Below are 72,089 nucleotides of genomic sequence, written 5' to 3'. Positions count from 1 at the left end.
CTCCCAAGGCTGAGAAGAAGCCCGTTGCTGTGAAGAAGCCTTTGGTGGAGAAATCCCCCATTGCTGAGAAGAAGCTCAGGAAAGCTGAAAAGAAGCTGCCTAAGGATATGGGAGAAAAGAAGAGCAAGAAGAAGCATAAAAACATCGAGACCTACAAGATTTACATCTTCAAGGTTTTGAAGCAGGTTCATCCAGACATCGGCATCTCCAGCAAGGCCATGGGAATTATGAACAGCTTTATCAATGACATCTTTGAGAAATTGGCCAGTGAAGCCGCCAGGCTGGCGCGCTACAACAAGAAGCCGACCATCACGTCGCGGGAGATTCAGACGGCCGTGAAGCTTGCACTTCCGGGGGAGCTTGCCAAGCATGCTGTGTCTGAGGGAACTAAGGCCGTGACGAAATTTACCAGTGCTTAAGGTCTGCACAGCGGAAAGTTCAGACGGTGCTTCTTAGCATAATTTGTCTCATAGAGTTTGTAGTTTGTGCTTTTGTTCAATTAGACCTAGGATTTTAGCTCGTAAATGACAGACCGAAACCCTTTGGAAGGCTCTGATATTTTTTGGATCGTATATTTTGGTTCATGTAAATTCATTCTCTGTTAGCGACAATATCAAAATCTCATGTTCGCCGTATGTCTGGTTTGCTTGCAATTTTTGACGGTGCTTCGTAGCATCACTTGTCTCATAGTATTTGTAGTTTGTGCTTTTGTTCAATTAGATCTAGGATTTTAGTTCGTAAATGGAAGACCGAAACCCTTTGAAAGGCTCTGATATTTTTTGGATCGTGTATTTGGTTCATGTAAATTCATTTTCTGTTAGCGACAATTTCAAAATCTTATGTTCGTCGTATATCTGGTTAGCTTGCATTTTTTTATGGTGCTTCTTAGCATCACTTATCTTATGGAATTTATAGCTTGTGCTTTTGTTCAATTAGACCTAGGATTTTAGTTCGTAAATGGAAGACTGAAACCCTTTGAAAGGCTCTGATATTTTTTGGATCGTATATTTGGTTCATGTAAATTCATTTTCTGTTAACGACAATTTCAAAATCTTATGTTCGTCGTATATCTGGTTAGCTTGCATTTTTTTAGGGTGCTTCTTAGCATCACTTATCTTATGGAATTTATAGCTTGTGCTTTTGTTCAATTAGACCTAGGATTTTAGTTCGTAAATGGCAGACTGAAACCCTTTGAAAGGCTCTGATATGTTTTGGATCGTATATTTTGATTCATGTAAATTTATTTTCTGTCAGCGACAATTTCAAAATCTCATGTTCGCTGTATGTCTTGTTAGTTTGCAAATTTTCGACGGTGTTTCTTGGCATCACTTGTCGCATAGAATTTATAGCTTGCGCTTCTGTTCAATTGGATCGAGAATTCGGTTCGTAAATGGCAGACCGAAACCCTCTGAAAGGCTCTGATATTTTTTGGTTCATGTAAATTCATTCTCCGTTAATGACGATTTCAAAATCTCACGTTCGCTGTATGTATGCTTAGTTTGCAATTTTTGACGGTTCTTGTCTGCAATATCTTTCTCTGTTACCGACAATTTAGAAATCTCATAGCAATTGTAGCTTGTACTAGTTTTGTTCAATTATTCCTAGGAATTTAGCTCGTTGATGGCGGACCGAAACCCTTTGTAGGGCTCTGATATTTTTTGGATCGTGTATTTTGGTTTATATAAATTTATTTTTCTTAAATGATTATTTTAAAGTCTCATGTTCGCTGTATATTTGGTTAGTTTGCAATACCTGGATGGAAACCCTCGTGTAAAGCGAGATGATGTTGGAATACGCATGTATGAGCTTTTTCTCATATCGATTCTATTTGTAGGCGAGACGAATCTTTGACGCTTCATTTGTGCTTTCAGATCATTTCTTGGGAAATTTGAAGAGGTCTGTCCTGTAATTGGGTTAAATTGGGGTTTTGCTATTTCTGGTAAGTGGAATTATGTATTTTTTAACCCACATTGATGAAAATGTTTGTATCATGCGGGAATCGTTTAATTTTTCTTTGAGTTCTAAATTGAAATTTTTGTATTTTGAGTGAAAATTTTGAAATGTGGGACCTGTTTTTAGCCAACACCTAGACGCAGTATTTAGGGAATCTCATAACAGTTTTGTATGGCATGTTTGGCTGTTTGTGGAAGTTTGGCAGGCATTGTCATAATCATTTAAACTTTCTCAAAGACAGATCCAAGCTTTTGACGAAGTGAGGTTGATAAGAAAACTCATCCGATGGTTTATTGATGTCAGCTTCTGCTGGTTTTTTCAATCAGAAACGTTCCAATTCATCTAGAATTTGACTGTGAAAATGTTATGTCTACAAACAAACTATAATCAATTTGTGGTAGATCTTTCTTTATCCTGTAGGTGAATTCTAGACAGGAATAACTGAGATGGATCTTCACATTTCTTCTATCAGAATATGGGTTTCTTCTCTTTGGTCTAGACAAAATCCAATCAAAGATAAATCTAAATTATGAAAGTAAATTGAAGTTTCGACCATATTGATCTCTTCAACCTTCATCTAAAAAACTCTGTTGTATTATGCTCATGCATAGTCAATGTTGTCCCATTGACATAACCTCAATATGAATATTATCTTGGCATGCACATACATTTAGATAGTTGAGGTTTATAGCTGGGAAATAAAATAGATTATAGATATGATAGGGTAGATTTACAATATTACAAATATAATATAACAATGTGTGGGCCCTTAACACCGTTGTGATTTTCGCCTTTTACTATTGAAGGGGGACAAAACCTAACCTCGCTAAAATGTAAATTAAAAATAAAGTTGTTTTCAGAGTTGAGAATGAACAAGGATTTGCAATTTGAATTTAAAATTTATATAAAAAATATATATATTTTTTATTTAATGTAAATATATATTGAGTTAGATTGATATTTGTTTGTGGTTTATGCTTTTTTGTGTTGTTTGTAAATAGTTTTTTTTTAAAGTTTGTTAATTAAGATGATTTTTTTTTGTTTTGTGATAAAGTGATTATATTTGATTTTTTGAACACATTCTTTGATTCAAAATAAAAGTAGAAAAAAATACATAAGAAAATGGGGTTAGCTTATTTACTTGAATAAATGGAAGGAAATATAATTTTGATTAATTAGTGAAGATGTCATGGAAGATTAATGACGCAAATTTGTTTTGTGAATAGAGTTATTTCCTTAATTAACTTTTGGGTCTTGTAAGACCCTATCACTTAAGATATTTGTAATAATATTATTTTATGTTGTCTCAATTCTACCTATGTAACTAAGGGTTTCTCATTCACACATTACACACATTGTTGGAAAGGTTAACTACAAAGCTAGAACAAAATCATAATTGACAATAGAACTTATATCAACTCACCACAAAAGAGTGTGACGCATTAAGGTAGACCAAAGTCTAGTAGGAATAAACATAGATTGTAGAGGATGTGACTCATGTAACACATACATAAATCTATAAGAAATGCATCTAAGCAAATGAAAATTGGAAGTTACAACAAATTTATAAGTTCAAGATATATATAGATATAATGGAAAGAGACATTATATGAATTATTGAATGGATTGTTGTTTATGATTTAGTATTTCAATACATTTCAATTTTTAATCATTCTTTTGTTGTTATTTGTAGGGTATAGATACAACTCTTAAATGATTCTTTGGGTATTAAATTGCGATTGATGTTCCCACTTTTCTTATTATCTTTGGTTTCATTGTTGAGACCCTGGTTAGGCAATAAAGAAGAGATTAGAGCATACAATAAGTCAATGGATTAAATCAATTGAAAAAACTAACAAAGAAAATATATGAAATTTTTGTTTTAAATATTTGTAGCAAAAATTCCTAGGTACTAATCATATGAGAGGGGGTTAGGCATCTAAGGATGGCGAATGGAAAGAGGGAGATCTCCAAAAGTGACCCTTGAAAAGAGGTGACCATTCAAAGTGAGCATATGATAAAACCATGGGAGGCATAGAGTAATATAAAGTAAATGAGGTAAGCATAGTACCATTATAACTAACTTCTAAAGTGACACCTAGAACCAAGTTACATGTGAATATGTCACTTCACTAGGTAATTCACTAGGTAATTACAAGATACAATAATTTGAATAGGTGGTCAAAAAGGGGGTATAAGTGGACACTTTTTTTTTTAAATCAGGTGAACCTGAACTTGGAGGCAAAATTTGAAATCGTCCACTCAACACATAAATAATCAAAGAACAAATATTGTAGTACTCTGAATCTAGTTTCCAAACTACTAAACTTTTTCAAAATTGGATAAGATTAAGGGGGTCAAATCCTTCGCGCACGAAAAACTAACCCTGGTTTTTTCTGAAAAACATAACATAGTGTCTGGCGTGCGCATCAAAAAAGTTATAGTTAGATTTAGTATTTTGACAAATCCTTTGGCAGAAAGATACTTAAGAGTGAGCACTAGAAGATATGTATTTTTTTGTCATTTTTTGTTGAATTTTTTTTTTTAATGATTTTTTCAATCGAGCACATCTTGAAAATTAGGTACATGTTTGTGTGCGAAGCATAAGTTGCACTAAACAAATTGAAAATATAATTTATTTATATTAAATTGTAAAGAATCAAGTGCACTACAATAATATATAAAGTTTTTTAAAATTGGATAAGTATATCAAAAGTTATTCAAAAAATGGTGCACCTATGTCTGTGAGAACTATGGAGACACTGGTAAAAGAAATTCAACAATAATATGTTATTATTGCTCAAATTGAAAAAAAATTATATGGTTAGAAAGCTCAGAAGATGGGTGAAAATATGGTGGCAATTTTAGAAATACCCACTTGATGAAGTGTAAACCTAATGATGACAAAGTTGATAAACCAAGTTGATAAAATAAAACACGTCAAAAATGAGAGAAATGGAGGGAAATCAAACTTCCAAACCGTAGTTTTGTCATCCAGGCCTATTTCCAAGCCTAAACAGTCAAAAGCGCGTATGGGATACTTATGGTTTAAAAAGTGTGTACGGGGTACTTATCGTGTAAGAAGCGCATACGCGTTCTTTTTACTATAAACAGCGCGTACGCGTTATTGTATAATATGATATTGTATATATAATATGTGTATATACATATATGTGTGTGTGTATAATAATATATAATATATTAAGTATATATATACACATGTAAATGTATTGTCTCCCCCTGTCAAACACATACAAGGTGCTTCTCTCTCTCTCTCTCTCCCTCCCTCTCTCCCCTTCTCCCTTCCTCCATACCACATCCCTCTCTCTCTCACTCTCTCCCCTTCTCCCTTCCTCCATACCCCATCCCTCTTTCTCTTCTCTCCCTCCCTCCGTCCCTCCATACCCCATTGCAACTGTGTCTGCACTTCTATAGAAGTAAGTGAATTTATTTCTTGTCTGCAACTTCCTCTTTGATTTTTATCATGTATGCTCTCATAAGAAAATTGACTGATGGATTTGTGTGTGTATATTGAATAGGAGGAATAAGGTTTGAAATTGAACAATGGGTGCATTACCGTGACAAACAAGGAAACATGCAACAATATTCTTCTCGAATGTGTTTGTAATGAGCTGAGCAAATGTGGAAAATAGTGTCAAAAAAGCAACATGATGAGTCAGAGTACCTGCAATATGTTTTTCAGAAGGAAACAACCAGTAGGAAGAGAAAGAGGGAGAGAAACACAAATGATGTCCTGGAGAATGATAGTGGTGGTTATGCGAGAGTTCCCATGTTGTTACACAACGCTTGTCACCTAAAGAAATTAAATTTTGTTGTATGCATGGCAGTGGTGGTATATGATCATCATCACTTGTCAAACGGCTTGGAATGGTACATAACCATGAAAGAAATCAAGTGTGTAATTCCTATAGTCACAATCGAGATATAACCTTGCAAATTTAATAGAATCATATGTTTTAGAACTTAGGCAGTACTCTTAGGGTTAGGTCAAGCTCTTACACTTGCTTTTTAGTGAAACCTCATTGTTTGTTTGCTTGGAGTCTCGTTGTATGATGTTCTATTCATAACTTTAAATTTAATATATCATTTTATTAGCCCACCATATGACCCCTTAGGTGTCATTAGAGGTCGTATTATTTCCTAAGATGTCATATGGTGTCCTGTGACCCCTTAGGACACCATATGACCCCTTAAGACACCATACGACTCATAACAACACCATATGGTGTCCTAAGGGGTCATAGGAAACCATATGACCCCTCGGGACACCAATGACCCATAACAACACCATATGGTGTTCTAAAGGGTCATATGGTTTTGTATGACCCCTTAGGACACTATTTGGTGTCGTTATAGGTCCTATGGTGTGCTAAGGGATAATATAGTGTCATATGACCCCTTAGGACACCCTATGACCCCTTAGATGTTGTTAGGGGTCATATTGTGTTCTAAGGGTCATATTGTGTCCTAGATTCAATATCTCTTCCTCTCCCTCCCCGCTCCTTCTCTCCCTCTCTCCCTCTCCCTCTCTCTCCCTCTCTCTCTCTCTCCTTCTCTCCCTCCCTCTGTCTCTTCTTCTATAATTCCTATAGTCACAATCAAGATCAGTCCTATAACCTTGTAAATTTAATAGCATCATATGTTTTAGAACTTAGGTAGTACTCTTAGATTAGGTCAAGCTCTTACACTTGCTTTTTAGCGAAGCCTCGTTGTTTGTTCGCTTGCAGTCTCTCTTATGGTGACAATGGTTTAACTTAGCTATATCAAAACTAAACTATTGATGTTCTATTGTATGATGTTCTATTCATAAATTTAAATTTAATATATCATATTATTAGCCCACCATATGACCCCTTAGGTGTCATTAGAGGTTGTATTGTTTCCTAAGAGGTCACATGGTGTCATGTGACCCCTTAGGACACCATATGACCCCTTAAGACACCATACGACACATAACAACACCATATGGTGTCCTAAGGGGTCATAGGATGCCATATGACCCCTCGGGACACCAATGACCCATAACAACACCATATAATGTTCTAAAGGGTCATATGGTGTTCTATGACCCCTTAGGACACTATTTGGTGTCATTATAGGTCGTATGGTGTGCTAAGGGATTTATAGTGTCATATGACCCCTTAGGACACCCTATGACCCCTTAGATGTTGTTAGGGGTCATATTGTGTCCTGGATTCGATCTCTCTCTCTCTCCATACCCCATCCCTCTCTCTCTTGCTCTCTCCCCTTCTCCCTCCCCCCTCTCTCTCTCTATCTCTCTCTCTCCCTCTCCCTCTCCCTCCTTCCCTCTATCTCTCTTCCTCTCCCTCATCCCCTCCTTTCTCTCTCCCTCTCCCTCCTTCCCTCTCTCCCTCCCCCTCCCTCCCCCCTCTTCTATCCCTCCCTCCCCCTTACTCTCCCTTTCCCTCTCCCTTCCTCCATACCCCTTCTTCTCTCCCACCCTCTTCTCTCCCTCTCTCCCTCCCTCCTTCCCTTCCAACCCCCCTCCTCTCTCTCTCTCTCTCCCTTCCTCTCTCCCTCCCTTCCTCCCTTTTCATTCACATTTTTTCTACTACCAATAGTGCATACGTGGTACTAAACCTATTAGTTCATTGCCCTGCCATAACTTTTTAAAGGCGTAGGAGCGCGTACGTGGTACTTATTACTTGTACGCATGTATGAGGTACTGAGCCCCATTATTCGCTACCCTGTGATAAAAAAATTTAGGCTTAGGAGCGCGTATGCGCTACTTATTAGTACAGAATGGGAAAAAAATATCGTTGGGCTTGCCAACATTTTATGGACTAACAACGCATACGCGGTAATTAATGTACCATGTACGTGGTACATAGACATAGTTTTAGTTGCCCAAGAGCCTCAACAGCCTCAAAAGAAGTTTTTGAGGTCGTTCAAGGCCCCACTAGAACTGTGTCTACACTTCTATCACTGTTTTATACATAGAAGTAAGTGAATTTTTTGTTTTTGCATGATTTCAAATAATTGAATTGTTGTTCTTATTAGTTTTGTCAATAGTATTGTGATTGTTTAATAGTTTGATTCCAAAAAAAAGTGATAAGATGCATATTTATGGTTATTTGTTTGTTTATGAACTTTTGTTTACATATATATATAATATGATTCTATTTAGGACAACCGATATCAACCATGGGAGAGAACAAGCAAGGAACGATGGGACGACGAGAGGTTGAAAAGGAAAGACAAAGGCAGTGTATGAAGAAATTATGTGACATAAGAACAATGGGAGAAGAAGGTATGTCATCCTCAACATCTCAATTCGATTTACCAAATGAACATAATGCACCTAATGCAATTGAAGAAGAGACATTTGATTTACCGTATGAACCTAATGCAATTGAAGAAGATACTGCATTGAATAATCAATTAAATGATGAACATACACCTTCTCTATTTGATGAATTGAATGTACATAATGCACCGATGTTAACACCTCCTAGAATCATTCATAGGAAACCAAAGTATCTAATTGACATTGATGAGAATATATTGAAGCCAATGCCCAATAAAATGAATGAACGAACTTGTAGGAGAATGGTTAAAAGAATATGGCAAAACAATTTTGAAAACTTAAATCAAACTGCAAGATGTCAATTAATTGTTCAAATGATTAAAATTTTGAATTTTCGAGAGGCAATGAAAATTCTAGGCCTAAGATCATCTGAAAGTAACAGTGAAAGAACTATTGTGAGAAATATATTTGATACATATCAAGCTATTGGTTCAAAATCACGTACTAAAGATTCTAATGCTACTCGACGTGTCATTACATCAACCATAATGAGCAAGAAAATAAAAAAAGATCGTTTGATAAGCAAAACAAGTAAGTCATTAAAAGTTAGTAGAACAACATTAAGTAAAGCATTAAAGAGGCGGGAAAAAATAGAGGAACCTAACAATAATTCTCTTTGGGCATTCTCGGGTAGACTACCACGCAAAGACAAGGTTGTTGTTGATGCACTAAGAACATTAATTGAAAATTTTTGGCATGACAACACATGAGTTTTGCCCAACCAAAGAGATGTTGTTAGAAGGCGAATTGGGTCTAAAAATCGTGAGCCACATGCCAAACACTATTTGGATATGACTCAAACTAAATTTTATGAAAGATTCCTTCAAAAGTTTCCTCAAATAAGAATTTCTCAAAGATTTTTTGAAATGACAAAACCTTTTTATATTAAGATTAATCATGTACGCACCACGTGTTGTTGTAGGATGCATATTGAATTTTCCATGCACTATGATATTTTTTTTCATATTTGTTCTACTTTGCACACTAACGATGTTTTGCAGGAATGCAATATACAAGCACCTCCTAAGTCGGTAAGAGAATTTATTTCAAGTGTGCTATGTAATAGACATGATGGTTGCATTTATTATAAGATGCCTTGTTTGGAAGGTTCTTGTGCTATATGTGGTGGTTTGCAACATTTACCAAGATGTGTACATTTGGAGAGCACAGATGAAATTGGTACAAAACTAGTTTCTTTCAGAAAATACAGGACAGTCACATATGGAGTTAAAGATGGAAAAGATTTGAAGAGATGTGAACTAGTGAAAAATGATATATGTGTAGCTGAATTTATGAAAATGTTTCAAGAGAAACTAGTTTATGAGTACATAATGCATACACATAGAGCTCGATGGTTAGATGAGCAATTTAAGTTAAGTTATGTAAGGACACATTTCCTCTTGGAACCATTGTCTCTATCGTTGATTTCGCTAAAAATTATACACTACAACCTCAAAATAAAGTGCAATTTATGTATTATCACTCTACACAAGTTTCTTATTTTGTACACATAGCATTCATGCATGCAGATGATAGCACAGAGGAGGATAGAAAGGTTGTAAGAGAGTATCACTTCTACATAAGTGATGATCGTACTCATTCATCGGAGTTTGTACAGGGATGCTTTAAAGTTTTCTATGATAGTTTAAGGGAAAGGAACTTACGATACAACCAACACTTAATATGGTCAAATAATTGCACCGCACAATTCAAGAATGCAAGGATGTTTTATTGGTTGACAAGGATGCATATGACAAGTGGTGTACAACATTTTTTGAATTTCACTGGGGCTGGACATGGTAAGGGAGAGCACGATGGTGCAAGAGCATGTGTGAAAAGATCTCTAGCTAGAGAAGAATTGAAGTACAAAGGTGGTGCTGAGTTGATAGATGCAAAAACAATTGTGCGATGGTGTAAGTCTACGATGGGTCCAGGTAATCCAGGTACGTCAATGGTTCATAGATATTTTTGGTTGATCACTGAATCTAACATTGAAAACTATCTAGATTGTTGTACAGTTGCAGGATCAAGTGACATGCACTCATTTATGAGTTCAAATTCTAGTTCACTGGTAATTTATACGAGACAGATGGTATGTTTTTTCTCTTCATGCATGTATTGTTTGTGGGAAGAATGTGAATCACAAGAGTGGGTTGACAAATGGTCTTGTAGACCATTGGTCCCCATTAATTCATATCGAATTTCCAAAGCACTACAATTGAGCCAGATAGAGACATCAGTGGATTTTGACCATGTATCCGACCTAGTGGATTCAGATGATTTTTTTAGTTAATTTTTTTTGCAAGTATTCTTTTTGATTCATTTTGTTGTAAATCATACTTTATTTTTGGTATTAATTAACACTTTATAAAATTCAAGTCATGTGTATGCATTTGTTGCAGAAGAGAACAATAAAGAAGGAACAGATTACTATTTGTGTCGTTGTGTTGAGCCAAAAAGAAAATTGACAACCACAATCATTATTGGAGAGGGTATTGAGTACCCAATAGGGTCTGTTGTCATGACAGGAACATGGCTTCGTAGATACCCTATCAAGAATTATGATGTTTGGTTGTTCGAGGACTTTGAAACACACAGACATATTCTTCATTTCTCTAACCTTGTTGTTGCAACAAATATTCATTTGATTAAGTATCGTGGTAGACCTCATAACAAGATTTTATGGAAAGTTTGTGAATCTGACCACGAGGCAATACTTGACACAATACGGGTTAGAGTCGATCCTGAAGGCTCACTTGATTGATTCTACGGTTCAGAGTAGAATGATTTTGAGAATTTTGTATAAATCATCGACGAATTGTTCTATATTCATTTTTTGTATATATAAATGCCCATGAGCTGATTTTTACATGTTTAGGGGCATAATTTTGTATATTTAAATGGAAATGAGCTGATCTGTACATGCGTACATGCCAAATTTTATATATTAAAATGGCGATGAGCTGAATCGCACATATTGTAATGCCAAATTTTGTATAAAAGCCCATGAGATGATTTGTAAGACATTTTTTTGTATAATCAAATAGCCAAGAGCTTATTTGACCATATTTAGAGGCAAATTTTTGAATAATATGTGATAATGTTTTGTGACTATTTTGTGTGTCAATGTTTTGTGACTATGTTTTGAGTATATGTGATTTATCCTTAGTCAATCATGAGCATTATTGATTCTTGTATAATCATGGAGAATTATTTGAGTCATTATCGGGTCATAGGGGTCATAGATTGAGACTAGATACAATTTAAGCAAAAATTGTCATTGTTGTCAAAAAAGTTGTCAAGCAACTTCTACATTGCGTCGATAGGGTATGACTCTCGATGTTCTGGCGCTTTAGGATGCACGACAAGGGCATGCCTAGCGTAAAACTGCCCACTCGAATGCGCTTGTGACGTTGGTTTGTGTAAACAACGAATTGAATCAATTCTAGCCAATCCTACAACTTTGCATTGCATGCAACTGACGGCTTTTGCAGCAGGCAAAAAAATGCTACCAATTGAAAATGGCTCCGAGTCATCAAAAACCAAGATAGGCCATTGTAGAGCAGCCTCACGCGACCCCATGGGTTTAAATGGATTGACCATATGTGTCCTGGATTGGAAGAAACAGTCCGTCAAATTTTGACATTTTTTTGCACTCATGGCACTTGAGAGATCGCCCCGGTACGGTATGACTCTCGATGTTTTGACTCTTTGGGATGCATGACAGGGGCATGCCTAGCATAAGCCTGCCCACTTGGACGCACTCGTGACGTCATTTTGTGCACACGACGAACCGAATCAATTCTAGCCAATCTTGCAACTTTGCATTGCATGCAACTGACAGTTTTTGCAGCAGGTGAAAAAATGCTACCAATTCAAAATGGTTTCGAGTCATCAAAAATCAAGATAGTCCATTGTAGAGGATCCTCACGCGACCCCATGGGTTCAAACGGATCGACCATATGTGTCCTGGATTTGAATAAAGAATCCGTCAAATTTTGACAATTTTTTGGACTCATGGCACTAAAGAGATCGCCCCGGTACGTTATGACTATCGACGTTCCGACGCTTTGGGATGCACGACAGGGGCATGCCTAGCGTAAAATTTTCCACCCGGATGCACTCGTGATGTCGGTTTGTGCACACGACGAACCAAATCAATTCTAGCCAATCTTGCAACTTTGCATTACATGCAACTGACAGTTTTTGCAGCAGGCAAAAAAATGTTACCAATTGAAAATGGCTCTGAGTCATCAAAAAATGAGATAGACCATTGTAGAGGAGCCTCGCACAACCCCACGGGCTCAAACGAATCGACCATATGTGTCCTGGATTTGAAGAAACAGTCCGTCAAATTTTGACAATTTTTTGGACTCAGGGCACTTGAGAGATCGCCCCGATACAGTATGACTCTCGATGTTTTGGAGCTTTGGGATGCACGATAAGGGCATGCCTAGTGTAAACCTGCCCACCTAGACGCGCTTGTGACATTAGTTTGTGCACACAATGAACCGAATCAATTCTAGCCAATCTTGCAACTTTGCATTGCATGCAACTGACGGTTTTTGCAGCAGGTAAAAAAATGCTACCAATTGAAAATGGCTTTGAGTCATCAAAAAATAAGATAGGCCATTGTAGAGGAGTCTCACGCGACCCCACGGGTTCAAATGGATCGACTATATGTATCCTGGATTTAAAGAAACAGTCCGTCAAATTTTGACAAATTTTTGGACTCAGTGCACTTGAGAGATCGCACCGGTATGCTATGACTCTCAACGTTTTGGCGCTTTGGGATGCACGATAGGGGTATGCCTAGCATAAACTTGCCCACCTGGACACGCTCCTGATGTCAGTTTGTGCACACGAAGAACAAAATTTGACCATTGCGAGCGTGAGGGTGCTCTCGCACCAAACACATATTGTTGTTTATATTCATATTGTTGATTACATATGCAAATATTCATTTAAATTTATAAAAGGGCAGCCACCAAATACAACGAATACACAATAATGAACTTAATACAAGGATTTTTGTAGGGTTAATTCAACATTTTAGAAATTTTATCAAATCATATTCCACGATTGCAATGTTTTATATCATATATTTTTGTTGTTTATATTCATATTGTTGATTACATAGACAAATGATCAATTAAATTAATAAAAGGACGACCACAAAATACAATGAAAACAAAATAATGAACTCAATACACATTTATTGGATCGAATATCAACATTTATATATATAAAAAAAAAAGGCATGTCTGGCAAGTCAATACAAGTATTACAAAAATGTGGCATATGCCATGTCCAAATTGATATACAATAAAAATGTAGAATATATCTACATGTATTGGTCATTCTATGACCAAAACTAACACTATATGATCCTAAACTTGTGGTGGATCATAAAAATAAAGCCTCTTCGATGTAGTACGCGACTCTATAGATGGTTGCAAAACCATAATTCAAAAGACAAGTTAGAATTCTTTTGTAGAAAATAGTTCACAATTAACAGCATAACTATGCATTTAACTATAATTCCTTTGCAATTGAAATGTAGATTACCTCATCGGGTGATCTAGGAGCTAATGTCTTCGCTCTCCTCTCCTTGTCACTCTTAGGAGTTTTCTTGAAGACGTACTTAAATGGATCCACGTTATGGTCATACCGTGAAGGGGTCTATTGTAGATTAAATGTACAATTAATACAACGTACTAACATAAATATATCAAAAACACTTAAAAGTTATAATGTAGAGAACAATGTCGTACCTGTGCCTGAGATGCTTCTCCAATGGATTGAGGATGGCTCACCATTGATGGAGAAATTGTCACTATTACCTATACAAAAAATGTTCAAAGATTAAATACAATTAATATAATGATAAGTATTGTAGGTTAAAAACAATTAATTTTACATATCAAACAAAAGTGTACCGAATCCTGAGATGCTTCTCTAGTGCACGGAGGAGGGTTTGCCATTGATGAAATAGGTATGGATATTTCTTGTATGAAAAAATTATAAGATTATAATACATCACAAGTTCACATGTACGCGTGCATATAATCATGAAATCAAGAAAATAAAGTAGAGATACATACCTCTACCCTCTCTTGATCCACGGGCGAATCAAGTGCATTCAACAAATCCACATAGCTCAATGGCCGATGTACATGTAAAATAGACAAAAAACACTAATCAATCTACAAACCCCAACTAATACTTGATTTCAAAAATTTCAAACAGTTGTACAACTAAAAATGTGTTCAATTACCTTCTTCCCATGTTTTGGTGTCTTCAAGGAATTATTTTTCTTAGGACGAGCCCTAGATGCGGAGGGGGTACCCTAAAAAAACAAAATTAACATGAGATATTAGTACAGATAATAAATTAAACATAATTTTAAAAATCTAAAATTAAATGACTTGAATATTCCATCAAAACAATACATAAAAAGGGTTATACAAAATATGATACCGTATAGCCTTGTAGGCCAAAATCGATCGCTGAGAGCATGATGTCATCAATCTAGGACATTTGGTCCCCTGTCAACACCTACAAACCATAAATTGGACCAAGTATTAAACATAATTAGTATATCTTGTATTTTTTGAATTCAAAGTGTACTATTATATTTTAACATGTTACAAAATGTATACCTCAGGCATAGAAGTTGCAGCTATAGTAACTAGGGGAGGAGTATGGGATACAATTGCTGCACCCTGAAATGCATATTATTTTTCTCAATTTAAATCGATGTATAAATAAAAATTCATTTATGTAATTACAAATTTAAAGTGACTGATAAATAAAATGCTATGAATTCAAATCAACACACCTGTGTCTGTCGGTCATGGGCAAACACCATGTCCATCAATTCATCTATCAGCGTGAAATCCTCAGTCGTGTGGGCCAGACATCTACTCCCACAAATCATGCATAGATGAGATGAGGATCCATCTGCACCGGCTGCATCATCTATCCCTGAGCAACTAACACACATATGCTGGATGGGCTCTCTGTCGCCACCTGGAGCAACTAATGGCTCGTCATCCAATACAATAGGGTGTGTTAACGACGTCCCATGCTGGATGATGGTACCAATCAACATTGTGGCCTCCTGAAGATTCTGTAGCTCCATCGACTCTTTCAGCTCTACTGGGACAGCCTGATACACCTTGGGTTTGGGTGCTAGGGGGCGGTGACTCTCCGCGGGTAATCGCCTACGGGCTCCAGGTCTATCTTGGGCAGAGCCACCACCTCTACCATGGAACTCTCTCATGTCAAAATAGTTTGGGCGCACATTGAGCACAAACTCACAATATACTTTTCTCAAAAAATATAATGGCACCTCATAATTATTACAAGGTGGATCATCAAAGACCATCCACCACCTCTACCAAAAAAGATTCTTCATCTGCACTATGAGAATGAAGTGATGCGAGAGGGTACATGACTCGGTGACTTCAACTAATTTGAAATGGTGGAGGAAGATGTTGCGAGTAGTTTAACTAATGATTGATAATGTCGTCAGTTCTAGATGCCTCAACTTAGGGATCACAACAAGCAAGACATGAGGATAGGATTTATGTGATCCAAATCCTCTCCAAAAGCACAATTGAGGGAGTTAGGCATGAGAAAAGAAGGATAAATAGAGTTGTAGAGGGAAGAATAGCAGTAGAGGTAGTGATCAGATAATCCAAAGATGGGAGGCTAACGTTTGTTTAGGAGCTACAAAAGAGTAAGGAGCATTCAAAGAGGTTGTAACTGAGAAGTGAATGAGACACATTTTCAAGATAGATGACCCTTGTTTCTTTCGTATGGTAGGCATGATGTTGGGGGAGAAATACATGAAATCTTCTTTTAGATTTTGAACCAATGTGGATGTGGCCTCTATTTCTTGTCCTGGTGTTTGGATTTTAGCATGAAAGAGGATGTAAAATGGGTTATGAGAGAAATCATAAGATAATAATGGAAAGATGGTCTCAATACTTTCTTAGCAATGGCAAGACCAGGTGAAGGTTTTGTCACTACAGGTGGAGAATGGATCATGCATGTGGCTAAGTTTGAGCCACCTTTGAGACCTTTTCTAATTTGAGGAATTGATGATGATCATGAAGCAAGACGGGCTAAGGCCCAAGATGGATGGATAGATATTAAAGAATACCTCAGAGATAGAGAGGTGGCTCTACAAGATCAAGAAGAAGAGGATGGAAAGAAGAAAAACAAGGTGAAGCCATATTTCAGAAAGGAAGATTATTGGCTTAGCAGAGGTTTCAACAAAGGATATTCTTCCAAATAGATGGTTTTTGTGTTTGTAACATGTCTGAATATATGTATTGACCTATAGAAAAAGGCATTTTGTATTTGTGTGTTAAGGGTAGGGAAGTAGTGAAGGGTTAGTAAGTGTTTGCATATTTTGTAATGGATCTAGAGAGTAGGCTTAGGGAAGTAGATGATAAAACATGTAAAGGATATCTCAAGAAGATATGTAACTTTTTTATTCATTAATATAATACAAATAACTTTAACCAATAAAAAAGAAGGAATGATGTATTGTATGAGAAACTACGTTGATACAAACATTAAATGTCTAGGTAACTAAAAGTAAATAAAGTGAACATGACCTCATTATAACTAACTTCTAGAAATGACATCTAGGACTCAAGTTAACCTGTGAATATGTCCTCTCACTAGGTAATTATAAGGTGCAAGGCCTTGAGTAGGTGGAAGACAATGTTCAATCTAACACAAGACAATTTGACATGGAAGCAAAAAACATCAAATATAAATATAAAAAATAGACTCACTAAAGATTAAAAAAGGTGGCACAAAAGATTGAAAAATGTAGAAAAATTTGAGCGTGTAATGGTGGGTATTCCCAAAAAAAGAAAGAAAAGTGCATCAATGTGGGTGCTATTGAACATGTCAATGTTGAAAGGAAAGAAAATTGTGGAAACAAGCTTCTTAATGCAAATCCCATGTGAGAGTGAATGCAAAAAAATATTTGCAAACCTTAAACAACTTATAGAATAATAAATACGCGCATACATTAAATTTCAAAATTAACATATAAAATCATAACACACATAATTTACGTGGGAAAACCCTTTTGATAAAAAAAAAGAACGGCCCTAAAGAATAGATCTATTTGTACTATAAAAATCTATTATAGTACAATGTACAAATGCTATGCTCTTGCAAGTGTCTTGAGACTATTATAAAAATTCTAGAGTGAATCTGACAGCATAATGACTTCACTGAACAATGCAAAATCAACTCTACAAATGACCGTCATAAACATTCTATACATCTCCTTCCTGAGGGCCCAAGGATGCAACATCTCATCTCCATAATTTTTCTATGCATGCAAACTACTTACCAACAATTTTCATAGGTCCAAACCAATCCATAAGGCAACTTGTTAATCCTATAGCAACATGCAAGGCTCCAAAATATTATTTGATGCAAATAATATTTAATTCTTACATACTGGGCATCCAAGTAGATAAAAACTATCTAGCTTCCATTTTAGAACTTTCTATCTATATCCTAGTTTATCCAAGTGGTCAAACTTGGTTTTGCTAAGAATCTTTCCAAATATCACCAAAGTGCAAGAAAAGCATTGCCACGTGTCACCTAGGTGCACATTTGAGAATCTCCTCAACATCGCTCCTCTCCAAAAGTACACTCATGTGACAGGTGTCACAATTCCACTCTCCATTCAATGCATATTGCAACTCAACTTGCCATTAGGCCCCGTAATGTAACTTAACGATTTGAAAACTTATATATTATATTACTTAATAAATAATATCAACAACTTAGGGACTATTTAATTAATTAATTAAAATATATTGGATCTCTCAAAAGTTGAGACAACTTAAACCGAAAAAATGTGAGAGTTGCTAAGGAAAGAGGAGGTAAAATCAGTAAGTGCGCCACAAATAAATAAACATAATTTTACCAATATTTGAATCAAATAAATGAGCAACTTAAAAAGGCTTGAAACAATGAAAAAAATAGAAAGAAAAGAGAAAGAAAATAGTTGGAATAAAGATAAGAAAATTTTTAGGCCCCAACACTTCTACCTTTAGTAAAATCACCATTGTTAGGATGAAAGGTTTATAGAATTTATTATAACTTGAAAAAACTGCAAATCATTGATGGGAAATACCAAGAGAAATTACCATATGTTCGTTTGAAGACGTATCATCATATGAGAAACAACCTTCTTTGTTAGCATTGTTGGATATACATGAACTACATATATCAGTTCTTAGAAGATTGTCTAGGTGATTTACAATCTATATTTTACATGACTTCAAGTTATATTTATCTGTAGATTCTATCAGTTTCTTTCAGATTGGGTTTCATCATGTTTTAGAAGTTCTTTTGTTTTGTTATAAGTCGGAGATTCAATCAAGGTTTAACAACAAGATGACAAGGCTTAATTTCAAAAGACATTGGACTGATTATTGGGTAGAGATAGATATACCCTGTCAAGTATACATAATTTGCATAGATCAAATTCCAGAAGACAAATATTCTTCTTCAAGGTTCACGGTCTGCATATTGAATGTCTTTTGTTTTGTAAAAGCATATGTCTGAAACTTCATTGGTTTATTTTTTAGTTTGGATTCATTATACAAATTCTAGATTTTAGGAGACCTTATATCTCTAGGAGTCATTATGCAGATTCTAGATTTTAGGAGACCTTATATTTTTTTAGACTCAATTAAATTTCAATAATCAGTAGGCTCCTATCATCATTCTCTTTTTTATTTCTCTATCTCGTGCTCTTTGTCTCCTCCAAGCTCTAGACCTATCTATTTTCCTATCTCTCTCCTTCTCCTCCCTTTCTACCTCTCTCCTCTCTCCCCAAACTCTAGATCTTATAATTTTTCCTATTATCATTCTCTCTCTATCTCTATTTCACTTGTTTTGTCTTCCTCGATCTCTAGACCTATTTCTCTTCCTATAACTCTCTCTCCCCCATCTCTCTATCTCACTCTCTCCTCTCTCCCCAAGCTCTAATCCTATCTCGCTCACCCTTCTATATATCTCCCCTCTCTTCTCTACCTACCTCACATACATTTTCTCCTCTCTATCTCACCTCTCTCTCCCCCTCCCCAACTCTCTTCATCCTTCTCTCTCTCTCTCTCTCTCTCTCTCTCTCTCTCTCTCTCTCTCTCTCTCTCTCTCTCTCTCTCTCTCTCTCTCTCTCTCTCTCTCTCTCTCTCTCTCTCTCTCTCTCTCTCTCTCACCTCTCCCTCCCTATCTCATTACACACATTTCTCACTCTCCCCTTTATATATCTCACCTCTCTCCCTTTGTCCCTCTTTATTGATAATGAGAGAGAGAGATATATATATATGGTAATAAATATGGTAGGATGGAGGGAGAGGTATGTAGATAAATAGAGTATAGGGGGAGTGTAGGAGAGGTAGGTAGATATATAAAAGTAGAGAGAAAAGGAAAGAGAGAGGTAAATAAATAGGTAAGGAGGGAGAGAGATTTAGGTTGAGAAAGAAGTAGTATGGAGGGAGAGGGGAGAGAGGTGAGATTAATAGAAGTGGCAAGCGAAGGTTCATGAGATAGAGGGAGTGATATAAATAGAGATCTTTCAAGGAGGGAGATATATATAGAGAAAGAGAGAGGGAGAGGGGAGATAGTGATAAGTTGAGAGGGGAGAAATAGATAGAGAGGTGGAGAGGGAAGTAGAGAGATAGAGAGAGGTGAGATAGACAAAATTGGAGGGAAGAGTTGGGGCGAGGGAGGGAAGGAATATAAAGACAAGTAGTTAGAGAGAGAGAAAGTAAGGGAGACAAAGGGAGAGAGAAAGAGATAATGAGGTGAGATAAATAGCAGTATGGAGGGAAGAAGTTAGAGAGTTGTGGGAGATAAAAGTAGAGAGGTAGGTAGAGAGAGGGAGAGATGAGATAAAAAGAGTAAGAGGGAAGATAGATGGATAGAAAGAGAGAGAGGAGATAAATAGAGAAAGCGAGAGGGAAGATAGAAAGTAGAGATAGATGGATAAGTAGATAGGTTGAGAGAGGGAAGGGGGGAGTAATGTAGGTATAAAGAGAGAGGGTGGGAAGTATATTTATTTTAAAGATAAATAGATGTAGGTGGGGAAGGAGGGAGAGGTATGTATAGAGAGAGGGGGAGGGGAGATAGATATAAGTAGAGAGAGAAGGAGAGAGAAGAGGGAAGGAGGGAAGGAGAGCTATGTAGAAAAATAGAGGAAGGGAGTGAGAGGGAGGTATGTAGAGAGAGAGATAGGTCTATATCTTGGGGTTGAGAGGAGAGAGTGAGATAAAGAGAGGTAGAGAAAGGGAGAGTGATAGGGAAAGAGATAGGTATAAATCTTGGGGGAGACAAAGAGAGTAAGATAAAGAGAAATAGAGAGGGATGGAGGGAGTGAGTAAGAGAGAGGGAGAGAGGGAGAGAGGGAGATTTATATAGATAAATAGAGGTAGTGAGGGGGGTATGTAGAGGTATGTAGAGAGAGGGAGAGGGGAGATAAAGGTAAGTACAAAGGGAAAGGTTGAGAGTGAGATAAATAAAGATAGAGCATGGGAGGGTGGGATAGAGAGAAAATCAGAGAGAGAGGAATATGTAGAGAAGTAGAAATAGGGAGTGGGGGGAAGTATGTAGGGAGTGGGACAGAGGAGATAGAGATAAGGAGAGAGGGGGAAGGAGAGAGAGAGAGAGAGAGAGAGAGAGAGAGAGAGAGAGAGAGAGAGAGAGAGAGAGAGAGAGGTGTGAAGGGGGAGAGAGAGGTGACATAGAGAGGAGAGAATGTGTGTGAGGTAGGTAAGGAGGAGAGGGGGGGATACAAATTAGAAGGGTGAGAGATATAGGTTTAGAGCTTGGGGAGAGAGGTAGAGAGAGGAGAGAATAAAATAGAGAGATGAGGGAGATAGGGGAGAGGGAGAGCGATAGGAAGAGAGATAGGTCTAGAGATTGAGGGAGACAAAGAGAGTGACATAATGATAGAGAGAGAATGATAATAGGAGCTTAATGATTATTGAAATTTGACTAAGTAAAAAATTATAAGATCTAGAGCTTAAGGAGAGAGAGAGAGAGAGAGAGAGAGAGAGAGAGAGAGAGAGAGAGAGAGTCAAACTAGAGCTTAGGGGAGAGAAAGAGAATGATAATAGGAGCCTACTGATTACTAAAATTTGATCATCTAAAAATTTATAACATCTCTTAAAATCTAGAATTTGTATTATGACTCGTAGAGATCTGAAACCATTCTCAAACATCCTACCAATATATACATAAAATATAATTTAGAGAGAGTCAAACTAGAGCTTAGGGGAGAGAAAGAGAATGATAATAGGAGCCTACTGATTACTAAAATTTGATCATCTAAAAATTTATAACATCTCTTAAAATCTAGAATTTGTATTATGACTCGTAGAGATCTGAAACCATTCTCAAACATCCTACCAATATATACATAAAATATAATTTAAAGTATAAGAAAACATAAATGATAGAGAAACTATAACTTATAAAATGTTATATTTTATGTATACATCTTGATGAAAAATCTAAGAGAAAGACAAAGGAATAAGCATCTAGGCGCATGTTCATTTAGCTTGATGTCAGCAAAATGTGTACCTATTTTGTTCGTTTGCCATAATGTGTGTGTGTGTGTGTGTGTGTGTGTGTGTGTGTGTGTGTGTGTGTGTGTGTGTGTGTGTGTGTGTGTGTGTGTGTGTGTGTGTGTGTGTGTGTGTGTGTGTGTGTGTGTGTGTGTTTTCCTCATAAAAGTGCATACTCATTTTTAATTTAAATAACAAATACATGTTTTGGTTTTTACTTAGTCTTGGATGATAAGCCTTAAGCTTGGAAGCTTTATTTCCCTCTTTTTAATGTGTTTTCTTCTTCCCGTCTGGTTTCTGAACTTCCTTGTCATCAGGTTTACATGTTATCAAGTGGGTATTTGTAAAATTACCACCATAATTTCACACATATTTTGAGCTTTCTAACCATGATTTTTTTTTAGTTTTGAACAACATTAACATATTAATTTTCAATTTATTTTACCAATGTCTCCATAGTTCTCGAAGACATGTGTACCACTTTTTTAATAACTTTGGAAGTACTTGTCCAAAATTTAAATAAAATATATATTATTGTTCTACTCTTCGTTCTTTACACTTTCAAACAAAAATGAATTTTTGATTATTTTGGTGCAAGTTATATATGACATGCATGAACAACTAATTTTTCAAGATGCATCTACTTCGAAAAATCATAAAAAAAATACACAACTTCTAGTACTCACTCTTAACTATCTTTCTACTAGATGGTTTTTCAAAATACTAAAAGCAACTATAACATTTTTGACATGCACACAAGACACTGCGTTATGTTTTGCTGAAAAAAAAAGGAAAACTTTTTTGTGCGTGCGCAGAATTTTTGACCTCCTTAATCTTATCCATTTTTAAAAACTTTCATAGTTTAGAAACAAGATTCAGAGTACTATAGTTATTGTTCTTTTTGTGTCTTCAAATTTTGAGTACACAAGTCTCAAATTGCTCCTCCAAGTTCAAGTTTAGCTGATTTTAGAACTAAAATAAAATAAAAAAGTTGGCCATATATATCCCCCTTTTTGTTCACCATCTTGGTGCACTTATCCTATAGGTATCTTTCTAAGGAGATTGAAAGCTCGATGTGTGAGAGAAATTGTTTATAAGGAGAATGTTGATGTGTCAAATAGTAGAGATATCTTACAGTTAGCATTGATTTTTTTGAGAAATTTAATTATGTAATAATTGTAGTAGAATATCTCTGCAAATGAGAAGTCTAAATGAGTGAATTTTTTGTCAAAGTGAATTGTAAAATCCAAGTCTAGGTGTGTGAGATATTCGACGATGTGAAGGTTGCAAAATTGTTAGTAGAGATATATCTTTAAATAGTTGGTAGATTTTTATCAGTGTGAGTTTGTGCAAGAGAATCATTGGTAGAATAAAAAGAGATAAGTTAGCCTATAAAAAGGATCACAAATTTTTGGTCCCCCTTATCCTTTGAGGCATGAGTGAGACTTGACTAAAATCTGTTGATCATTTTGTAATTCAGTCATAGTTGTACAAACTCATGTATTTCTAAAACTTTGATTTCATAATTGAAGGAAGTTATGCTCTTTGTGGTGGAATTTATTTTCCATGATTTATTTTAAATCCTTATAAATTGGTATTGTTTCTAGGTTGTTATCTCTTTGTCTAGTTGTAGTAGTTAATCTTTGAGTCGGTACTACATTCGAGAAATCTCTTCATGAACATAATTAACAAATCTTATCAAATAAGCTTTTCATTCCTCATTTTCATTAAGTCGTTTAGCTATCTTTGTCTATGTCTTGGTGAAGAGTAGATGTTAGTACCTTTCATGCTTTCTAGTCAAAAGCATACCCCCTCATTTTAGTTTAGTTATTAGAGAATTCAAGTGGATCTTGTGAAGGGAGTTGTACCTTCATTAAAAATTCAGAGGGAAGTCACTTGCCAAACTCTTTATTTACCCAATTGTTGCTTGATTGCATTGGTCTTCTTGAGGGTGTAGAGTTAGATTATTGAATCAAATATAAATACAAATATTTTAACCAACACATAACTCCAAGCTATAGAGGCATAACTTTTATAAGCAAGGAAAAGATAGTTGTAAAAGAGATATCTTGGAAAAAGTGTAAAGGGATCCTTTTGAGGGATGCATGGAGGAATAGATCTTTATCCAAAGATATTCACCTATGAAAATAGAAGGGATATGTGATAAAGATAACATATTTGAAAAGGAGAAGGAAACTAAGAATATACACCTTCTCCCATTGCTAGGAAAAAGTGGAGTCCTAGTAAACGATTACACACATTCACTAAAGGGAGATCGTTAATAAAAAGATGCACCAATGCAAACAAAGAAAAAGTCCAACCAAGGGACATATATATGTACTCGAATTGAGGACCACTCTATGTAAGAAAGGATCTCAAGTTATGAAAAATGCAACTCATGATGGAAAAGGAAATCTTTGAAAAAGAGAGAGAATTGAAATATTATTCTTGCCCACCAAGCATGGAGACAAGGAAGAATGACTATTATGTTGTTGTCCAAGTATGACTGTAATTTAAGTTGTACCACCACTCATGACAAAGAGACCCCAATAAAGGTAAACTACTAATGTCATAGGGTAAGGAGAAACATAATAAGGTAAATGGAGTGCTGAGGAACTACTTCCAAATTTGGTTCGAGAAAGAGCATGAGATCAGTTGTAAGAGTAATACGAGCTCTATCATATTGATCTTGAACAAATCCTTTAAAATCTTTAAAATTTACAAGAGAATGAGAATAGCTATGATGAAAGAGGTAATACACATCATCATATGTGTTCTTATAATTATTGATATATCTTATGAAAGAAAAGGTAACATTCTTATCATATTTTAATCTCCAAAATATTCTTGTAACTAATTTTATTTTATTTTCAACATGGATAGGTCTTGTCTCCTTAGATGTAGGGAAAAGTATACTAGTGGAGGAAGAAGTATTGTTTTATTGTGGTAAAATAATTGGCAAGGAAGGAGGAAGATTGTTTGATGAAGAAGAATTTTTATATGGATGATAGTTTATATGTTTTGAAAAATACTCCTTAAGAATTTGAACCTTAAGAAGATCATACATAGATGTTCATGGATTGGGATATCCTTTTGTAGTAGATCGTGAGGGAGGATCTAGAGGGACCTTAATTCCTTGTTCTTGTTTTCCAACTCATTGTCCTATGTAGCCATGTTTTGAAATTATATCATATCCAACCTCATGGGATGTTTTCAATTGTTAAGGAGAAGGGCTTTCATTTTGAATTTCTTGAAAATTTGTTGTGTAAGGGCATGTTGAAGGACCAAAAGAATGAATAGATGAAGAAGGGATATCCTTTGTAGGGAGATTATCCTTTCTATCATCAATATTCATGTCCTCTTTGGTCGGTTGGGGGGAAGTCATCATCATCTAAGGCTTCATCCTTGCTCAATGTTATATTATGAGATAGGTCATGAATAAAATGCATAACATCATATTGCCTACAAATATGTTGATAATCAAGATAAGCTCTAGGAGAATAAGGAGGAACTAGAGAGATTGATATATCAGCATGTTTACCTTGCCCCCCTTGCACTAAAGTATCTTTATGAGAAGAAAATGGTGTCATGTTTCTCTTCAATGCTTTCTCTTCATTAGAGAGATTATTGATAGGAATATTGATTCTATCCTCATTAACATAAGATACCCTAGGAGAGGTACAAGTGTTAGCCTTTCCAATGTCATCTCTAGGATTATCACGAATATTGTCAACTAAAGCCCTTATGAGATCTACATATTTCATTGATTTATTTAATAATGTCATTATGTAACCATATGAAATTTGGATAAAATCTTTGAACAATGATTTAACAAATAGGAAGTATTGTTGAAACCCTTATTATGCAATATGTGTAGGTACTATGAAAGAATGCAAGCAACATGAAATGGAAGAAGCTATTATCCAACACATGATTTTGATAAAAAAAAATAGCTAATAATTAATGCTATCACATGTGAAATAATGAACCTATCAGATTTTGTAAACTCTATTGAGAAAAATTAGATTTGAAAAACACCAAATCAAAAATATGCAAGATGTAAGAAGCGTCGGGTTCACCAAAAAATGTAAGGTATTGAAATTAGGACTTCACCAACTAGGTTAATAAAGACACTAATTTCATGGGACCACCAAACATTAAGGAGGGAATCAAATTTGAATGATCCAATCCTAAAAGGACTGGATACATGTCAAATTAATCCTCCTTGTTTGAGTTGAAATTGAATTTGAATTAGGGTTAAATCGCAATGCTAGATCTAGGACAAACAATGAGGAATTAATATAAAATAACAATAACAAAAAATTTATAGATATCATGTAGAGCTATAAACCTAGAACTAAGGATGGAAAATGGATCAAAACCTATGAAAAAAAGTTCGGGCAGAATTGTCAAGACCAAGGGCAGCAAGTCATCCTAGTCCTCTTAATATCAAGGGTAGACAAACTTGAGATTTTCCACATCAAAATGACACATAGAATTCACTATTAGAAGGTCGTCAAAAATTCTTAGAACTGACGGGAGCCGATCATCCTGGTCCTCTACTTTTTGTGCCTTCAAAAGTTGAGTTTGATTGTAGTTGTCTACTCTATCGAATTCTTCACTCGTAGCTCCTGAGACAATTCTCTACACATAGAAAGAAGGAAATACAGTTGTTGATGGAGGCTTGCCTTAGGTCAATCCTCATTTTAGGAATTAACCTTGAATTGAATTGAAATTGTAATTGAAATACTGAATTAAATATTGTATCATAATACCTTAGATTTGCAATGGTTGATGATGCAATGCTCTTTAGATGTGTTCACAAGTATTGATGTAATAACATGACAACACAAAAAACTCAAATACAAACATATGCTTGCATGAAAGTTGATGTTATTTGCTCCATGATGCTTGAAGGATATGGTGGGATGAAATGTTGCCTTGAATGCTTGCGAATGCTTGATGATGATTGCTTGGTGAATGCATGAATTATGGATAAATGCCTCTTCTAGGTCCTAGATCAAAATGAATTGATATAAGATTCCCTAGATAAATTATTGATTAGGTTGACCTCCAAAGGTCACATTGAGCCACGGGGACCAAAACTCATCAGGGAAGGAAAGTGCCCCTTCCTATTTGAAATAGAATTTGTTTAAGGGGGATCATGGCACCCAGAGCGTCCTAGTCAATACAGGGGTGCCCCGAGTGTCCTGGTCTGGACAAGGGTTCCCCAAGCATCCTTGTCCTCCCAAAACAAGGCTAACAAGCAGGCAACCAAGAAGGCACAGTCCTGGGATTAGATCCATTGAGCCTTGGAGCCAGGTGACACCCAATTTGAGGTAAAAATGGTCGAAGTTGAGCCTAGGGGAGAACTAGGATGGGGCACGTTAAAGTAGGGGCACAAAAGGTGGTGTAAATTGTACAAGGTTACAATTTACGACGCTACAATTATAAAACATGTGGTTTCTCAACATAATGGGTTCTTAAAGGTTACAATTAGTCATTCAATCCTTAATTTTGCTACTAGTATTTTTAAAATACCTATTTACAGGGTGAAACATATTGATAGTATTCATTTATCCTACCAAAAGCCTTCATCCCTTTCTCCCATCAAGGTAAAGATGGGGACAACTATTCCTAACACATGTATACTTGTAAGGGCATTAGATTTATAACTTTTTTATGCTCAAGATATGTTTTCAAAAGTGTTTATTATAATTGGGCTAATAGAAAGTGTTTTTAATGTTTAAAATGATTATTTGTTGATAAGCTTTCGCTTTCCCCATGTATACAAATCTTTTAAATGATTATATGCTGACAAACTAATCTGCTTTCCATAAGAATTATATTTGAATTCACATTTGGTCAAAACCATATACTTAAGATGTTAAATCAAAACAATAACATAATAACATCAAAATCGAACATCTTTATAAACAATCTAGTTTTAGAAAATTTAATTATGTTGATTTGTCTAGTTCATATGACAATTTGATAAGTTTAGAGCTAGTACCTTTTCATATCTTAATATTATATTATATAAACTTATAAAATTTAATTACCCATTTATATTATTACTTTTTGTCATTATCCTTTTATAAAATTGTTAGGGAGTAAGGTTTACATCTAATAACTTAGTTAGTAGGTTGGTTTAGTTAGTAGGTTGGTTGGGAGAAAACTATGACTTTATAAAGTCAATACATTAGATGAAATAATAAATTAAATTATTATAATGAAACTCATGTATTAAATTTGTTTGCAATGTAAATATTTTTGCTTATGTTATTGTTATTTAACAAAAAAGACCTTGTATAATAGTAGTGACAATAAAATTCAAACCCTAAACAATAAAATTCAAACAAAAAACTAAAGCCAAAGCAACAATAAGTAATCAAATCCCCATGACAAGAATTTAAAGCAAAGAAGAGCTCATAACCCAAATTCTCACACTTTTAGTCTTATTTATACCATTTGATTCAATGAACTTCAATTAGCTAAACACTAAGTTGTATAAGTCAACTTACATCAATAGAAGCATATTATTGAAAAATGTATGCAATGGAAGCATAATATTATGATGTGTCCAATTCTTACATCAATAGAAGCATATTATTGAAAATATGTATGTAATGGAAGCATAATATTATGATGTGTTCAATTCTTTTAGTTAGCTTTCATTACTTTTGCCCATTTTTCTCACATAGTTAAGATGTTTGTTGATTTGTTCATAATTAATCTAACTAAAGGATAGATTAACGATATGATAAGGATTAAAAAAATTTAAGGATGTTTGATAGAGATGAAGTTTCTTGATTAGATTAAAAAGACACTCTTCTCCAAGAAAGATGATTTTTATTATGAAACAAAGTAACAACAAAATAAAAGTTTTGAGGGATGGGATTAAGAGAAATAACATGGAAACTTATGTGTGTAATGGAAACTTTTGGGAACTTGTTTTCAGCTGCTCAGATTGAGCAAACATAGGAAATCCTCGAGGCAACTCAAATCTTGTTGTTCATGTTGTCACCAAGATTGCACATATGATGCTTAAGCTGAAAGCTCAATAATCTTGTAAAACATGGGATGATTTCCAAGCTTGTGGGTTGTCTATGATAAAAATCAACCTTCAGAGTGAGTTGGTTCTCTACAATGAACCTCTTGCAAACTGACTTGAATTTAATGGGAAAAGGGGTAGAAGGATAACTTTGAAATGAAAAGTTACCCTAGGAAGAGGTCACCAAGATTGCACCTATGATGCTTAAGCTGAAAGCTTAGCAATCTTGTGAAACATAGGATGATTCCCAAGCTTGTGGGTTGCCTATGATAGAAATCAATCTCTAGAGTGAGTTTAAACAACTGAATATTTCAATACAACTTACAACCTGCTTGAAGTTTAAGTATTCCATATTAAGGCATACGAATGAGACATAATTCGAAGATTCTATGCATTGAATCACAAAAATCACATCAAATCATCCATTAATTACACAAAACTAATGATTTAAAAGATTTTTCCCTTCGAGGACTGTGATTTCTTTGTGGGACTGCAACTCTCCTGATCACTGTATTCTAAGAGGCTTATGGGTGTTGCTCTCAATCATGCCAAGGACTACACCTTTCTTGATTTGGATGTGACTGTCATTACTTTGAGTTGTTCTTTTACTGTTATGGCCTTTGAAGCTCTAAACCTTGGACTGTGGATGATACACATGTGATTTCGATTGTCAATTTGTCCTTTTACTGTGACTGAATCAATGACTATCTCTTCGACTTTATTTGCTTACTGTTATCATAACCATGACTGTGTCTTCATGCATTCAATGCGTAAATGCTAAACTCTTGGAATATTACTGTGCACATGACTGTGACTCTTCTAAACAGTCCTTATGACTGTGATTTGCTCTTATCTCTAATCTGCCTGTTAGTCTTTGGAATGCATTACCGTTATTGGTTCCTCAAGACTATCTTAGCCATTCTATGAAGGATATGCATGGGTTCTATCACAGAGATGAGATGATTACCTCTGTCATTCTTTGATCTGATCTATGAGATGATTACCTCTGTCATTCTTTGATCTGATCTTTCATCTAAACATTTTCACCTCCACTCAGCTACTTACAAACCCTAGTCATGTTACTGTTCTTTGGAATTTTCTCTATTTTTGGAAGGCTTGAGGCTACTCTAATATGTATTTACTGTCACAAAGACTAGCTGTCATTTTGATGTTGCCCTTGATTTGATTGATACAAATCACTGTGCAACGTGTGCTCTTGACTCCTTCACAGTGCTGATACATTGTATTTTTGATAGTGATCTACATCTTTGACTGCTATCCTTATGTTGAGTGTCAGAAGGGTGCTTATTTTCCTTACTTCAAGGATTTTGGAGCCTTGTGAATGGAAGATGCTTGTGTGTTCATTGCTTTTGAGACTGTCACTAGGGTGATAGATTGTATTTCTGTTGTTGAACCTTTTATCAGTAGATCTACTCTTGGTCTTTTGATGCCCTTGATCTACGTATGGACATCTTGACCTGCTCTTTTGTATTAGCTTCATTTGGCATCAAAATGACCTTCTAGGTCTGCAACTTTGGGTCTAATTCATTCTTTGTTGGCTGGTACTCTATTTGTGACTGCAAACAACTCTTAAACCAGCTAATGCTCTGTTCTTTCTTGAAAGCTAAAACCCTATGAGAGGTCTTTTGGAGAAATATCCTAATGAAACGAAACAAAAGAACTCATGCAAAACAATGATTTGAAGGGTTTGAACAAGATACAAACCGACCTAGGAGATAAGTAACACAACATATGGTGTGTGCATGAGCTTTGAACGGATTCAAAGGATGGTCTCCATCATCCACCATAAGCTATTCCCTTTTGATGCAGCATATTTCATATGAGGAAACTCGAGATCAGCTTCTGCAATCATAAATATTCTTCGCATAACTTTATAAACCGCCCCTTGATGGATCTTTTTCATGATACTGGTGTTCCTCTTCAATATAGTTGTTGTTCTAATCTCCTCACTCCTTGAAAACTGCCTCCTCCACATATTTCCTCACTGTCATGTTGCTTCTCTATTACTAACTACTAGTTTTCCCCCTTTCCTAGCTATGGCGACCATGGACATGCAGCTAGGGCTTCTTTCTTTCCTTGAATCTATCTCCCTTAACCACAAGTTAAGGTTGAGATTCAAGATGCTCTTTGAAAATTTAGACATTTAAATTTCCCTCCCAACTTGACTTGAATCGCGTGTTTACTCAAGATTTGTAATCAAAACAATTTTGTAAGAGAAGGAAAGTAATGACAAAAGCCACCCACTAAAACCTAAAACCTAAATTTAATAATAAAAGCTTTTGCCATTAAATAAATGCAATATTTAAGATAAGCAAAGTCATTAAATAACTAAGGAGGCTATTTTTGACCCGAAAGTTAAAAATAGGGAACACACCACGATACTCTTTGTGCTTGATTGTACTCTTTTTTTTCATAAATATAATGGTAGCTACCCCTAGGTAACAATTTGCTTTAAAAAAAAAAAAATAGCAACAAAGTAGAGCACTAGAACAACAATGGCAACATAAATGAACTACTTCCCTAATAAAGATGAGTTTGCTGTTGTAGTTCATTTCAATACAACATTTATTCTTTCAATTTTAAAATCATAAGAAAACTCCAAATTGGAGGTTGTTTTAATTGTGAAGTTATCTTGGCACATATACAAATGGGAAATTGCTTCTTTCAATGCAACATTCATTCTTTTGGTCTTAATCATAAGAGAGCTCCAAAGTGAAAGCTATTACAATTGTAAATTTATTTCAACACCTAGTACAAATGAGAACAGGTTGCTTCTATTTATTTGTATAATTTCAAATTTTGGGTTCAAGGAAAATTATGTGCCTTATTATCACATATAATTGGACATTTTTTAAAGTATGGGAAAGGGCTCAAATCTGATGCAAGGTTCTATACTTGGTATGGTAATTGGGTATAATTAATCCACTAATGGAGTACAACTAATCTATTAGTATAACACAAGAAATGTTATGTCAACATTTATCCCAAAAAAAAATTCAAATTTTTGAAAGAGCAAACAATCATATAATGTCACATCCACACTAATAAACATGACTTAGTGCACAACTTCTGATCTTACTTCTTTTTCAGGCTATTTTACATAGATTCTCTCTATGACAGATTATTGACATCATGTGAAATTAAAACAATTTTTTTTTTTTAAATTAGAAACCTGACTAATTAAACAGCTGTAGAAAATCCAAATTAAACAAAATAATAATAGCTAAATTTATTGCAAATCCTCCACACCATCCTACCGTGTAACCCCACAAATGTTACTCATTAAATTAGGTTGCAGCCAAGATAATCACAACGAATGGAGCATATTTTCAGTTTGAACGATACCCATGTATTCAAAACTTTAAATGATGCATAAAGATTGTAAATCTGCTGTTAACAAACTCACCTCACCACTCGCAAGAATTACATCTGAATCTGTAATTTAAATCACAACCAAATACCCAAAGTTTAACTAAATCGATGAGATATAGACGCCAAAATCAAGGAAAACAATATCTTGATAATGAAATTTCTTTTATGGCCATTTGCTTAACTCATATGGTGATTTCATTAGCTTAGAGCTGGCAATTTTCATATCCTTTATTATAAACTAAAACCTGTGAAATTTAATTACACACTTACACTGTTACATTCCACCATTACCTCCCTTGTAATCAGACCTTAGTAGCAATGGCAACAAAATTGAATCATTGACAATAAGATTCAAACATAATTCTGAAGCCAAAGCAACAGCCAAACATCAAACCCTACTATCAGAAACATTTCTGCAAGTAATCTACTCTTGAAAAAATCCTATCATGTTGGAATTTTTAATTCGTGTGATGATTTGAGTAGTTTAGAACTAGTACATCTCCTTATCCTTCTGTTATGTTACATAAATCTGTGAACTTCAATTACCCATTTGGATTGTTACTATCTGCCATTGCATCCCTGTAAAGAGACCTCTAGTATAATAACAATGACAAAAACTCAAACAAAAACTGAAGCCAAATCAAGAATCGCTAATAATTTCCCTGAATTATGATTTATAAACCTTTGAAATTTATTTATCCACTTACACTGTTACTTCCGCCATTGCATCCCTTCGTGTAATCAAACCTCTTGCACAACCACAATGGCAACAAAATTGACTCAAAAACAATAAAATTCAGACAAAAAGCTGAAACCAGAGTTAAAATTAGCAATCAAACCCTAACAGTAACATCAAAAAACACAGAGAAGAGCACATAACCCAGATCCTCATAAAATAGGTGGTGTCTAAAGACACCATTTGATTCAGCAAACCCCGAATCGGGCAAACACTAAGCGCTTGTGAACTTTGTAACAGCCTTAGTCCCCTCAGAAACAGCATGCTTTGCAAGTTCTCCAGGAAGAACAAGCCTCACAGCTGTCTGGATCTCCCGTGATGTGATGGTAGGCTTCTTATTGTAACGGGCCAATCTGGAGGACTCACTGGCCAGCTTCTCAAAAATATCATTGATGAAGCTGTTCATAATCCCCATGGCCTTGCTGGAGACTCCAATGTCAGGGTGCACCTGCTTCAGAACCTTGAAAATATAGATCTTGTAGGTTTCAATGCTCTTCTTATGCTTCTTCTTGCCCTTCTTGTCTCCTTCCTTGGGCAGCTTCTTTTCAGCCTTGGGAGCCTTCTTAGCAGGTGCAGGAGATTTCTCCGCAATCGGCTTTTTCTCAGCCACGGGCTTCTTCTCTCCCTTAGGTGCCATGGATGCAGTCAATCACAAATCAGAGCTCAAACTTAAAAATCTGTTCTGGATCTGCAGCAAACAGAGCAAAGCTTGGTGAATTCGAAAGAAAGATTCTGAGCTGTTATATAGAGATATTTGTTTGTCCTTCTATTTGTGGATTTGATTTGCCACGGATTCATAGCGCAGGTGAAATCTCGACCGTTGGTGTACAGTTTGATTTCGGCGAAGATGAACCGTCCAAAATGGCGCTTCATTCAAATTTTGAAAGCGCCTAATGTCTCTCTTAAAGCGAGATTTTAAAGTAATTAGGTAATGGAGATGGAAATTTCGAAAGGTTTAAATGTGCTCTCACAATATTCCCAAAAAAAATCAACCTATATATAACTAGTATATTTATCTATACAAGAATATAGCTAAAATATGCTAAAAGATATCATATTTGTTCATTATATTATTTCAAATTTTATTATATCTTAATTAATATTAAATAATTATTATATTAAAATATTATAATTAATACTAAATATTATTAATATGATTATGTTATTATATTTTAATATATTGTTATTTTTTATTTTATTTTATTTTATATTTCATTTAAACTATTTACAAAAGTCAAACACTTTTAGTATCAAATTATTATTATTATATTTTTTATTTTATATTCTTGTGTTTTGAGGAAAAAGTGGATTTTATGTAGGAACATTTTCAATCCCTCATTTAATGAATGATATTAGATTGAGATTATTATGAAGTTAATTAATTGCATGATGGAGATAGACATAGATCATTAAACTCCAATTCAGTGGAGATTAAATGTTTTTTGTTTTGTTTTTCATGCATTTAAGTGTCTACAAACACGTCAAATTAAATGCTTGTAGTTTAGTTTTTATTGACAATCATTTTTGCATCCCTATGTGAATATAATACGCCTTCCAGCTAATAATAAAAAGATAAGAAAATAGAAAATCTAGGAGCTTTTTATAATTTGAGATTTTTATGTTTGTATAAGGGCATGTCTGCTCAATATTTTAAGGAGCAGTTTGTGGAGCTAGTGGCCCCATGAATAAATTGTTTAAATAGTATTAATAGTGATTATATGTGATATATTTTAGAGAGAAATATTGTTAAAAATGGAGGCAATCAAATTTGTGCTGTCATGTGGCATTTTTTTTAATATGCAGTGGCTGCTTATTTCGAGCCCCCCTCTTTTTTACACAACTTATTTTAAGCAGTGGCATGGGGACATGGGGTAAGAGAAGTTAAGGGTTAATGTAATAAAAAATGTTAATAATATTTAGAAAGTTAAAATTTGGATCTTTTTATAATGGTGACTAGCACATTTTTATAAGAGAAGTTAATGGTTCGTGTTATATATATATATATATATATATATATATATTTAAGAATTTGGTGATCTCGTGATTTGTTCAAAAAATAGAATTATGTATTATCTACATCGTATATATTCAAAAAAAAAAGGAAAAAGTCCCTCCAAAAATCTATACCTAAAACCAATCAATGTGCCTTCCAATGATACCAAGTGGATAAAAATCCCCTGTTAGTTGGAAAAATATCCAACCCCGTGCTATAACAACTACTAAAATTTGAGTGTCAAATAGTAGGGGCTCATATTTTCAAAGAGAAGATTCCAATTTAACCTCTATAAGCTTTTTCTTAGTCTAGTAGGACTTATCGCTCTGTAATTGTGGGTTTTGAAGTCCCATGCATGGGATTGATTCTTTGGGAACTTTTATGTTTATCTGCATGACATATTTAGGTCCTAATTTTCTAAAACAAGTGGACATTTTATTTGTATGCAGTTTCTACAATTTCTCACTTCCAATTAAATTTTATGTTTACTTTAAAATTTATAATACATGCTTGTTGTACAATTGCTAGAGTACCACGAACTTCTCCCCCCAAATATTAGCCCAAGGGCACATCATGGAAAATTTAAAGATGCCTATGGATTTTGATGATTCTTGTGCTTCTCAATATAGAGCCCATGATCACAATGCTTGTGATTGATCTCATTCTTCTCACCAACATTTGTCTTCTTTTTAACACCACTCTAAAGGAGTTATAGGATGGTCAGACAATGGTGAATTCCCTTTGCTCACCGTGACCATTTCTTCGACCAATGCTAAGCTTTTCAGTCTCCTAAGGAAGTGTGCACTAATGAGGAAACTCCTAATGGTACTCCTACTAGTTAGAAGCCTATTCCTATTGGGCATGAAACCTAGATGTGTGGAAACTAATTGACCATGATCCATCCCTTGCTAATTGATCTATAGAAATCTCTTATTGCTTGGCATCTTTATTTTTCTCTTTGGATATGTGGAAAGCTCTGTCTTACCTAGACTCTAACTCGTGACTATCTCCACTCAATATTTTTTGTGATTGGTGTATTTTAAAATACCTTTATAGTTAATATGAATGCCAATTGCATCCAATAAATTTAGAGTAAATCACTTACTTTGAAAATGCTCCTCGTTTTTTCAACAATAACATCTACAAACTTTGAGCTAATGATCCTTTATTGGACCATAACCCCCCTTTTTTTCTTTATGTGTTGACTTGGTGTTCCTTGAATAGATAAACTTGCAAATTTATGTCATTAAATATTTACCAATAAATGAAGTCTACAAAATTCTCATCAAGCATTATATCAGTTTAGGTGTACCTTTTGAATGGCCAGCATGGAAATATTTGGACCTTACCACTCTCCTTACCACGAGAGATCTAATTCAAATTCAAGGCACTTTTATCATTAAAAGCATATAGAAAGCTTGTGATTCTATCAATTCTTTGCTTCTTTGGGTAAGAAATGCCTCCTATGATGGTCTCTTGATTCACTAGCAATCTATTTGTTGGCCTCTCATTCTTTCTTGACAAGACCACCCTCTAGAAAAAGTGCCATGAATTCACACCTTGTTTTGATTTTCTTTCTTAGGATGAGATTAAAAGACAGTGCAAGTTGTCTAACTAATAATAAGAGAACTTTCAGTTCATTATTATAGACACCTAAAATTACCACTATTGTTTGGTTGATTTATCTCATGTTATGTGTCTATTTATCATCAACCTAATTAATTAAACAATATATTTTTATTACTTAAATTCTCCTATTCTCCTATCCTTCTTGTCTATCGTCCAAGGTAATTAATTTGATTAGTTTGAATATGTCTATCTTACCTTTACCCCTTTCATCTATTAAACTAAATAAATCCATTAACTTATTTTATTCAATTCCTATTTTTTCCCTCCACACTTAATTTATTTTATTTTCATGTTTAAATCACGCTTGTTTTCTCTCTTCAAGTGTCAAATCCTCCATTTTTTCCCACTTGCACCTGAGTCTAATCCTAAATATCCTCTAATCCCACCTATTCTAATCCTAAACATTTGCACATTCCCTAATCCTTGGATTAGGGAGGGGTTGCCAAAAATAGTGAGTTCCCACTATCCAGAAATAGAAAGTTAGAGGTAATAGGACATATTCGAAAATATTATTTATTTAATATTTTTATTGTCCTAGTAAAATTTGTTGGTATGAATGTGATTATCTCCTAACTAGTTCATAGTTGGAGACTATTCACATGTTAAGTTTACTTAGGACCTAGCTTGCATTTAAGTTAGTTGTCTTAAAGTTGCTTTGTGTAACTTGTCATTTAATAATGTTCATAAGAATATATTAGTTATCATAGGTGGCATTCTAGAAGATATGAATCATGTCTCATTATTTAATATTTGCTTTAGGCATTGGACACAAATAATGTTTGTATCAAAAGGGTAGTTGTAATCCTACCTCATCGCTTGCCTATATAAGTAAGGCTCATTTGTATGTTGTATATATCAATTTCATATCTTTTTATGTGATTTCAATCTCATTGCTCATACAAGCTCATGTTTGAACATTCTCTTATGGTTGGTACCTCTCTTGGTTGATCCTTGAAGTCTATAGCTTTGTGATGGGTTCTTTATCATTCTAATAAATTTTACATCCATTGGGTGAATAATTATTAAATTAATTATTATTTTAGTAAAACCAAATCTGGAAGCATTAATGACTATGATAGTTATGGCAAATTCTATTATAAGTTGTCAAGGTGGAAGATATTATCTAATTTTGATCAATAATATTTCATGGATTGTTTTAGAAAGAGTTATAAAGGGAAATAAATAAAAATTATATTATTTTACTTAAATTTCCAAGGGGGGGTGTTTAGGTTTTCTCCTCGATATATTTGGAGGTAATTTCACATTTAGGGATCATCCTTGTTTGCAATTTTTTACAAAGCTTTGGCTCGTTTCTACATATGATGAAATCGGGATGTCAAACTATTGTAAAACCAAACAAAGATCCAACCACGTAAAAACCCTAGTTCTATAATTAAAATCCACCATACACCAATGAAGAACCTAAAACATACAAAATAACAAAAGTAGAAAGATCATACCATTCACATGCTTAGTAGGGTTTGATCTCCATTGTTTCCTATCTTCATTGATCTTGTTTTATATTATTGCTCTCAGATTTTTTTATTGTGCACGAGAGCTCAACAAAGAATGAATTGTGGTTGTGTAGACACTTGAGTGATTGATCGCTATGAAAGGTCACATGAAAAAATTGGTTAGCTAGTTAGGGGATTGACAAGGATGAAAGGATCCTCTTATATAGAGAACACCTTAGAAATGGAGGGATAGGATTGAGAGGTCAAAGGATAAATGGTCGGCTAGGATTAAAGGGTAGGTTAGAAAATAGGAAAATATTACAAAGGTGATTAAAGGTAAATTAAGAGATGAATGACAAGTGTCATAGAGGGAAAAAGTTAGTATAATAATTAATTAAATGAAGAATTATTTAATTAATAGAATAGGTGGGGCCAATTAAATAAATAAAATATTTATTTAATTTTGGGGAAAGGATAATTTAAATAAATAAAAATATTTATTTAAATAGGGGAAAGCTAGAAGAAGATTGATGAATAAATAAAATATATTTTTTAATTAATAGAAAGCTTGGATAAAATAATTAAATAAATAAAATATTTATTTAATTAGGCTAGGACAATTTTAGGTGTACAGTTTTTTTAACTCATAAACCAGTGGAGAAGGAGATTCTCTATGCGAGATGCGCATGCTCTCCAAGTGACTAAGGTCATGAGGAAAAGGGTTGTTGAGAGTAATCTCATCTAGAGGTTACCATTGTGCTTAACGATTTGGTAGTTTTAGCAGATTTCGAAGTTTGGGCTTGTATGTGTAATTTTGCTAGTTTTCAATACTTTTTTTATTCTTAGTGTTTATAAGCTATTTTTGGATGTGTTTTTGTATTGTGTGGGTTTCCATATCTCAGTTCCAAGTGTTGAGACCAAACTATGCAAGTTCAATGGGCTTGCAGTGAGTTTCTTTATAGTTTCAAGTGAATTGAATACTTTGTGCTCATCATGTTTGGTGCATATATTGTGGCAACTATAAAGTACAATTACAAAATTATTAATGCATGTTGACTGATATGTACTGGGCCATAGTCTATAATCAAAACTAATGTTTTGATATGAATTAAGTTTGGAAGGGTTTCGATAAGTTTTTGTGCATTTCGTGTTTTTCAAGTGTGGGAAATCTAATATTTTTATATGCATATTTATGTTGGAAATGCATGTTGATGAATCTATGGAATAAAAAACTTGCAACCCATGCAAATGATGATATTTTATGTTAATTTTGGTGAAGTTTCAGTTTGATCATGGCGTTTGGTACAACATTCTACCACAATCGATAGTCATGGCTTGTGGTTCAAAAGATAAGTAAGGCTATGAATGAAGACAAATATATTCAAGACCTAGAATTGGAGCTCAAGAAGATAGAAAGTTACTAGTGACAAAGAGGTCACTATGTTTACTTATTGTCAATGCTAAAGGTTTTGTTGGATACACTAGAGGATGGTAACGTGTGCTGGCTAGAGAAAACATGTGAAGGTATTTTGGGACCAGTTGAGTTAATGTTGGGTTATTTGTAGAATGTTCCTATTCCTAGCGTAATGTGTTGCTTTATTGGTCTAGCTACATATTTGTGTAGGATTTTGCCAAGATCAAGGGCACAATGAAAAGCATAAAAAGAGACAATAGAATGACAAGAACAAACTATATTCTCATCAATATGCAAAATGATCAACTGGATTAACCAATACAATGAATATAGGCCTGCTTATATAGGCAAGGCCATATGGATGTATGAGCACACAAATATGACATGTGGCTCAATGAGAAATAAGGGTAGGTAAGAAATACTAAGGGTAGGTAGGAGAAATAATATAATATTCCACAAGAGGTGGATGACCCACGGAATGTGGAGTGTAACAGCAAAATAAGACCACAAAAGGTGGAATTTCTCCTACAAGCTTTATCCCTATGTGCACACTTCCCTAAGTGTCTCAAATCCAAACTACGAAGAGATGCATTATCCTAAGTTAACTTAAGTAAGTGTAATAATATCCAAAATGAATATTTATTTACACCAACACCCCCCCTTAAGTGCAACTTAGGGGAATGAAGACTCAAGTCAACAATGCAAGATGGGTCCCGGCTACTAGGCCATGATAGGTACCCATGTACAAAATGCAAGTGCAAGCAAAACTATGCAATGCAATCTCTCACAAACGGAGAAAGGGAGAAAACCCAGTGGGAAAAAACTCCCCCCCAAAAGACAGATGAATGTACAAAAGACTCTCAAAGAAGAAGGACAAAACCTCAAAGAGGAAAAAGTCCCCCCCATAAGAGAGGAAGGAGAAGTCAGCTGACCCCCCTTAAGGACACATCCCGCACCCCCAAGAGAGCTCGCAACTGCTGGAACTTACTCTCGATGAAAGGTTTGGTGAATATGTCAGCAACCTGCTCTGTTGTAGGACAATACTGCAAATCAATTACCTGCTCCTGGATGAGCTCTCGGATATGGTGCATATGAATCTCGATGTGTTTGGTCTGCTGGTGCTGGACCGGGTTCTTCGAGATCGCAATAGCACTCTGATTATCACAATGTAGAACTGTCAGTCGTGGAGTGGTGAATCCAAACTCTGTGAGAATCTACTGGAGCCAAATGGTCTCAATCGCTGCGTTAATAGCGCCTCGATACTCAGCCTTAGTCGAAGAGAGAGCAATAGCATGTTGCTTCTTGCTCTGCCAACAAATGGGGCCCGAACCAAGGTGAAAACTGTAACCAGAAGTAGACTTACGATCATCAAGATTGCCAGGCCAATCAGAGTCTGTGTAACCAACCAAGCAAAGTCCTGTGCCTGTTGCATAGTGAATCCCATAGTGATGTGTACCCTGGATGTAATGAAGGATGCGTTTGGCGGCTTTCCAATGAAGCTCATGTGGTTCCTGCATGAAGAAGGAAACCATGCCAACTGCAAATGAAATATCAGGGCGTGTATGAGTCAAGGAGATGAGACTACCCACAAGCTGATGATGCAAAGTGGCATCAACTGGTGGAGAAGAACATTGAGCCTCAAGCTTGACTCTTGAAAGAAAGGGAGTCAGGGCAGACTTACAATCAGCCATATGAAAACGTGCAAGTAGATCAAGAGCATACTTGGGCTGCGATAGTGTAATCCCGGAAGGTGACTGTGAAATCTCTATCCCGAGAAAGTAGTGCAAAAGACCCAAGTCAGTCATAGCAAATTCGTCATGCAAAGCAGATTTGACCCTGCTAATGATGGATGAAGTACTCCCTATAATGATCAAGTCATCAGCATAGAGCACAAGTATCAAGTGAGAGTCATCCTGTCGCAAAATGTAGACATTCGGATCAGAATGACACCTGGTGAACCCTGCGGAGAGAAGAAAGGAATCCATCTTGGCGTACCAAGCCCTGGGGGCCTGCTTAAGGCCATAGAGAGATTTCCGTAGTCTGCAAACCAAGGAAGTATCCTGGATGAAACCCTATGGCTGCTCCATATAAATCTCCTCATCAAGATCACCATGAAGAAAAGCACTCTTCACATCCATCTGATGTACAGCCCAACCATGAGTTGGAGCAATAGCAAGTGTCAAACGAATGGAGTTCATCTTGGCTACGGGTGCAAAGGTCTCAATATAGTCAACACCTACAACCCAAGAGAAACCTTTCGCAACAAGTCGAGCCCTATACTTATCCACACTACCATCCGCTACAAACTTGGTCCGATAGATCCACTTACATTGAACCATCTTTCTCCCCTTAGGGAGATGGACTAAATCCCATGTGTTGTTCCTCATCAAGGAACTATACTCTTCCTCCATAGCTTGGTCCCACTCAGGAACCCCTGATGCTTCCCTAAATTTCTGTGGATCAGAAGCGGTAGCAATGAATACATGTGGAAGATCCTAACGTTGTGATCGAGTTCTCCGTGTATCTAAAGGATCCCCAACAAGAGAACCCGCGGACTCAAGTGTCTGTCGAGCCCAAGAGGTCTAGGTGGAGGTGGAGAACGAGGCTCCTCAACTGCAAGTGGACCCTGCGGAGTTGTAACCCTGCGAGTCGGAGTTGAAGGAGTCTCATCATCTGAATCACTAACATCACTATCCATAATGGAGGAAGGTGGAGGAGGTAGAGAGGCTAAGGTAGGAGAGCTTTCCTCAAAGTGAACACTCCTCTCAATGAACACCTCATGTGTCTCTGGATCCATCAATCTGTATGCCTTAACACCCTCAGGATATCCAACAAATATGCAAGGTCGACTCTATGGTTCCAATGCCTTGCGTTTTTGCGGAGGTATGCGAGCCCATGCTGGACACCCAAAGACTCTAAAATGTCTCACAATCGGTTTCCTACCAGCCCAAGCTTCAAAAGGAGTAATACCTTGCAAAGCTTTGTGAGGAACCCGATTCTATATGTGTGTGGCACAACTGATAGCCTCTGCCCAAAAGGCGGGATCAAGAGAACATGCATGTATCATACAGCTAGCCATTTCTTTGAGAGTTCTATTCTTGCATTCTGCAACCCCGTTCTGTTGTGGAGTGTATGCTACGGAATGCTGAAGATCAATCCCCTCAAATGTACAAAAATCCTCAAGTCTTTTGTTCACATATTCCCTTCCATTATCTGTGCGAAGAATCTTGACCACTTTCCCTGATTGCTTCTCCACACGAGTCTTGAAGTCCTGAAATCTGTCAAATACTTCACTCTTATGAATGAGAAAGTAGACCCAAGTGAAGTGGGAGTAGTCATCAATGAAGGTAAGAACATAGTGGGCCTTACTAAATGAAGGTGCTGGAAATGGACCTGCTACATCGCTGTGAACAAGTTGAAGAACTTCCAAAGCTCTCCAAGCTTTCCCCTTGTCAAACTTCTCTTCGGGATGCTTGCCCATGGAACAACCTGAACATACACCCTCTGAAAAACTGATTCGAGGTAGACCCGTGACCATATCTTTAGTGCTGAGCTGTTGAAGATAGCGGTAGTTGAGGTGACCAAACCGCTCATGCCATAGCTTACTTTCTGAATTTGAATGAGTAAGCAAGGCCCTAGAAGGTGAACTTGGCACAAAGTGGGAGAATGAATAAAGCCTTGAGTTGTCATTGACTTGTCCCACTGCTACCAAGGCATCATCATCAAGTTCCTTTACCACAACTGAATCTGGTGTAAACTCAACCTTTTTCCCATTCCCATAGTGAGTGATTTGGTAGATGGAGAGAAGGTTGGTAGACAAGTTAGGAACATAGAGAACTTCTCAAATGTTCCATCATCCATGTCAACTGAACCTTTCCCTTCAACCTCTACTTGTGTATCATCACCTATGTAAATGTGAGGTACCTTAGATGGCTCCAATGAAGAAAATTGCTCCTTTGTAGAACCCATGTGATATAAGGCACACGAGTCAAGTATCCATTGCTGTGAAGAACCTGTTGTAGCCACAAATGCTTGCCCTTTTCCCTTAGACTGTGAGGAAGAGGAAGGAGATGAATCCTTCTTTGTGTAGGCGGATGGCAAGTTGATGTTGTTTTTCTTGAGAAGATTGGTTAACTCATCAACTTGCTTTGCGTGGCATCGATGCTCATCATGACCATACTTCTTGCAATATGCACAAGTTGGTTTATCCTTCTTAGGTGGTGTCCCCTTCTTGGAAGAGGATGAAAAATTGCCTTGGGATGGAGAGGATGATTGTCCTTTTTCCTGGTGTGGCTTAGACTTAGAGTGCTTCTTCTTCTTGTTGGAATCTTTGCCTTGACTTCCTTGATTTCCTTGATTAGCCACCAAAGCCTTGGACTTTGAAGACTTGAGAAACCCCATGTTCAACAACTTAGATTGTTCCAATATCAACATTTCTGTGAAAGCATCAAATGAAGGCATAACATAGGAACTCCCCACTGTCAAACGATGAGTTTGGAAGCTAGATACAAATGCTGCATATTCTGGTGCAAGCTTATCCAACAAGTTGAATATCAACTGAGCATCCTTTTTGTCAATTCCACAATCCTTAAGCTTTGCTCTTAGCTCATTTGCTTTGGTGACATAATCTTGGATTGTATCAAAACTCTTGGGATCCAAGTTGGTGAGCTCATTGTCAATCTGATAGCCTCTGATTTCATCAACTTGACCATACAATTTCTGAAACATATCCCAAGCCTCTTTGATTGTTTTACACTTCTCAATGTGAAAAATGAGGTCATCTGATACATACTTGCGCAAGGTTCCAAGAGCCATGCAATTCTTTGTGAGCCATTCTAATTGAGCATTTGGATCAGCCTTAGGATTGGGTGGTGCTGTTATTGTTCCATCTATGTAATGTGTGAGACCCTTTTCCATTAATTTACTCCATACTTTAATTTTCCATGATGCATAATTATGTGGAGTTAAAGGTGGAAATTTATTAGGACTCATTGCAACAAAAATGGAAAGAGCACAAAGAGAGGCACAATCACACAAGATACCCTCCCAAATTCACTTAATCAAAGAACCCCCCCCCAAAAGTGATGATTTTGGCACTTTATAAGTAGTGCGTATACAATGGGCCACTTGCAAAAAATGGCAAAGTGGACTTTTGATTTACAATTTTACAACTGCCTCAATAAGGCCAAAAGTGACTCAAACTAATAATGCAAGAGATCTAACTAAGATCCAAGCAATTTACAAGTACCTAATAGGCCAAATAAGACCAATATCTGAAAGTACAATTTCCACTCAAAATCTCTAAAATCTGATCATATACTATAAAATTAGACGAAAAAACATGCACTTTCAAAAAAAATGGCACTTGAAAAGGAGGTCGTATGAGCTCAAACGAGGCCTTTGAAGTTGCAGAATTGAGGATTGGATAGGTACAGCTGAGAGAATCTGAAAATTTTGAAAAACCTATGCACCAAAATCAGAAAACAACCACACCACTATGAAGATCATGAAATTTTAGCCCATTTCAAAAAAAAATGCACCAAAAAAGGAGCAAAAATGAGCAAGATATGGCCTTTCAAAGTTGGACTGCAAAACTGAAAAGCTCAATGGAGAGGGGTTAAAAAAAATTCAAAAAACTGTTGATGTGGCATTGATGTCAGAAATTCACTGTGTTAAATTTGACAGTCGTATGACCATCACGAAAACTTCGCCTCCCTGCTGACTGGGCATCTGTACTGTATGGATGTTGACTGGGCAAATGACTGGGGTGTCGTACAGATGTTGATGTGGCACTGTGCAGTGGCGTATGGATGACCTGCGTGGTGCGGGTAACGTGGCGTACGGAGGTCTGCGCGTGTGCCACGTGGCGGGGTCCTGGCCGCTGACTGGGCTTCGCGACGCGACCGGGGTTGACTGGTTGGTCGCCGGAGATCTTTGGCCGGCGTCGGTGCTGGGTAGACGGGCGTGGCAGGCCAGGAGCCGAGGTCGCCGGAGGCTGAGGGGGCCGGCGGGGGTTTGGGTTGCTGGCGGCGGTGGGAGTACGCGGCGTGCGGAGCGGTCGACGGGAGTACGTAGCGACACTGACAACTACGGCAGAAAAGGTACGACCCTGCAACTTGCAGCACACGCGGGTACGGGGGGTCTGTGGACCCCCAAACACAACAAAAAACCTTCTTCTTTTTTTTTTTTGAAAAAAAAATTCGAAATCCGTACGATAATAGCCAAAATGGGGAAAAAAAATTTCTCACCAAAATAGGTTGACTTTATAGTCGAAATTTATCGAAACGGCCTCCCGGATTCAGCGGTGATGTCCAAATCGCTGTATGACGCCCCCAAAAAACGAAGATCCCCAAATCCAAAAATAGAAGCCTTCCACAATGTCTCCAAAAACCAATCAATGAAGCCCCAATAGCTCTGATACCATGTAGGATTTTGCCAAGATCAAGGGCATAATGAAAAGCATAAAAAGAGACAATAGAATGACAAGAACAAATTGTATTCTCATCAATATGCAAAATGATCAACTGGATTAACCAATACAATGAATATAGGCCTGCTTATATAGGCAAGGCCATATGGATGTATGAGCACACGAATATGACATGTGGCTCAATGAGAAACAAGGGTAGGTAAGAAATACTAAGGGTAGGTAGGAGAAATAATATAACATTCCACAAGAGGTGGATGACCCACTGAATGTGGAGTGTAACAGCAAAATAAGACCACAAAAGGTGGAATTTCTCCTACAAGCTCTATCCCTATGTGCACACTTCCCTAAGTGTCTCAAATCCAAACTACGAAGAGATGCATTATCCTAAGTTAACTTAAGTAAGTGTAATAATATCCAAAATGAATATTTATTTACACCAACAATTTGGTTTGAGGAGTGTACTTGTGTTCAACTTGCAAATATGTTCTAGGTTGACTTGAGGATGTGATTAATATTGGAATGCTTATACAATGTCGATAAGATTCATTCCAATGTGCAATTGTTTGTGGATGTAGGAAAAATTATGCAAGTTGTATGCTCAATAAGGAGCAAAGATGAGTTGAAGTGAGTGAATCAAGTTGTAGATCCTAACACACTAAGAGAGTATTCTAAGGTAAATCAAATCAAATTGTAGTTGAAGGTTGAGTTGTGAAGGTCCACATGATATTTTTTTTGTATCTCTTACTTGTATTTGAGGTTGGTGTCTTACAATTTGAGTTGGTGCTTAGCTCTTTGGATCAGGGGATTGTTGTCTCTTTTAGGTTCGTTCCTACAAAATCTTTTAAGTTCTTCATTATCTTTGCGAGGTTGGATTTGGGCAATAAATCTAAGCAACTATTATCATCATGGTTTTCTCTTTTGGATTTCCACATATTTTTTATATTCTTCTATGTTTATGTGTGATCGTGTTTGTCATTTGCATATTTACTTTAATGATAATGTGAGACGTGGTAATAGTTTTGATGTATTGGTTTTAAAGTAAAATCGGGTAGATACTAATTCACCCCCCTCTCAATACATTTGTGTGATTAACAATATGTTATTTTATAGCAATAGAAAAGGTTTGATTTGCAATTTGAAGCCTTAGCTTTTAACATAATTTGAGACAAAGGATTTAGGAGTGATCAAATACATCTTTGAGATGGATACTAGAAGATATAAAGTGAATGTAAACTTTGGTCGAGATGGTATAAGTACATGAACTTAGTGTTGGAGAGGTTTGTTATGATAAAAGGTAGGTTATTGTATGGTCTTGTTATAGAAAATTCATAATCATCTATTGAATAATGTCTAATCTCTCCCAATGAAATATACAATGTGAACATATTACCTTATGCCATCATACTTAGGATTTTGACATATGTTATGGTTTGTGTAATGCCATATATTCCCCAAGTAATGAGTCCTTAGTCAATTTACGACTAATATTAGAGGAGTACACAGGGATACATCGAAGAGGGTCTTCAAGTATTTATGGAGTACATGGTTATCCTATAGGGGACAAACATTACGTCTGTATTCATAAATTTCTAAATTTAGATTGAGATGGAGATATCAACGATATAACATTGGTAGTGCGATCAATTACATGAATAAGAGACAATTTGTAGTTATTTTGTCCACTGCAAAAGAAAAGTACATGGTAGCAACTCATAATTATTAGGAACCCACATGACTTAAATATTGTTTTAAAGGTTTGGCTAGAAGTAAAAGTCAATAAAAGTTAATTTAGACACTTCAACTGCCACATGTTTGGCGAAGAACCTAACCTTTCATGCGAGGAGGAAGCATATTGATGTCTAGTACCATTTTGTTTGATAGATGATAGAGGATGAGAGGATGATGTTGAACAATGTCGACATTTTGAAGAATTTTGCAAGTGAATTGACAAAGACAGTGCCCCCCCCCCCAAAAAAAAAAAAAAAGGTGATGTTATGAGTGTATGGGCCTCTCAACTCCTAGCAATTGTTAGAGCATATTTAGCTATCAGTTGCTTTTTTTACAACTAGTTATACTTTTTTGTTTACGTTCACTTAGGGGTGCTTATTTTAGTTGTGTGCCTAGTTTAGCTTTTATGCATCTAGTTTAGCTAGAATTAAGCTTTGTTTAGCTCCTCGTGTTTGGACTTAGTTCTCCTAAATTTAGCTCAGTTCTTTCTTTATAAGCACCTCATTGTACAATTTTGATTCATCCTATAATTTTATATTCTTTGCTTTTGAGTAATATGGCATTCATTTGTGCATCTCTCATCTGTGGAAGGTTTTCTTATTTGTCATTTGATCTTGTTGGTGCTTGTGTTGCAAAATTCAATATGGTACCAGAGTGTGGATTTGGCAAGCCCCTTCTCAAGTTTCAAGGGTTTATTTGCCCAAAAAGTGTTGTGAGGTCACAAATTATTTTTTGTGGATTTGGAGATGGGCAATTTTTTTATCAATTTTGGAGCATAATAGGCATCATCATTGCATCTACAGAGTCAAAAAAATCCTAAGAGTGACAGTCATTTCGTCAAAATTTGGGGTCAAATTGGTTGAGGGCACACTTTTTGAGGTGAGTTCCAAGGGCAGCTAAAATATTTAATCAATTTCGGGCAAAATGGATGTCATTGTCATGCTAAAGAGGCTCGAGAACCCTAAAATTGCCTGTAAATTTGTTGAAATCAAAGATAGGAGAATTCTTTACAAAAAAAAATCTGAAAGTTTTCACTTTCAACAAGTTTTCATTTTGGAAAAGTTTCTATATTTGAAAACTTCATATTTTTGGGAAGCTTATAATTTTAGAAAGTTTATATTTTTGAAAAAATTATTATTTTTTAGGAACTTTCTATTTTTTAAAAGTTGCTATTTCAGAATTTTTTCATTTTTGGGGTCCCTTCAAGCCTTCAAAGCCCTAAAAAGCAGTCTTCAGTATTTTTCTCATAACTTCGTCATACAAAGTCAAAATTGGGCAAACAAGATATCGTTGGAAAGTTAGCTCAAAGGGCTATCCGATTTTATAGGTTTTTTTAATCAAACTTTGCACCAATGTTTAGTACCAAGCCTCCAAATTTAGCCTTTATTTTCATGCTTTTGGGCCCATAACTTGAGAAAACAAACTCTTATTTTTTACTTATGCTTATCATGAGAAAGCTCTCAGAGTCCTTTATCTAGATTTGTAGTCAATTTTTCCATAATATTCACCAAGTACTCAATAATCTCATTTTTTTTCATTTCTAAATTTTGTTATTTCTCATCTTATACAAGTGCAAAAGGGTTTGTTTTTCTTGTTGTGGAGGGGTAGAATCATCATCTTTTAGATTCCTATATTTCTCTAACCCTAACCTAATGGAAGATCCTTCTATTAAGAAAATCACCCCTCACAACTATCAGAGTTAGAAGACTGCAATGATCAATTTGCTTTGGTCTAGGTGTTTATGGTCTTGTTTAGATCAAACCTAGTACAACTTGATTAGCGAGTATGAGATGATTCAATGTACGAACAAGACATATCAAGTGATGGATTTTATTTCTCTACATGTTTCAGACAATCTCCAGTTCCATATTTATTCTTGCACCACTCTTAGGGTTATGTGTCTCAAATTTGAGCAAATTTTTGCTGGTATTAATAATTTTCATGCACTTCAGCTTGAGACAGATTTGACATCATTGACACATGATTCATTTCCTTCCATTGAGGACTCTCTAGTGAAGTTAAAATCTATTAGATCATATTTATAGGGTTGTGGAAAGCATAAGACTGATAAGGAGTGCATCTTCTTGATTATGTCCAAGTTTCGAGGCTAATTTCAGCTCTTTACTCCATCATTATATTCCACCGTGGATGCTTTGGGTACTGCATTCACTATGCCTTTGTTGGAGGTGTTTTGTGAGTGCTTGACACGAGAGCAGGCCAAGCTATAACAACTTAATTTAGTTTTTGGTTCTAAATCGCAGGCCTTGGTTGCTCAGACTCCTACATCTAAAGAAAAACAAAAGAAGAAGAAGCAAAAGAATAGAGGTACACAGTCTACTAAGTCACCTCTAGCTTCAAAGTCTCATGGACATGATGCAGATTCTTCCACCTCTCTCAAAAGGTCTTCATCCAGAAAGGACAAGGCAAAGTGTGCATATCACATTGAGACAAGACATGATGAGCATCGATGTTATGCCACTATTATGCGAACCAGATTGATGAGCTAAAATAACTTATTCAGAAGAATAATATTTAGTTGCCTTCATCTAGTGCATCCTCTTCCATCACTTCAAGACCTGAACATTCTTTGTCTTCATCTATGATATGTGGCAAATACAAGATGAAAGGCCATGCTCTATTTGCATCGACATATTCTTAGTCCTCTAAGTGGCTTCTAGATTCGGGAACTTCACACTAGTAGAAATATGGCAAATAAATGACCAAGTGGCTAAAATTTTTAGTCACAACAAGTAAAAATAACCAAATTCTAGTAATTTTTTGCAACATAGCTATACATGACTAAATAAATGACTAATTTGGTCATCGGGTAAGAAACACAACTAAATAATTAGTCACACGGATAGAAATGATTAAATAAATGACTATTACTCTTCTATACTATTAGTCACACAAATAAAAATGAATAAATAAATGACTATTACTCCTATCCCGGTGTCAAGCCCCATTCTTCGTAAAACAAAACACAACACAAGTACAAATTTTTTTCCTCACAATCTACTAATTTATCCATATTTGTATTTTAATTAAAAATTAATTAAATACCATACTACAAGATTCTAAGATAAATCTTTCCCAAGCTTTTTCCACACGCACATATTTGCATATACCCTCAGGTTTAAAATACAGTAATTATTATTATTTTTAAGCAAAGAATATACTCATAAAAATATATAGATAGTTATGTGTGTTTGTGTTCTGATTGTGTTTATGAGTTTATGTACACAATAAAATAACAACATGAGCAGTATATACATATAATATATATTCATATGTATATGTATACACACTACTACTACATAAGACGATATTTTAAGACATTTTTTAAAAATAAAATCAATATTTTGTCTTAAACACTATATTATTATTTTTATTAATTTTAATTAAAAATTAAAAATATTCTAATTCTCTTAAATAAAAAATTAAGATAAAATGAAACATGCATTTTTTAAGAGGGCAAGGGCAAGAGGAATGGTGAGAAGTCAATTTACATTTATGATGAAGAAAACTTCTGAGAATCGAGGGGAGAGGGAGAAGGAAGGGAAAGGGCACCGCTAGAGCTAGGTAGAAGATCTTCAATCCCTTAGCCATGCCCTGTGCGATTTTGAAGCACACGCTCCAGGTGAGTGACTTTTCTTGAATATGCTCGGTCAATCTTTGATTTGGCATCATTTCCATAACCAAAGCCATGGTCCTTGAAGCCCAGTAGTACCCCAACGAGTGAATCAAGTTACGGTGTTTAGCCATGGCCAGTTCTTGAGTTTCATATAAAAATGTAATATGTTATTCTGGTTGCTATGTATTTCTTTCGTAGGGTTTTGTAATATTTTTTATGTAAACTTTGTCCATTCTCTTTCACTGGCATATTGAAGGCAATTATTGTGCATTTCTTTTGTAGGGTTTCGTAATTTTTTTGCTATAAATTCTGCCCATTTTCTTTTAGTGGCATATTGAAGGAAAAAACTCGAGGTAAGTGTTTTGCCATAGCTTTAGTGAATTTTTTTTTGGGTGGATCTATATACGAACGGATTTTTTTGTTTGTTTTGGTTGTGTTTTTATTTACAAAGAATTGGGGTTGCTTTCGTTTTTTATTTTTAATTTTCATTGTTAATTGGGCTTTTGTGAGTGTTCGTTTGTAAATTGGGCGGTTTTTTTTGCTTTTCATGTATTTAAATGGCACAAACACGTCAAATTAATGGCTTTTACTTGATATTGACAGATATTTTTGCATCCATATGTGCGTATAGTACGACATAATAATGAAATATTGTGGAAGTGCCAATTACATAAAAAATTTAATTTGTGGGTCGTTGCATTGGCTAGTAATTCTTCGTTAAGATAATAGTAAGCTTTGTGTTACATAACATAATCTGCTAACCAAAGCATGAATAAATTACCTCCTTGATCCATAAAGATCCTTGAGAGGTGGGCTAAAGCTTTGCCATTTTGACTCCAGATCCCTAAACTTTTTCACGTGTTTGTAGTGTTATTATATACTTGCTTTTACTTTTTTCATAGGATAATCCCAGATTAAGTTACTGATTATGGTTTCTTATCTATTTTTCTTGTTGGAATGTGTCATCAAGTATCACTTTTCTATATAATGTTGCTTGACTTGTCTAGAAATTGTGGTGAACCTTTTCATCCTTATTAAATTTTTACTCAATTTTGTTGTCTCTCATTTCTTTAGTAATAGCTAGACTATTTGTTTTCTGATGATGTAAGCTATTACCAAAAATAAGCTTCTATCTTATCTATATAGGAAGACCATCATGAAGAAAGTTATGATTTGGACTGTGTTAAACATCATATGGTATCATCAGAGAGTATGTTCTCTTCTTTTGAACATCGTACATTTTCACATATTTTAATGGGTAATAACATTTACATGAGTGTTAATAGGAATGGTTCTATTGAAGTTGACGGTGGCACATTCAATAATGTTCTTTATTTCTCGATATTATCTTCTAACCTTCTTTCCATCTACCAGATTATTCACTATGGGACATGCAAGATAGTTGAGTTCACCCCTGATTTAGTGCTTATTAGAAATTTGCATAGTATAGAGCTTGTTGCAGTTAGCAGTGTTGATCATACAACATGATTGTATGAGTTCTCACATTTTTCTCCCATTGAGCATGCATTCAGTTCCATTGAGCATGCATTGAGAGTACATCAAAAATATGAGGAGAGGTTTCGTCACTTTAACCTATGTGTGCTTTAGTAATTCGTGGTGGTTCCTGAGACTTGTGTTGATCCTCCTCCACCTCCTACTTATTCAAAGATCAGTTTAGTTTAGCAAGTTGATTGTTCCCTTCCAATTTGAGCTGAGTGGGATGAGTACTTGCTAGATATTGCAAAGTTATTTGATACATCACACACTCTAGACATTGGTAACATGACTAAGGATGTTTCATTCATCCTTTGTGGTAGTTTGAGCATTCCTATCATCCCATCTTTAGTGCCTTCAAAGGTTGTTCAATAGGTTGTTAGGCCCAATATGGAAAGCTAATGTACTGAGAAGGGAGGGGTGAATCAGTACTTCAAATCCTTTTAACAACAATATCTTTATTGTTATGCATAAACCAAAAATTGCTGCAACACAACATAAAGCTAAAACAAATAAATAACAATCATACATGATTCACTCCATAATACATATATTTTGGTTACACATAAACTCTTGGTTAGAGAGAAAAATTGCGGTGGGGATGGCACCCACAACTTCACTACTACAATAATAAAGAGTGCTCAGTTAGAGCTACATGTTTAGCTATTTCTGATAGCTTACCCTGTTAGGAGTATCAAGATTTGTTAGATCTACCTTGCTAAAGGAGTTTACAACACTTAAACTAAATGTTGTACATGGTTAGAGGCTTTACAATTTATAGACTTGGTTAGAGTCTTTTACCCTGTTAAAGGTTTCTCTTACAACTTCAAAATATTTCAATAAATTCTTTACAAATATCTGCAACTTTACATTTGGAATGTTATAGCAGATTCTATGTGCTCAAAATAAGATTACCTTGCTTATAGCATACCTCGGTAACCCATAAAGTAACTCGGTAAACCCTTATGTTTACTATGTTCTTTAACTGTTCTCTGAAATCCTTCTCGGTGACCTTTGTATCTCTGTAACAGTCATAACACTTAGTGATTTAATTCATTGCTTCAATCTTACAAACATGATTTATCAAATGAATAACTATACAAAATATTTCATTGAATAAATGACCTCGAAATCATACACAATCTTTAAGTGCAATTTCCAATGTGATAACGATTCTATGTTCCTCGATCTTGTAACACATTTTCCCATGTGTGTCTAGGTTCAATGAATCTGGTAACACGTTTCACTCGGTGTATATCAACTCGGTGTATCATTATTTCTGCTCGGTAGACACAGAATGATACTTGGTAGACAACTCAGTGCATACTGGGCTCTGTGAATACTTTCTTCTTTAACCGACTATACTGTGCATACCGACTGAATATTTCAGTAGTAGTAACCAACTAGAGTATATAGAATGACTTTGGATGTAAAACTAATGACAACTTGATAAGTAGTAACAATCTCCCCTTTTGACATTAGTTGAGATGTTTGACAAAACTACTTTCAAAGTCATAACTCAAAAATCTATATACTTATAAAATTTGACTAAACAAACAATATATACATTAGTCAATGAAATAGTATATTCAGATATACTCCCCTTATCAATATACTGTACAAAATTCTGATTTTGCATGCTCAGTGATCAATGTTTTGTGATAACTACTCGGTTCACTGCTTTGTCAAAATTGACTCTGTTTTTAATACTTTGTTTTGCTTGGTATATACTCCCCCTATATACTACACTCCTTTTGTTTGATACTTTGATGCTTAGATACTATAGCACTCCCCCTTTTTGACAAACATCAAAATTTAGTTACCATTCGGTGGTGGCAACTGGTCAAAAATGGATTTATACTTTGTCCTTGCATCGGTGAAAGCGGCAGAGAGGGCATCCTTAACACTGTCCATGAGTGAATTATGAGTTGTAATGTTAGCTAACAATGAAATGAGTCCATCTAATGTGCTTCCCTCTCGTTGAGTGGATAGGGATGTAGCCTTGTCAATCTTCTCTTGGACGGATGAAAGATGAGGAAGGAATAATGTCTAAAGTGTCATTATGTCCATCCTTATCTTGTGTTCTTCATTCCTTAGTTCCAATTGTTGAGTCGTGAGTTGTTGTAGCTTGATATAAAAATTCTGAATGGAATTACGCTCAGTGGTCAACTTATTAGAGAGATCGGTGACCTCTTTCTCAATCACTTCAGTTTTATTCTTGATATCTTTAATAAATAAAGAGAATGTACAGAGTTTTTGAAATAAATAAAGAATGTGCTTGAGTTGAGGGGTCAACTCAACAATAAATTTGACAAGTTTAACTTTGCCAATGGCAATAGCTTTCTGTACTTCTTCAATCATTTTTGCAGTGAGCTCCTTGTCCTTTAACTTGCTCAAATATTCCAATGCATCTACTCCAGATGTCTCTATCTTGGTTAGGAGTTCATCCAGTTGTACACGGATGGCTGCATCTGTTGTCACTGTAGCTTCAGGTAGCATGTCGGTTAAGAGTGCTTTCACCTTCTGAAGTACTTTATTTTTCTTTTGAATAGCCATTTGCTTCTCCTGTTCAGCTTTGGCTTTGCATAGTTCACCGAAATCAATGAGTGCTTGCCCCTTTAATTTGGATATATCAACATTGAGCAACACTATTGGTTTTGACAAATCTACTTTGAAACTATGCTTTTTCATCTTCTTTTCTTTACCTTTCACCGATTGAACTAAGATAATGGCTTGTGAGGCTTGATGACCCTCGGTAGGTTGCTCGGTAGAGGCAACACTTTGGTCGGTTTCTTTAGCCTCTGTAGTGTCCTTTGGTGTCTCGGTTGCAACATTTTCAGTGCTGGAAGGTGCTTGTGAGGTCTGTTCTTGAGAAGTACCTTCTCTTGCTGTAGACTTGTGACCTTCGGTGCCTTGTTCTGTATTTTAAGGGGCCTCAGTTGAGATAGGTTGTTTGACCGGAGGATAGGCTTGAACTTGTTCCAAAACTGACTCACTGGATACAAGTTGGGCATAAGCATTCCCTCTTATCATTTCCTATTTAGGTGCCTCTGTATCCATGATATCTTCATCTACTTGTATGATGTCAGCAGGGTCTTGCTCGGTGACATCAGGATCTTGCTCGGTGACATCAACTATTTCAACTTCAGCTTGCTCACCAGCATCCTTGATTCTAAAGATTTCCTGCCATTTTTCCTTGGTCTCTTTCTCTACTTCCAGATAAAGTCCATTCATCAATTTTAAAGCTTTTTGCTTGACTAGGAAGTTTTTGTGGTAGATTGTCAGATTTTCTTTGATTTCATCTACTGACATGTCTGGAAAAAGATGTACCAGACTTCTTTCTCTAATCTATTTTTTCGAGTCCATTGCATATTTCCACCTATTATCAATATGCACATACAATTATTTTGGAAGAGAATTAGATACTTCCAATGGGACCAATCAGAATTTCAGAAGTGTGCAGATGACAACTTCTTCTATTTGTCTCTTTTCGGCATCATTTATGGATTCATACTTAACATATCTGAATGATCCAAATCCACCATATTGCTTCAGATTAGCACAAAAATTTTCAACACTATGTACATTTACCTTATTTCTCTTGACAATCTAAAATTTACTTGCATCTTCAGATTCGGTGTCACTAGACTCTTTTGCCAAGATGAGTCTCTGAGTAGATTTCTTGTAAGTTTTTGTTACCTTGGGTGCGGCAACACTCTTTGTTTTCTTACTCAGCAATGTTGCTGATGCTCTTGTGTTAGGTCACTGTGCTAGAGGAGTCGGTGAGGCCTTTGATGTATCATGTTTCTTTCTTTTCAGCACTTTTCCCTTAGGCAATTCGGTGCTCAGTGTTATAGCTGCCTCTTGGGCTTCAGATTCCTCTTCGGTAATGGCTATAGTGCCTTTGATAGGTGTGGAGGAAGAATCTTCTCCAAATTTCTCCGTTAATGCCTTTATCATCTTTGTTGCCTTCCTTGTAGCTTTGGGTACTACAATGCTCATTTTTACTTTTTCCTTCACTTCTTCATATGTTCCATACCTCAACTCGGTAGCATGGCTTGGTAATGTAAGAAATGCATCAATTTGCTATTTTGTGATGTCAAAATCAATCTCATAATCCATAGGTGGCAAAGATTGAGTTCTTGGTTCCACAACATTCACATAACAGTAATCAGTGTCCACTTCAAAACATATGTCTGATAGTTCTGATACTTAATATAAGTACAGATCCAATAGCCAACAAGATGAGAGGGGGGGGGGGGTGAATCATACAAACTTAATATTCCATAAAAACATTAGATTCAACCTCGGTAACATATATTTCGGTAATATAACCAAAACTGTTAAACATGCAAACTCAAAAGCATATGAACATCATAAACCTCATAACACCAGATTTAACATGGAAACCCAAATAGGGAAAAACCACTGTGGGTTTTCGGACCCACTAAGAAATATACTCTTCTAGAGTATGCTCGGTTAAAACCAAATCCTGTTAAAGATTACAAACACATTGCTAGATGTGACCCGGTTAAGGCATTTCCCTCAGATCTGTTAGGATCTTCACCTTGTTAGAAGTGACCTTGTTAAAGGATTTCAAACACTTAATCAGAATGTCACCTTGCTAGAGGGTTTTACAAATAAGACTGTTAAGTCCACTCGATTAAGATATTTTCAGTCACTTTCACAAAATAACAATAATAAAATATATCTACAACTTCACATCTAAAATGCTAAAGCAGATTCTTATTTATTCAATACAATCTAGACATAGAACCAAACTTGTCTATCTGTTGGGCTTCTATACTCTGTTATTCAAACAGGTCTTCAAGCTTCTGTGCTCGGTAATCACTATGTAGCATCCCTGTGCATACACTTGCCCACATACATTATTTATCAATAGTTTCCTATCTATAAACAATTAGGTAACCGCTTAATCTCCTTGATCACATTTCCCATGATCAATCATAGCCATCAGATCTTCAATCTTGTCCAGGTTCAATGCATCTTTCGATCTGAAAATATTTTACCCCACCTTGGAACTTGCATATTAGTCTTGGAACTTGTGCCAGGGTATTGCGGTTCAATATGAGTTGTAGATCTTCATGCCGACTTTTCATTGCCTTAGATTCATTAACAAACTTCATTCACGGCTCACCAATCATTGATCAGTTCCAGCTCATCAGTTTCCTTCATTAAATAACGCATGTAAACATTTAATGCGTTCTATTATAGCTCGGTAACAACTCGGTAAATACTAAACTTTACTCGGTAGACATTCCGCCTTCATTAACCGATAGCGATAACCTTAGGGTTTACCGACTGGGTTCCTTAGGGTTTACCGACTAGGTTCTTTGCTTGATAACATAGTATAGTATTAACCTTTATGTTTTACAACATATGTATGATGTTAAAACAATCTAAACATCATGATCTCATCATTGTCTGACTCAATACTAGTTGCCCATTGAATATCTTATTCATCCCCTTATTCATCATATTCTTTCTTGTGTCTTTTACCAACATCTTTATAATCTTCATATCATACTTCTCAAGATATGGCAACATCATACTGAATTAGAAAATCAATTTCTTGACATCAATGACAAAATAATAATATCAAGACAGTAAACATCTTTAATCAGTTATAGCCGTAATCATCAACAACCTTCTCAATATCCTTATGAAATGCCAACAATCTTTCATTGTCTGTTATAATGCAATATTGCCAACAATGTCATCTTTGTATTTCTCCACTAGTTTGGGTGGAATTTGGTACCTGTTATGCATCCTTTCCTGACACTTGCTAAAATAATCATCTATAATATCATTAAAATTATCACCTAGCTTCTTGATGAAGTCATGGATCTGATGGGTGATTGGTCAGTGTAGCTCCCAAACAACTTTATTGACTGATGGAAAGAATTTTTCAAAATAGAAAAACATGCATATTAACAGTGATCCAAACTTTAGTGTATTGGCCAAATTGTTCTTCTTTGGCTTCCTTGTGGTGTTCAGATTCTCAAACAGGTTTTTCAGCAACACCTCACATAAATCAATTTTAATGCCTTTCTTCACAATTTTATATGCTGAGTCTACTGCTGCACAAGGTACATTGTTTTCCCTTGCTGATTGGAAGAAACAGTAACCTATTACTCTAATGGCAAACTTTAGTTCTACATCAGTGACATTTTTCAATTTCAATCCTCTGCAATCTGATTCTACTCCGGTTAAACTGATCAATTCCTTCTATGATATCATTTTCTGAGCTCGGGCATGATCATAAATAGGGTAACCGGTGATCAAATGAATAATTTCCTTGGTGATCTTAAACGGTTGCTCTTCTAGCCACATAAAGTCATCATGAACTCTGCTCAGAACAAACTTGACCCACTAGGGTTTGAATACACGAGGATAGGTTAGGGCTTCAGTCAATCCCTTGATCTTAATGTGCTCATACTTGCTATTCATTTTACCATTGATACACGATTCATCATATGTGTCTTTGATTTCAACATGACCTAGTTCTTCAACTCGATATTTGGTGAAGAATCTCACATCCTCGACTAATAAAACTCTATCTGGGATGAGTGAAAATGCGGTTTTGTCATCCAGTTCAGATGCAATTTTGGGAGTTAAAGAGTATTTCAGTGAGGGCTTTTCGATGTTCTCAACAACAACGGGATTCTGGATCTTAGGTGCCATTGCAGATTTCAGATAAGAGTTAACAAAAGATTCTTAGGGTTTGAAGATTTTCAAACAACAGACACTTCACACTTAGCAGATAATAACAACTTGATATGATCGGTAAACCAGCTTAACAATGCATTGAGATTGATGTAAATACCTTGAATTTTGCTTTGGAGGTGGTTTGATCGCCTATAATTTACTTTGCTCTGCTTTCTTGAAAACTTGGTGAGTGAAAAATGACCGCGTAAATGCTTTAAGTACACAATATACCTTATCGGGCTCTGTGCAGGTTAGGTTAAAAACATTAAATGCACTCGGTTCCACTAAACTTTCTTTCTTTCTTTCTTTTTTTGCACTTTAACCGAGTAACCGGACTTCCTTCATTTACCGACTTGACAGGTTTCCTGTATTCACCGACTTGACAGTCTTCCTGTATAATGCTCCAAAAGACTTTGATAGAATTTCAAACTTATGAATACATCTTAGCTATGCAGATTTTGAATTAAGTAAATAACAAAATAGGAACTGTTAAGATTTGATCTTTGAGAGAATGCAGTCCCTTCATACCTTTACCGATTAATTTGGAATAGGTGCACCTAACTCGGTAGGTAAGGTGCTTTCTTCATTTGACACAATTTCCTTCCTTTTCCAAATCATCTGTAATTTTTCTTTTATTTCTTCAATGTCTCCTCTAGGTTGATCTCTGCAATCTCTAGCCAAGTGTCTAACTTTGTGACAATGAAAACATGCCATACCAAGATTTCTCCTGTTAAGCCCAATATGGAAAGCTAATGTACTGAGAGGGGAGGGGTGAATCAGTACTTCAAATCCTTTTATCAACAATATCTTTACTGTTATGCATAAACCAAAAATTGTTGTAACATAACATAAAGCTAAAACAAATAAGTAACAATCATACATGATTCACTCCATAACACATATATTTTGGTTACGCAGAAACTCTTGATTAGAGAGAAAAACTGCGGTGGGGATGGCACCCACAACTTCACTACTGCAATAATAAAGAGTGCTCAGTTAGAGCTACATATTTAGCTATTTCTGATAGCTTACCCTGTTAGGAGTAACAAGATCTGTTAGATTTACCTTGCTAAAGGATTTTACAACACTTTATATAAATGTTGCACCTGGTTAGAGGCTTTACAATTTATAGACTTGATTAGAGTCTTTTACCTTGTTAAAGGTTTCTCTTACAACTTCAAAATATGACAATAAGACTTTACAAATATCTGCAACTTTACATCTGAAATGCTGTAGCAGATTCTATGTGTTGAAAACAAGATTACCTTGCCTATAGCATACCTCGGTAACTCATAAAGTAACTCGATAAACCCTTCTGTTTACTCTGTTCTTTAACTATTCTCTAAAAACCTTCTCGGTGACCTTTGTGTCTCTATAACAGTCATAATACTCTGTGATTTCTCATGTATCACATAAGTCTTGCTTCATACACATATGCACACACATTTCTCTCATTCACATATATCTCTAACCCTAAATTCATGCTGTATAAATAGATTTCTTATGTTGGCTATCTGATTCATTGCTTCGATCTTACAAACATGATTTCTCGAATGAATAACCATGAAAAATATTTCACTGGTTAGATGACCTCAAAATTGTACAAAATCTATATGTGCAATTTCCAATGCGATAACGGTTCTATGTGCCTCGATCTTGTAACACGTTTTCATATGTGTGTCCAGGTTCAATGAATCTGGTAACACGTTTCACTCGGTGTATATAAACTTGGTGTATTATCTTTACTGCTTGGTAGACATGAAATAACACTCAGTAGACAGCTCGGTGTATACTGGGCTTTGTGACTGTTTTCCTTCTGTAACCGACTAGACTGTTCATACCGACTAAATATTTCGGTAGTAGTAACCGACTAGAGTATATAGAATGAGTTTGGATATAAAACTAATGGCAATTTGATAAGTAGTAACATCTCCATGATCTTCGGTTGTTCATTCCAAACCTTATAAAGCAGTTGGCACTTATATGTCCATATCTTCCACAACATTCACACCATATCCTTATATTGTAATCCCATGGTACTGCAGAATATTATCGGTAAGGATCTGTGTGAGTTCGGTAACCTCCAGTATTTGCTCGGTGTGCAGACCACATGTAGTTCTTTTGCTTGAGCCAACACTTCTCGGTACTATGTCCATATCTATTAAAGTTTTTACAAAACCCTTTGATTTTTTCCTACATTGGTTAAATGTATGACCATATTTATTGCAATTGTAACAATAACCATTAGACTTAGTGACATTCGGTTGCTCACCTTTTTTGATTTGGCACATGTTAGTAGTATGACCTTGATGTCCACAGTAGTTGCAAATAGACTTCTTTCTTTTGATGTGCTTCTTGTTTCCAGCTTGCTTTGATGATTCTCCTCTCTCGGTTGTATGAATTGCCTTCTCGGTAAAGTCTTTTCCTTTATAACCGAGTCCCACTTCTTTGTTGGGTCTTCTTGTGTTCAGTTGCTCATCCAACATCTTCGATGCTTCATAACTCTTCTTCAGTGTTTCCTTGGATTTCTTCTCTATCTCAAGTTCATTGGTCAACCTTGATATTTCAAGTTTCAATGCTTGATTCTCATCATCTTCCAGATTTGCTTCATGATGTGCATAACCTAATTGATCTGACAGATTTTGTTGAATCCCAATCAACCTTGTGATTTCATCATTCTTTTCAGATACTAATGCTTTAAGTTGTTGATTCTCTCTTTCTAGATCTCTTACTTTATCCTCAGCTGTCCTCAATGCATCAAGATTTTCAGTCATCTGTGTGCTAAAATGTTCATGTTCTCTTTTCATTGCTTTTAGCTGATCAGTCGGTGCTTTGTTCTTTTCTTTCAATACTCCAATCATTTCTTCAGTCTCTTCAGATATATTGTTCTCAAATGATGTCTCAATTTGTTCCACTGACTCTTGAGAGTCTTGCAAATCATCAGATAATCTTCTTCTCACTTTCAATGATTTTTGCATTTGTCTTTGCATGTCTGTAATCACTTGATTAGCATGATCCAACTCTTCTTGCAGATACACAATTCTCCGAGATTATTTATAACCTTCCATTGATAAAATCTTTCTCTTTAGGTTGTTAAACCTTTTTCCAAGATTCAAGCTCTGATACCAATTGTTAGGCCCAATATGGAAAGCTAATGTACTGAGAGGGGAGGGGTGAATCAGTACTTCAAATCCTTTTAACAACAATATCTTTACTGTTATGCATAAACCAAAAATTGTTGCAACATAACATAAAGCTAAAACAAATAAATAACAATCATACATGATTCACTCCATAATACATATATTTTGGTTACGCAGAAACTCTTGGTTAGAGAGAAAAACTGCGGTGGGGATGGCACCCACAACTTCACTACTGCAATAATAAAGAGTGCTCGGTTAGAGCTACATGTTTAGCTATTTCTGATAGCTTACCTTGTTAGGAGTATCAAGATCTGTTAGATCTACCTTGCTAAAGGATTTTACAACACTTAAACTAAATGTTGTACCTGGTTAGAGGCTTTATAATTTATAGACTTGGTTAGAGTCTTTTACCTTGTTAAAGGTTTCTCTTACAACTTCAAAATATTTCAATAAAATCTTTACAAATATCTGCAACTTTACATCTGGAATGTTATAGCAGATTCTATGTGCTCAAAATAAGATTACCTTGCTTATAGCATACCTCGGTAACCCATAAAGTAACTCAGTAAACGCTTCTGTTTACTCTGTTCTTTGACTGTTCTCTGAAATCCTTCTCGGTGACCTTTGTATCTCTGTAACAGTCATAACACTTAGTGCTTTCTCATGTATCACACATGTCTTGCTTCATACACCTCTGTATATCTCTGTCCGTCACATTTTTATCCTTAATCCATGTTGTATAAATAGATCTCTTATGTCGGTGATCTGATTCATTGCTTCGATCTTACAAACATGATTTATTGAATGAATAACTATACAAAATATTTCATTGGATAAATGACCTCGAAATCATACACAATCTTTAAGTGCGATTTCCAATGTGATAACGATTCTATGTTCCTCGATCTTGTAACACATTTTCCCATGTGTGTCTAGGTTCAATGAATCTGGTAACACGTTTCACTTGGTGTATCATTATTTCTGCTCGGTAGACATGGAATGATACTCGGTAGACAGCTCGGTGCATACTGGGCTCTGTGAATACTTTCTTCTTTAACCGACTATACTGTGCATACCGACTGAATATTTCGGTAGTAGTAACCGACTAGAGTATATAGAATGACTTTGGATGTAAAACTAATGACAACTTGTTAAGTAGTAACACAGGTATCTTCGTAGCAGTTTGAATTTTCTTTAGTTGATTTGGCATCTTTTGATTCAAATAGTTGAGCAATCTTCCATGGTACACATTATGAGACTTTTCCTTTCATTTCCTTCCATGGAGTTGTTTTAGCCTTGGAAACATGATTTGTTTCTTCTTAAGGGGAGGAACTTGGTTTGCTGCTCTTGGATCTTCATCAACATATGTCCTCGAGTCTTCATCTTTGACATTGGAGCTTCTTCATTATGGGGGGGGATACATTTTCTCTTATTTTCTCTCCTATGGGGGAATACTCATTGTAGTTTTGTGATTGATTTTGTACTTGGGGGGCCACTTAGAGTCCTTCATCTTAGTCACATGTAATACGTTTTTCATGCATTACATCTCTTTCTTTTGGAGAGGGTTTTTTTCCCATGTGTTTTTTCTCCTTTTCTCCACTTAGAGAGACTTCACTGGTTTATACCTGGGTACCTAATCAAGGCTTTTGTTTTTCAGGACCCATTTCTGCATTCATGTCTTTAGAGTTTTTCTACTCACCCCAAGTTTCACTTAGGGGGGGGGGGGGGCGGGGCGGGGCGTTAGAGCATATTTAGCTATTAGTTATTTTTTTACAACTAGTTATGCCTTTTTGCTAAAGTTCACTTAGGAGTGCTTTTTTTTGTTGTGCACCTAGTTTAGCTTTTATGCATCTAGTTTAGTTAGAGTTGAGCTTTATTTAGCTCCTCATGTTTGAAATTTAGTTCTCCTAAATTTAGCTCTATGCTTTCTTTATAAGCACCTCATTATACAATTGTAATTCATATTGTAATTCTATATTCTTTAATTTTGAGTAATATAGCATTTATCTGTACAACTCTTGTTTGTGGAAGGTGTTCTTGTTTGTCGTTTGATCTTGCAGGTGCTTGTATTGGAAAATTCAACAGCAATTAGATAATGGTGTTGATATTTGTTTTGCTTCTGCAAGGTGTTTGACAAGTGGGAGAATATTGGAAAGGTGTTCCCAATCTTAAGATTGCAAAAGTCTGATTTTCATATATAAATAAATAATACTAAATTATAGGTCATAGGGTTGGTTGATTGAAACTTCCTATGGTGATGCCTATCCATAGATCTCTTTGAATACATTTTCAAAAAATGGGCTCAATCAATTCGTTCAATCAAAAGTTATAGCTTCCAAAATTTTGCATAGGAAATATTGAAATTAGTTGGACATATTATAAAAGTTATAAAAGATAATTACACCTATTGACCAAATTGTGGTATGTGTTACGACAAATCGCAAGACATGTTTGATCAAGGGATAATCTGGGTGCCACTTTTGGGTGGTTTTAGCTCATGAGTTTCCAATCACCTTTTGATGGTTTTTGGTTTTGCATCTCTTATATATTAGGCAATTGTGATGGAGGTAGGGTATAGATATTTATAGATACTATTAAGTGGTAAGAATTCTTATAGATCTTTGGTTGATGATACTCTTGTGAAGACTTCCCCTGCAAATGTATTGCAATAATGTGTTACTGGTTAATATATTGACCTTCTTTGAATTGTGGGGTTTTTCTCTAGAAAGGGTTTTCCCCATGCACACATGTGTTATGGTGTACATTATTTATTTTTATATTTAAACATGTTTCTACTTTTTATAACCATTAAAATATTGAAATTTACACAATGCTCTTCTCAAAATATTAGTGTAGAAAGTCTTTGTACCAAGTTTTTCCCCATCATAACATTTAAAGAACGTAATTTGGATTCTTTTTAAAGGGAGATCTTAAAACCCTTAGTGATAGCTTACACAAAACTGTGCAAACAAATCTACCTTCACTTTCTTGCATCCAAATGGTCTAAAACATAGTTGAAATACACCTCATCTATATGAACTACATCTTTAATATCATTGTCAAGGAGGAAGGAGCCAATGACATTTGACAATAAAGAGTTATAGAGTGTTTGAGCCATGCCAAAGAAATCCATCTACCCATGCACGTGAGTTGGATCCATGAACAAATTGGTTGTGGTGAATCAAATACTAACATAAGTATAGTGTTATAAATTGTATCCCTCTATAATTTTGCACTCATTTTGGGCTCACTTTGGTGGTTGTCCCTCGTTTCCTTGAATCATGACTGATTGTGTTCACCCCATGACCATTTTTGGAAACCCAAAACAATCCCATGCTCATTGACCTTAGTTTTGACTTAAAAATCCAAGAGTATGGTGTCTAGCACCATATTCCAGTCAAAATGGGCCCAAATTTGAACTCTTAATAGTCGAGAAAATAAGGAGTGGTTGTAAGCAAGTTAGGTAGAAAAACAAATTCCTACACTAGCCTTGAGAGGAGGATAGTGCAAAAACTTTTACAGATCATTGCAATAGTTATAGAAACTTAACAAAAATAGACATAATAGGATGCATGCCACATCACAGTGATTTACGTAGGGAAAACCATTTCAGGAGGAAAACCCCACACTCCAAAAGTCATTCAATATATTATTCAAAAATCAATAATAGATTACAATATACTTGCAGAGAAATATTTTCATAAGAGTAACACCAACCAGAGATTAAGAGGTAACCCAATAGTTATAACTCTTACACACAACCTCCATCTCACACACCTCACTTATAGGAGATACAATGCATGAAACCATCAAACGGTATTACAAAACCATGGGCTAAAACCACTCAATAAAGTGAAACCGATCTTATCTCCAATCCTAGATGCCCTATGATGTGTCGAAACACACATCCAAATGTGTACCTCCCTTTTACAACTTATTTACGAGTTCAACACATTTTATATTTCCTATTTTAGGAAACTAAACTTTTGGAGGCCATAAATTTTGAACCAAGTGTCTAATTGACAAATTGTTTGAAGTGTCAAAAAGCTCACAACATTCTCTATTACCTTGTAACTCGCTACACCAATTACGCCCACTTTTCAAGTTGTTTCAGAGCCTCTAAAATCCCCAAAATTAATTTTCAAACATTTATCGCATCTTCCAAAAATAAAATTTTTAATATCTTCAAATCTAGTTATGATCTTGCAACAAAAATTTACTGGCATGCTTATCTAGCCAATTCAAAGCTTCGGGGAAAATTTTGAACCAATTCGTTCTCAAATGAAAACTTACTATAAACTGTAGCCTTATGCAAGTGCAAGGTTGAGAAACCATTTTCCCAACTATTGGAAAGTGCTCCTTAATGTCAACCTTCTTCAAAATTTAACCCTGAAAAGGTGTAAGTTGTTTACAAATACAACTCCCCCCGCCCCCCTCCCTCATTTAAACATCTACATCTTTCAACTTCACATTCCTATCACTCCAATTAAGCATTCAACTAGACATCTTCTAGGAATTTGAGGATGACTTTGAAGTAAATTATTAAAGTTGAGCAATCGTGATCAATTTATGTTTTCCTCTGTGAATGAGGACATGCATTGACACCTATCAAGCAACATGAAGCTTTGTGAGAGGCTTTAAGGCAAGGGTTTTCACATTAAGATATCATTTGTCAATTTAATTATTTCCTTAAGATAACCAACCTCTCCCCTACTAGGGTTAAGCTCTCTTTCATCCATTATTTTTGTTGTGGAAGTGGAAACACTTAACCATGGTTTGACTTAGGCAAACCCCTAAACAACCCAAAATTTTATCTCTCTCTACGTGTAGTTTATAGATTTGATTGTCAAAAGTGACAAAATTATGTAGAGAAAACTGAGACATACAGTTTTAGATTTTGAACACACATAAACTGTGGGACTAATCCAATTAGCTACATACTCTAATGCTTTTTGGCTAAATTTTGGAGATATTGATCTACAAAACCTCATGATCTAAGATCAAAAGCCTCAACTTGCTAGACACCTATTTAGAAATTCAGGCCTACATTTCAAACATAGTTTCCTTTTTACTTCCCATATATATATATATATATATATATATATATATATATACTTTTGAGTTGATTTACAATTTTGTATCTACCTATGTATGCTAATTATTGTCTATTTTGCATAATATCTCATCTTAATCATAACAAATCAAGAAGTGGGATAATTGATAAAAGTGTTCAACTCTCCTAAAGGACTAAAGTTGGGCCTAATTGATTGTTCCCTAATTAAATGATATCCTAGGTGAGAAAAGATGGTTCCTAGTTTGCATTTCTAAGCTAGAGACAACCATCCTTTTTCACCACTTTCCAATAAGGAGCCCCATAAATATCACGTTGGTATGTGATGATTGATCATGTTGGCAGGCTTAAATTTTGGTGACTTTGTCAAATGGATTTTGCCCCAATCAATTACTAAGGAGTGCAAGGGGGTAGAGCCCATCCCATGGGGTTCGAGGGGATAAACCCCTTGGTGGAGGCCTAGTGGTAGAGCCCATGATAGAGATCTGGGGGAAATGCCCCTAGTGAGGTTTGATGAGTCAAGAGCTTGGGGGAAGCATCCTCAAAGCGAAAATTTCCCATTGTTCAATAAAGAGTTGACTAATATTTATTGTATGTAAACCAACATTTGTAAACCACCAAAAAGGGATTGATAAATAAGTGGCTATAGAATATGAAATATCATTAGATTATAATTTTCTCTTCACTATATAATAAAAAGAAAGTGGATATTTATGTTTATTTGTGGTGTATTCCACACTGAGTGAACCACATTAATCTACATGTTATTGTGAATTGTCACTTTTGCCTCTTTTATTTTTTATTAGTCCAATCTATGTAAACTCTAAAAAGTGATATTAGAGCCATGCATTTCAATCATTTCACAAAATATTTTAGATTTGAGTGGGAGCAATAACAAAAGAAGACAAGTTTAAAGTTGAAAAGTTCAATGACCAAAACTATCAACTATGGAAGATGTAAATGGAAGACTATCTATATTAGGAGGATTTTTTCTTGTTGTTGGGTGGAAAAGGAAAGAAAATAATGAATATGACAAATCCAAAATGGGCGCTTCTTGATTAAAAGACATTACAAACAATATGATTGTGCTTGGCAGGGTTAGTGGCTTTTGATATATCAAAAGAGACAACAACTATGGACCTAATATCATTATTAGGAAAAATGTATGAAAACCCTTGGCTCCTAAGGTGGGTCTATTGTTAATCATTCAATGAGTTTAATGAACGATCACTAGTCAATCAAGTTATGTAAAAATAACCTTTGATGGTGAGATTATAGATATCTTGATTTTGTGCTTGCTGTTAGAAATTTGAGTAGCTTGACCATGACTATAATTAATTATGTCTTTGGTTCAAACAATTTAAATTTTGATGACGTTGTTGGTGTACTTTTAGCAAGGAAATGTGATGAAAAAACACGGGTGAGACATCAAGTGATGCTTTGAATATAGAGAACAAGGAAAGATAGACGGATAAATGAAAGAGTCGAACAAATCATAGGAAATTTAAGAAGAGCATATCCAAATCCAGAGCAAGGATGGAGTGTTGGAATTACATGGAGAAATGACACCTGAAGAAAGATTGTTGGTCTCAAGAGATAAAACAAGGAGATGAAAAACAAGAAAATAACAAAGAAGCAAATGTAGCAGGTGATTTGTTGCAGGATGCTTTAATTCCTTTTTAGATAATATTATTGATTATTGGGTAATAGACTTGGGGCTTCGTTTAATGCCACACCCATATAAAATATTTTATAGACTATGTTTAAGATGATTTGGGATAAGTTTATTTGGGTGATGATGAACCATGCAAAATTGTTAGAACGGGTAAGATACAAATAAAATTAGCAAATGGAAGTCAATGATTGTTGAAAGAGGTGAGGCATGTCACTAATTTGAGAAGAAATATAATCTCAACCAGACAAATAGGAAGTGAAGGTTGATTTACGGATAATTCACAAAAGGTAACTAAATGATCATTGATAATAGGAGAAGGAGAAAATTTAGGTAAATTGTATTTATGTGCATGTAACTCTAATTTTTCTGCTTCCTCGGGTTCAAATAAAGTACTATGATAGAATAGGCTTGGGCACATGAGTGAGAAGGGGATGAGGATTCTCCATTCAAAGAACTTGTTGCTAGGTTTGAAGCTAGTTGATTTAGGGTTATTTGAAAACTATGTTTATGTAAAATAAAAGAGACAAATTTATTAGAGTGGGTAAGAAGAAGTAGAGTGAAAAGTTAGAGCTCATGCATTCAAATGCATGGTAATTGGATCAAATATCATCTCTTACTATACCTTATTATTATGTTACGTGTATTAATGATGTAACTAGAAAAATGAGTTTATTTCATTCCCAAAAAATCTATTGTTTTTTGAAAAAGTTGAGAAATCCAACTTCTCACAACCCAAGATCACCTGTATGCAAGAAAACCCGTCACAAGAGAAGAATGGAGACAAAAAACCAACAATGGCTCTGAAGAAGGAAATTATCATTCAGAGAGGGAATAAAAAAAGAAATACAATACAATCCTTATAAAAGGAGATTGTGCAACCGTAAATGAGAATGTATTTAATAATTAGAATAATTATTAAATACATACACTGCATAACTAAGAGAATCTTAAGAGGGAATAAAAGGTTACTTAATTAAACCAATTAAGTGAAATTAACCTTTTACTCCAACACCCCCCCTTAAGTTGAGCTTAGGGAGAAGCTACAAACTAAATGCATGAAAGCAAACACAACTACATGATGAAAGCAAAATTTGGGTCCCGACAACAAAGCTTGATGAGGTACCCAATCACAACCAATTCTCTATAAACCAGAAATATAGAGAAAACCACGTGGGAAAAACTCTACTCCAAAAAAGAGATGGAAAAAACATGAAGGAAGGAAGGCCTCAATGAGACCCCCCAAGGACAACTTCCTTCACCCCAAGCATAGAGTGCAACTGAAGATAGCGCGGAGATGCAAAAGGTTTCAGTGAAGATGTCAGCAACCCACTCCTCTGTAGGTATGTACTCCAAGATGAGAAAGCCTTTCTGAATCAATTATCTGATGAAGTGCATGTGGATCTCAATGTTTTTAGTCCTCAAATGCTCCACTGGGTTGCGATAAATGTGAATGGCACTCTGATTGTCACACTAAAGAATTGTGGGACTATCACGATGGAACCCAAACTCAGTCATCAACTGTCGAAGCCATAAAACCTCCTGACTAGCTAACACGACTACTCGATACTCAGCCTCTGTAGATGATAATGCAATAGCATACTGCTTCTTGCAAGACCATGTGATAGGGCAAGAACCAAGGCAAAAAACAAAGCCATAAGTAGACTTTTGATCATGAGCATCACTAACCCAATCTGAGTCATTTAAGCCAACAATGTGAGGGGATCCTGAAGTATAGTGAATGCCAAATTGTGTAGTACCACGAATGTACCTCAAAATACGTTTGGCAGCTCGCCACTGGCTCTCATGAGGATCATGTGAGAACCTATAGATAAGGCCAACCGCAAAGGAAAGATCCAAGCATGTATGTGTCAGGTACAACAAACTGCCAATTAACTGCCTGTGTAAGGTAGAATCCACGGAAGGTGTAGAACAAGTGGCAGAAAAAATAACGTATGATTGAAATGGTGTGGGTGCAGGCTTGCAAGAAAGCATGCCAAATCTGTGAAGCATATCGAGAACATACATCTACTAGAGCATGGAAATCCCATCGGAAGACTGAATAACCTGTAGGCCCAAAAAATAGTGCAGAAGTCCAAGATCTATCATCTTAAACTACTCCATCAAAACTCTCTGAATATCCTGAATAAAGGAGGACAAACTACTTATAATGATGAGATCATCAACATATAACACAAGAATAACTATACCATCTCCCTGACGTTGAATATAAACTATGGGATCAGAATGACAACGTGTGAAGAGTGTGGAAAGCAAGAAAGAGTCTATCTTCTCATACTAGGCCCGAGGGGCTTGTTTGAGACCATATAACAAACATTGAAGTCTACAAACCAAAGAAGAATCCTGCACAAATCCCTGAGGCTGCTCCATATAGATCTCCTCATGAAGGTCTGCATGCAAGAAGACACTCTTAACATCGATCTGAAAAAATTGTCCATCCTTGTGAAGCTGCGAGCGAAAGTACAAAGCGAATAGAATTCATCTTGGCGACATGAGAAAAGGTCTCGGAGTAATCAATACCCTCCACCTAAGAAAACCCCTTCGCAACAAGATGAGCCTTATACTTATTAATA

At 35.6% G+C, this 72,089-nt stretch overlaps 2 protein-coding genes across 2 annotated transcripts in view; one reads left to right on the top strand and one right to left on the bottom strand.

Moving 5' to 3' along the window:
- Nucleotides 1-635, top strand: part of LOC131071274 (histone H2B) — a 733-nt gene extending 98 nt beyond the window's left edge. The window contains exon 1 of the mRNA XM_058007045.2: nt 1-635. This exon is cut by the window's left edge and continues 98 nt beyond it. Within this exon, the coding sequence (XP_057863028.2) occupies nt 1-419 (419 nt within the window). The 3' untranslated portion in view covers nt 420-635.
- Nucleotides 636-33,015: 32,380 nt separating this feature from the next.
- On the bottom strand, nt 33,016-33,827 carry LOC131071273 (histone H2B.7). The gene has a single exon (XM_058007044.2). It carries the CDS (start codon nt 33,739-33,741, stop codon nt 33,319-33,321), a length of 423 nt encoding a protein of 140 aa, XP_057863027.1. The 5' UTR covers nt 33,742-33,827; the 3' UTR covers nt 33,016-33,318.
- Nucleotides 33,828-72,089: the final 38,262 nt, after the last annotated feature.

Source organism: Cryptomeria japonica, chromosome 8 (genome assembly GCF_030272615.1).
Source record: "Cryptomeria japonica chromosome 8, Sugi_1.0, whole genome shotgun sequence".
Taxonomy (NCBI): domain Eukaryota; kingdom Viridiplantae; phylum Streptophyta; class Pinopsida; order Cupressales; family Cupressaceae; genus Cryptomeria; species Cryptomeria japonica.
This window is presented reverse-complemented; position numbering and strand designations above follow the sequence as displayed.

Bases quoted from the DNA above. Each gene is read 5' to 3' on its own strand.
- LOC131071273 (XM_058007044.2), bottom strand. From the start codon at position 33,741: ATGGCACCTAAGGGAGAGAAGAAGCCCGTGGCTGAGAAAAAGCCGATT.